Here is a 72,089-nt window from a genome sequence, read left to right as displayed (position 1 = left end):
ATATATATAATAGGTTTTCAGTTTTTTCCCCCTTCTAAGTGATACTATTTTCAATTACAGTAGCTCATGGAGGTGACTACCTAAGCATCCATATTCACACATAAGGTGATGGGATATCACATGTCAAAGAAGTCTTCTCCAAAGTACTTCCTTATTGCAATAATTATCACCTCCAATTCGCGGGCACCTCCAATTCCTCTAATAGGGGAGAGTGGACCCCACCTTGGGCAGTATTTTCAGGTAGGGGGTAGGATGGTTATTTCCACCCCCATATGAGGAATTGGAGGAATTGGAGGGGATAACTATTCCTTCCTATTGATGGATTTAAATTCTTGAAAGCTTGCTATGATCCATTTGGTGCATGTTTGATTTACTTAGTTTCACAAATTTAAAAGCTTGTAAGTTTCTCTGACTTGTGGTGGCGAAGATTTCAAATGAAATGTTCTTATTGGGTTTGCCTCTTTTAACTTTAGAAACCATAGTTAGCAAAAAGTAGAATGATAATAACAAAAATGAAAATGGACGATACGGGTTTTAAACGGCGCAAAACTCTAAACGGTATAGTTAAAACAAATAAAAATGGATGGTACAGATTTTAAACGTGTAGATTTTTAAAAAATGGGATAAAAAACATCGACATTATATACATATAAATTGAGAACTTATTACCTAATTACGTGCATCTAATATTTAAAACAATTCTAACATACAACATTAATGAATATATATTCCTCAACCCACTATAAGTTCCAAGACATCATCCAATATCATCTAACATCAACTGCAAATTCATACACCATAACCTAAAAACATGTCCAAAATCCTGTTGAGCAATGTAGCTTGTCTGTGATGTTATTCATGTTGTTAACATTGTTAATACACTCCTAGAATGATGCATGATTTGGCATTTGGAGTCAATGTTTTAGAGATCCTTTTTAGTAGATGCATCACTTTGTAGCTCAAGAAATCCTTTTCAGCACATGCATCACAGATTTTTTTTGAAAATCTTCGTTGCTTCTTCCTAATTCAGATTTCTAAAAAGAAAATTCAATTGGTTCTATCCAACCCCAATCCGATCACGGTGGGAACTGTCCCTGATTTTGTACTCTTGAACTAATGGTATAAATTGGTCCAAAACCAGGTATTCAGTTCGGTTCCAATGAGTGTTGGCATGATTCAGAATTCAATCCAGTCCCACCTCAATTCTGAAAATCGGTACTTGTACCAAATGTGTTCGGTTCCTATGCGGTTTGGTTTTGGTTCTTGTGCTTGTTTTATAATATAATATAGTAATATTATAAAATCTAATACTAATAAGTCTAATATTAGTAATGTATAATATAATATAGGGAAAAAGATCTCTAGTTGGTGTTGTTCCCTACATTGTCTCACAGGACACCGTGAAATGATGCCTCTGCCCCTGGGAAGATACCTAGACATGCTTGCCATTGGCCCAGACGCCTGTGTAAAGATCATACGACCAAGTAGAGATCTATTGCCCTATAATATATTAGTAATATACTAATATATTAATATTATACTATATTAGTAATATACTAATTTATTAATATTATACTATATTAGTAATATACTAATTTATTAATACTAGACTATATTAATATGCTATAATATATTGATATCCAAATTTGATTGGTCTCAGTTCTAACCGTCAACTCCAATGCTGAACGGGAAAGTAACTAAGTCCTCTGCCCACCTCGGTTTTGTTCCCCTGCCATTTCCAAATTGTAGCCAAATTCTATTCAATTTGATTCGGTTCCTTTTTTTCTATTTTTTTATTTATTATTATTATGAGAAAGAGAAATATATTAAAAAGCTTAAAATATACATAGTTAGGAAATAGATAAGGTCTAATGAAGATCTCCTATTTTACACCATCTAAACGCTGCCCTAGTGAAATTGTCAAAAACTTCAGCAAGTTCAAAAAAACTATTAACAAGGTTCCATTACTTGGTCCGGATCCACTTTTGACACCCTTATCTTGAACTACGTCTGGCACTCTGGCCCTCCCATATTCATGAGGTCAGAATGTTCTTTAGAAACGTTTGAGACTAAAATCAGGTGGCATTCAAGCCCATCAAAATAATGTTCAGTAGCTGACATCACAGTTCACGTTTTGTGAAAGAACCATTAGAGGATCCGGCTCCTCTCCAGGGAGCTCAGCGCGCAGGGCACGCCTAGGGGGCATCCAAGGGTGGGGCTGTGCTGCACACATCTCAGTCCATGCCCAACGACTAGATGCTCCCTGGGGGTGCTGTGTCACGCCCCCATCCCAGACAAGGGATAAAATACATTATAAGGGGTGACTAGGACAACGCTTGTCATCCTATTAAGCTGCCAGGATCACTGACACAGTGTCCCAACGCACAGTCATAACTAATATTAAAACAATATAATATCAGAGTGCGAAAAGGGAAATATTACATTCCAAATGATCAGTAGTTTTGCGGAAGCATATAAAATCAATAATTACAAGATGATCAAAGCCTAGATGATAAATACTGTAGTTAATCCATTTTTCATTACCATCTAATAATGATTAACAAGGGTATAACAAGAAATGTTTTTACATGGGCCTACGCCTAAAATAAACAAAAGGGGAACAAGTCCCAAGAATTCTCACGGCCCGTAGGCGCAATCGTCACAAGGACACCCGTTGCCATGTTCCTCTAACACGCCTTCCGGCTCCTCCGTACTGCATCATAATCTAAAAATTGTGTACACGAGGGGTTAGCTCTCCACCGAGCCGTGAGGGGATGGGGATGCACAAACACACAATTCACATAGTCCAATGATGCATGCATATGTTAAGTAAATTTTCCACCTAACATCACAACTAAGTCAATGGCATATGCTCTGTGACAACTCGGGAGACACTGTGGGTCACTTAACTTATCGCCACAATGAAACCTCAATTGTCACCTGGGACCTACGCCGATCGAAGCCTCCAAGACCACTCGTGGCGGACCCACGATAACCAATACTACCATGATCGGCCTCTCCCACCTCCACGAATCCGATGTTGCGATTACCCAACACCTAAACCCCTGTTGGTAAGGGTCGTAGCATAAGGGTGTAAAATCCTAGCCACGCCTACATGCAAGTCCTATCGTCCCGAGAGGTAATCCGGCGCATCAACTTTTCATCCGGTTTAGTGCCGGTTACGGCAACGACGCGCACGGCGCATCTGATTCAACATGACATTCAACATAATTTCTTCATAAATATATATATTATCCGGGTTTCGCGCACCGCACCCACCGCACCGAGACCCATCAAAGTAAAGCATCTCCAATTAACATCATAACATTCATATATAAAAGTATGCAATATGCGAAGCATGCTTAATAATTTATAATGATGACATAATATACAATGCAATAATAATATCAAGCCCAAACAACCAAACCCACTCACAATATGTGTTATGCCCGATGTTATGAGTTGTCGCCGAAATCAAGTAACACGTCACAAGATGAAAACTTTAAACCTAAATAAAGAGTGAAAATAGGGTTAATTAAGTAAAGGGACGGATCCCCAAAAGGTCTCCCATTAATCATTTAAGTATAAGGTTTCGAAGTGAAGTGGTTGCGGGTGTGGTTTCATGCCCAAATTCGCAACCACATGTAAATCCTAGAAACCGGGGCCCGGGACGTTTTAGTCAAGGTCGGATGCGGATGCGGTTTAAAACTCGAATCCGAGTGTAAATCCTAGGAAACCAGGGCCGGACGTTTTAGTCAAGGTCGGATGCAGATGTGGTTTGAAAACTGAATCCAGTGTAAATCCTAGAAACCAGGGCCGGGTTTAGTCAAGGTCGGATGCGGATGTGGTTTAAAATCGAATCCGAGTGTAAATCCGACCTTCACGGGGCCTTCTCGGAAGGTAATTTCGGGGTGGTTTCTTGCAGTCCGAAACCACATGTAAATCCTAGCTAACCAGGGGCTTAGGATAGTTTTAGTCAAGGTCGGTTGCGGTGTGGTTTTAAAACGAATCCAGTGTAAAACCACATGCTGCGAACCGAAAATTGAAGGGTTTCTCACTAGGGATTCATTTTCCAAGGGGTTTAAAGGTAGGGAGGCTTCAAGAAAGCTTCCTCCTAGGTCCATTAGGGTTCTAAGACCTCATTAGGTCCATGTAATCCCATGGATTTAAGAGAAAACAAAGAGAACCTAAATTAGGACATAATATGGTAGAAACCTTAAATTTCTTAAATGGAAAGAGATTACTTAGGCTTAGGGCTTATAATGGAGTGAAATAACTCCACCATAGTCTAGGTTTAGAGGTTCCATCGATTCCTTGGGTTCCAAGAGAACCCTAGGTTGAATTTCTCCCATTTCCCAAACCTCAAAAATCAAAATAGATGAAGAGATGTGGGTTTGAATGACTTACCTACCCCCAATATAGAAGGCTCCATGTTGAGGCTCCAAGAAGTGCTCTTCCAACCTCCAACCAAGTTTCTCCACCCTTCTTCCTCCTTCTCTCCTTCCTTCTTCCTTCTTTCTTCTTTCTTCTTTCTCCTTTCTCTCCTCTTTCTCTCCTCCACGATTTAGGTTAGATGGGAGAAGAAATGAAATGAATGCTTCTCCCCCCCCCCGTTTGTCTTATTTAAAGAAAATGGACCTTGGATCCTCTAAGTTAAATGGGTCAAATAGCTAAATGGATAGTTTAAGTTAAATGGGTCACCCAAGTTAAATGGGTACTCTAAGTTAGATGGGTCAAATAGAGTCAAATGGGCCTCTTAACTAAATGGGCCTGCCCACAGGTTTCAAATAGAAAAGAACCCACTTGGGGATGGGTCCATCCACCATGGGATTATAAGCCCATCACATGCTCCCTTAAATAAGTGGGACCCACAAATGGAATATTCCCAACTCAACTAAAATAGCCCGGGCTGTCCAAATCTTGACCCGTACTTCGAGGGCATCAAGAGAAAGGGTAAATAAATAACCTTAAGGGCTAGAACTTACTTCTCCATTGCCATGGTGTGTCAATGGTAAGCCCGTATCATGGTCAATAATTTGTAACTGGGTTTGACCACCAGTGAGAACAGCTCACCAACACGTGGCAGTGATAACCACACGTCACGGGGAAGAAATAATAATTAATTATGATCCGGGGTGCGGGTATAACATCCTCCCCACCTTACAAGAAATTTCGTCCCCGAAATTTGAGGCAGCTAGGGTCTCAAGTGAGAAGGGCTGTTGGATAACAACATCCCAAGTCACCCACATCTTGAACTAAGTCAAAGGTCGGGTCAAGATGAGGCAGTGCCTACGTGGCACAACAAGTCAGATTCCACAATTCTCTTTTCCTTACAGGGTCACATTACCACCGGGGTGTGGTTCACAATGACCCTAGAAAAACAGGGTTCCAACTACTAAGTTAAGTCTCAAGGAACAGAGTTCCCTAAATCTTCCGGATCGGGTGATACCATTCTAGCCTTCACTACTCGGTCATTTTTGGGTTACAGATTTAACCTGTCCATGTCCCAACATAGGGTTCACATTCTGAAGGCTTTCACATCCGGTTGTCTCATTACCTAGCCCAACTTTAGAATGATTTGGAATATTGATGGAATCTCCTATTGTTCACTCCCGAACGGAGGGAACGCATTTGGTGATCCATTACCCCATTCATATCTCGTTGGAGAAGGTCTTGTTACATCCTTCGATTTTAGCTCTCACAACCTTTAAACCTACTACACAGCTTATCCCACAGGGAAGAATCCACATCGATCCTCTTTCGAGAACCAACAACCTTTACTAGCTTTTGTCCAAGTCAACTCTTCAAGCAGTCTCCATAATTTAACCTATCCGGTCATTAAATTCATTATTCATTACCCTAAGGTTTGGTCAACCAAGGTCGGGCTCCAACTAGTTTCACAAAAGGTCGAGGTAAGTCATACTTGTAGTACCAGAGAATCACTCTAGTCACACAAGTCCAAGGTTCTAAGGTATATCTATATATATTTATCACACCAATATGTAGGCATAGATTCAATAATTACATTCAAATCCCTATGGACATATCTGTCATCTAGGTCAATCCACAAGAACAAGAAGTTCTCGTGCACGGTTCACTAAGTCTTTTTTTTTTTTTTTTTTTTTTTTGGAAAGTCAAATCACGGTGTAGGACTTTCTCTATGAGTCTAAACAAGGTTTGGATAAACCAAGTAAAGTTCAAATAGAGTCGTCACTAGCTTGAGGTGTTATGAATGACTTCCAAATACACGTGACCTTCATGGCTCAATCACATAGACCAGCCCAAACCAGCCTATTACTTTCCTTTCTTAGTACCTACCCATAAGGTTTGGGTCCTTAAATTCATAGGATCAAAGGTCTTCATCCTCAAAGGTAACTCTTCTCCTCTTATGTAAGAGAGGAGTCACAACGATTACCAATGCCTGCTAGTTCTTATTAGCGGCCCATCGGGTACAAGTCCTAACCTCTTTCAATTCAAGGTATTGACTAGACTTAGGTGGTTCCCACAAATGGGTCACACAACGGGTGTCCGATCTAGGGTATAGGCACATAATCATCACATATAAGTGTAGTCAAAGGTCTCCAAAACAAGCTAAAAATCCTAAAAGAAATTGGGTGGACTCACGAGCGGTGTCGATATTGGTCCTGCTCGTGGCTCCTCCACGAAAATAGGGAGAGCAAACTAACGGGCGGATGTGGAATGCGAATCCGTTCGTTTGTCCGATCTCAAAAGTCTCAATGGTCGAGAGGGTTTAAGTCAAACGGATTTACTGGACGGATGCATGAGTGTGGATCCGTTCGTTGATCCGCATGATTTATAATGAAAATTTCAAGTTTTATGCGGAGCGGATTCACGATAAGTGGATTCGCTCGTTCGCTCATTTGCGAAATTTAACATAACAAAGCCGCGAGTTTTAAAACTCACTTTTGGCTCCAAAGAAAGGAACATAACCACAGGGGAGAAAAAGCTCAACAGGGACTTCCGTTCAAGCTTCCCTCGGGTGGTTTTCTTGTAATCTTAAGCCTCAAGGTTTAACTCTCACTTGTTCAAGATATGGCTTTCTTCCCATTCCTACTTTCTCTTTCTTGGATTTGGGATGAATCATTTCAAGTTGTGATCATGTCTTGACTTTGCTTGTAATACCATGACCATGTACACCAAATCCATGCCAAACCGATTGGAACTAGGGTTTTTGGGTGTAAATCAAGTCCTATTTGATCGATGGCACTAAGTTGTTGGATCCTTGTTTGATTATTGCATCTTTTATAAACTTTCAAGTCTTTGCAAGCATTTTAGAGATTATCACTATGCTGTCATGTCTAGTTGAATTTTACTTGGATTATGCCCAGGTTTTGGTTGTGGTAAAGTCCTCAATTCACAATATTTTGAAGAAACTCTTCAAGTTCAAATCTAATCCTTTTACATGCCATAAAATCTCATAGAAAATTATCACATTGTCTTATCTTCAAGCATATTCTCTTGTATACATGATCGTTGATAAAAATCCTTAGAATCTTTCCTCTCTTCCTCAAATAAATAATTCTTGTCTCTTGTTGAGGTATTTTCATCCAATAACTTGCTTGTTTCATATTCGTTGGGATGTAAAGTAGCCAAAAGTATATGTTGTTCACATTGATCTCATTATTCACGTCCATGCACTAGGGATTTCACACGGATTTTACATGTGCATTGATCTTATTCATTTCTCTTCACTCCAAACATCTTCCTATGGTTATCATGTCTCATTTCCCTTACATGCTCTTGTCACAATACAATTTTCACATCTTGTAGACATTTCACTTCTATACTTTTATTTGCCAAGATAAAGCTTAAGTTACCGGGGTAAGATATGCCACAAGAGGGGCGAGGGAAACATCAAATAGAGGTAATAAAAGCCTAACATAGGTTGGTTCATCAAGACAAGGCAAGAAAACCCTTTCGGCTTGGGCGGTTTTAGGTGTGGTTTCGTAAGTAACAACCACGGGTAAATCCGAGCTTTTTCGAAATCAAATTTTGTTCTCGAGAAATTCATGGATTCTCAGTCGATTTCACAAAATTGAATCCACGGGTGAAACCGCATGGCCCAAAATTAAAATTTTAAAACCCGTGACTTAGAGGTTTATTTTTCTCCTTCAAAACACAACTCTAAAGCTCCGGAGAAACCCCAACTGCGACCATACTTGCTCTCTCCTCACTCCTTGGTGGATTTTAGTGCTCCAAATTACTCCTCAACAACATCCAATCGCATTCGAGTAAGATCTCTCTCTCTCCCATTGATTTCTCTCAAGGAGAAACCCCAAAACATAATTTAGGTTTTGAAAACTTGGGGTTTTGCTTTCTTTTGCTCGAGAGGCTGTTCACAATCTAATCTTAACCATTTTCTCACCATAAGCAACCTATACAAGGGCTTGCATACGATCTTGGCATCTAACTCAAGGATTTAGGTTGGATTTTGGAAAAACCAAAACCTACTCAAATTTTCCTCTTCTCTTTTGCCATATTTGATTTGGTCTTACTTGATAGGGCTTAGTTTACATTCTCAGAGTTGTCACAAATCATATTTACTTGTTCCTTACGATTCAATCTCCCAACCACAAAATCTGAAAATTCTTTTTTGAAGCCCAAGGCATGCTCCATGATCGAACAAGTCTACTTCTTGTTTGAACTTACTACTTTGTATAAAATATCATGTCCTAGGCATAATATGACCATGAATCTTCATTATTTATCATGTCCTTCACATAATGGCCATGCCTTTCCTTTTTTTTTCCCAACTTCTTAGATCACAATTGGATAAAATCAAAATTTTCTAGCCTAAGAATCCTGCTGAAATTTAATTTGCTTTGGAAGGAAAATCAAGGGCTAGGTTTTGAACTTCACAACCTTACATTGATCATCTACTTAGGCCTTAGCATTCAAGGTACAAATTTGCTATCAATCTTGGCTTTTAGTCGAGGTTAAAACAATCAATGGCTCCAAGAACACAGCGTGCATGCGTTGAACAAGTTGCACCAACTGTCCTAGATCCACTATGGTTTCAAAAGATAGAGGACCCGAGCTTTACCCGACTACTTCCGCTTTAAAAAATATAGTGGAAGGGCGGGATGTAGTGTTGGATGATCTCAAAGCTTCCATGGTGGGGCGAGATTCGAGGCATTGGGGTGGACCAACATTCTCAACCTTCCCGAACCATACTACCTACAACTCATTTGCCATTCTATACAAATATGGACACCGAGAACCCAGGCATACGAATTATCGGGTTGTTTCATGTGTCAAGGGGGTTCCTATAGCCTTCATTGCAGCACGGTTGGCGACGTTATCAACGTGTCCATTGGAGGAGCAAGGACCTATTGTTCACTTAGAAGGAATCCCTATACCTTAATCAAGTGGGAGGTATTGACATTCGACGGCATCGGGGACTGAACTGCGAGTGGTGGATGGCTTCGATGAGGTCACGAAGCAACTCTCCAACCGAGACTTGGCGCCTAGAGGGTATCGAGAGAGGGGTAGGTGACATCGACACCTTTCTTGGTTGCGGTGGTGGCGGTGGTGTAAATGACTAGCCCACTTTCTCTCAACAAATTGAAGTTATCTCGGATCAGTTCTTCTAGTTCCTGTCTTAGGATGAACCACAGGGGACTTTTAGAAATGATAGACTTGTATATTTAATCGAGATGAATAGAATCAAATGTTTTGAGTTGGAACAGATGAGATCTTGCATTTCGAGTTGGGGAAAGGCACATTATGCCGAAGCGAGAGAATCGGAACAATTATAGTGTTTAGATAAGTATCTTTTGATTGAAGCAGGATAGAATCATATGTCTTTGTTGGAATAGATGAAATCATGAATGTTGAAATGGGAAGGATATGATCGCCTCCCAAGAAGATTTGGAACGATTGAATATTTGTAATTAATCTTATATGTATCTCTATGTATTTGCTTACTTCTTTCTTGTTTAAATCAGTATTGATAATTATGCTTGGTTATAATTGGTTCATTATTGTTTATGAATTTTAACATATAGTTACTCATTTATGACCTACTTAAGGCTCAACCAAGCAATTTCAAAGTTGTAGCTTAACGACCTATGGTTCAAGTCCTAAGTTCCATGTTACCTATTATCTTCTAAGTTCTTGTTTCACCACAATCAGTCTTCTCCTATGTCCGCACACAATCATTTATGTTCTTGAAGATTTTTAGTTTAGAACCTAATTGTGGAGAGTAAATCAAGAGTCCGCGAGGCTGTGGTCGGTGCGAGCATCATTGCTCGATACCACTGCACGCCCCATCCCAACAAGGGATAAAATACATTATAAGGGGTGACTAGGACAACGCTTGTCATCCTATTAAGTCGCAGGATCACTGACACGGTTGTCCCAACGCATACGATCATAACTAATATTAAAACAATATAATATCGAGTGCGAAAGAGAAATATTACATTCCAAATGATCGTAGTTTTGCGGAAGCGTATAAAATCAATAATTACAAGATGATCAAAGCCTAGATGATAAATACGTAGTTAATCCATTTTTCATTACCATCTAATAATGATTAACAAGGGTATAACAAGAAATGTTTTTACATGGGCCTACGCCTAAAATAAACAAAAGGGGAACAAGTCCCAAGAATTCTCACGGCCCGTAGGCGCAATCGTCACAAGGACACCGTTGCCATGTTCCTCTAACACACTTCGGCTCCTCCGCACTGCATCATAATCTAGAAATTGTGTACACGAGGGGTTAGCTCTCCACCGAGCCGTGAGGGGATGGGGATGCACAAACACACAATTCACATAGTCCAATGATGCATGCATATGTTAAGTAAAATTTTCCACCTAACATCACAACTAAGTCAATGGCATATGCTCGTGACAACTCGGGAGACACTGTGGGTCACTTAACTTATCGCCACAATGAAACCTCAATTGTCACCTGGGACCTACGCCGATCGAAGCCTCCAAGACCACTCGGTGGCACCCGATAACCAATACTACCATGATCGGCCTCTCCCACCTCCACGAATCCGGTGTCGATTACCCAACACCTAAACCCCTGTTGGTAAGGGTCGTAGCATAAGGGTGTAAAATCCTAGCCACGCTACATGCAAGTCCTATCGTCCCGAGAGGTAATCCGGCGCATCAACTTTTCATCCGGTTTAGTGCCCTACCAAGACGGACGGCGCATACGATTCAACATGACATTCAACATAATTTCTTCATAAATATATATATTATCCGGGGTTTGACGCACCCACCGGCACCGAGACCCATCAAAGTAAAGCATCTCCAATTAACATCATAACATTCATATATAAAAGTATGCAATATGCGCAAGCATGCTTAATAATTTATAATGATGACATAATATACAATGCAATAATAATATCAAGCCCAAACAACCAAACCCACTCACAATATGTGTTATGCCCCGATGTTATGAGTTGTCGCCGAAATCAAGTAACACGTCACAAGATGAAAACTTTAAACCTAAATAAAGAGTGAAAATAGGGTTAATTAAGTAAAGGGACGGATCCCCAAAAGGTCTCCCATTAATCATTTAAGTATAAGGTTTCGAAGTGAAGTGGTTGCGGTGTGGTTTCATGCCCAAATTCGCAACCACATGTAAATCCTAGGAAACCGGGCCGAGACGATTTTAGTCAAGGTCGGATGCGGATGCGGTTTGAAAACGAATCCGAGTGTAAATCCTAGAAACCAGGGGCCGGAAGTCAAGGTCGGATGCGATGTGATTTAAAATCAATCCGAGTGTAAATCCTAGGAAACCAGGGGCCAGGCGTTTTAGTCAAGGTCGGATGCGAGATGTGGTTTTAAAACGAATCCGAGTGTAAATCCGACCTTCACAGGGGCCTTCTCGGAAAGGTAATTTCGTGGTGGTTTCTTGCAGTCCGAAACCACATGTAAATCCTAGCTAACCAGGGGCTTAGGATAGTTTTAGTCAAGGTCGGTTGCGGTGTGGTTTCGAAAATCGAATCCGAGTGTAAAACCACATGCCTGCGAACCGAAAATTGAAGGGTTTCTCACTAGGGATTCATTTTCCAAGGGGTTTAAAGGTAGGGAGGCTTCAAGAAAGCTTCCTCCTAGGTCCATTAGGGTTCTAAGACCTCATTAGGTCCATGTAATCCCATGGATTTAAGAGAAAACAAAGAGAACCTAAATTAGGACATAATATGGTAGAAACCTTAAATTTCTTAAATGGAAAGAGATTACTTAGGCTTAGGGCTTATAATGGAGTGAAATAACTCCACCATAGTCTAGGTTTAGAGGTTCCATCGATTCCTTGGGTTCCAAGAGAACCCTAGGTTGAATTTCTCCCATTTCCCAAACCTCAAAAATCAAAATAGATGAAGAGATGTGGGTTTGAATGACTTACCTACCCCCAATATAGAAGGCTCCATGTTGAGGCTCCAAGAAGTGCTCTTCCAACCTCCAACCAAGTTTCTCCACCCTTCTTCCTCCTTCTCTCCTTCCTTCTTCCTTCTTTCTTCTTTCTTCTTTCTCCTTTCTCTCCTCTTTCTCTCCTCCACGATTTAGGTTAGATGGGAGAAGAAATGAAATGAATGCTTCTCCCCCCCCCCCCCTTTGTCTTATTTAAAGAAAATGGACCTTGGATCCTCTAAGTTAAATGGGTCAAATAGCTAAATGGATAGTTTAAGTTAAATGGGTCACCCAAGTTAAATGGGTACTCTAAGTTAGATGGGTCAAATAGAGTCAAATGGGCCTCTTAACTAAATGGGCCTGCCCACAGGTTTCAAATAGAAAAGAACCCACTTGGGGATGGGTCCATCCACCATGGGATTATAAGCCCATCACATGCTCCCTTAAATAAGTGGGACCCACAAATGGAATATTCCCAACTCAACTAAAATAGCTCGGGCTGTCCAAATCTTGACCCGTACTTCGAGGGCATCAAGAGAAAGGGTAAATAAATAACCTTAAGGGCTAGAACTTACTTCTCCATTGCCATGGTGTGTCAATGGTAAGCCCGTATCATGGTCAATAATTTGTAACTGGGTTTGACCACCAGTGAGAACAGCTCACCAGCACGTGGCAGTGATAACCACACGTCACGGGAAAGAAATAATAATTAATTATGATCCGGGGTGCGGGTATAACATGCTGGGCTCCCTGGAGACGAGCTCAACTCGGAACACCTGAGCTTAAAACTAAGGTTTGGATCTCTTCTACTCGTTTAATCTGTTAAAACAACTTACTTTCGTCCTCCAAATAATCATCAAAGCCCTTGAAATAAAATCCAACAAGATTCAAATTGAAAAAAAAATGATCCAAAATGTGTTCAAAAGTTTTTTTTTTTAAGGTTAATAATAATTCCCCTTTTTTTTTTATCAGTCTTCAAATTAAAATGCACTTGGATCTTCAAATTAGATGCACTTGGATCCGAAAAATTATATTTACATGTGAATGGACAAAATATCCGTTCCGTATTCGTTTAGCACTATCCGAATCTGTCCAAAAGCTAGGGGTGTCAACCGTTCGGGCTCAGTCGGGCCTAGCCAGGCCTCGCCAATTTTACAGGCTGTACCGTGTCCGACATTTAGGCATTCGGGCTTGCCTTAGGCGAGCATAGTATGGTTTCATTTCGGTCGATCAGTGTTCAATCTTTAATCGAGGCAACTTTATTTGGGCTAAACGGGCTAATTACCCGTTTAACTTTAAATGATCTCTAAATGGTATGGGTTTACTAATTGACATGCAACCAGAATTTTAAATTCAAACCATCACATCATTGGGAAGTCACGGTACACCTCAACTCAAAGTCAAATAAAGTTTATCCCAACTAAAATAGCAGCACAACATTGAATAGAAGCACATCTAACAAAGTAAGTAGAAGGGAATAAAGAAATAGCAGCACAACACCGAATAGAATCACATCTAACAAAGTAAGATCTAAAAACTAAAAATAAGCCTCCTCTCACCTACGTTAACTGCATCTAACCAATAAATGTCAAAGACCAACAAAGAAACGAAAAAAAAAAAGGAAATTTGGAGGGAAGGGGAGGGAAAGTTTATAAGTTAAAGGGTCAGGCTGTAACCGGGCAGTCTAGGTCTGGCCTGGAATCGATCGGTCCAATCAAACGTCTGACAGGCTAGGACCCCACACAAGGACCGCCCAACACTTTTAGTAACCGGGCGGGCTCAATCGGGCTTGGCGGGCCGGGCCTGGAATTGACACCCCTACCAAAAGCTAATCTGATGCAGATGCGAATATAGCACTATCTGAGCTGAATCCGATCCGTTTACAACCCTAGGTATGTACAATAGTCCCACATTGGCCCCATAAGGGCTTGGGTGTGGGTATATATATTGTGTTCCCTCCCTCTGCAGACCAATTTATGAGGGTGAATTCTTCCAATCGTATTAATTGATGTTTTCATTGACCCGTCCTTTGCGGTTGCCTATTTGGGAGGGGCGACCTGATGGCAGAGTATGAGCTCCTAGGAAAGGGCTACCTACTACCAGGCAGAATCTTGGAGTTTGAGTAGCTTTAGAATCCATAACCGACGAAAATAAGGAAAAGATGTAGCTGCATGAAACTGAATTACTTCATTCCTTAAATGAATTGCATGAAATGAGGAGAAGAACTGATGGGCGTTGAATTGTGTAACCGCTTGGCAAGTAAATGGAATTAATGATCGTTGAATTGACGGAAAGAAACCTTGGTGTCTTGCATCCTGATTGACACTATGTATAGCATTACTTAAAGCTGCTTCTTCAAATAGAAAATAACATTGTTGAATTAGGGAGCAATGGACTACCCTCCCTGTAAACCTTGCAACTGTGTTGGAAAGGGTTGTGCCAATGCTTTTCCACCAGGTAACCTTGCTTTGCTTTTATGTCCCTTCGTGTTTTTTTCTCTTAGAGAGAGAGAGAGAAAGAGAGAGAAATTAGGAGCAAAAATTTTAGTAATGGATTACCTAGCATTCTATTTTGTAGGAACCAGAGTTATATGGCCGGAGCTGCAAGGTGCAAAAGGAAAAAAAGCGATGGAGATAATCAAGAAGGAAAACAAATATGTGACACCTTTGCTTCTCGGGCAAGGCTCAGTACATGTTACTGATGTTTGCTGCAACCGTGTCTTTGTAATTGTTGATTCTGAAGGCCCCAATCCCGAAGCCCATGTTCGTAACATTCCCATGGTTGGATAAGGAGAAGAATGTTGAACTTGAACAGTTGAAGTGAATGAAATAAAGATTTCTTTTCAAATTTAATAATTTTACAATAGATTGTAAAAAATAAAAATAAAAACTGGAGGGGCCATTCTAGACAATGCACTGCACTTCAAGCGATAAACATTCAAGCAAAGTGGCTATAGCTTGCTTTACTTTGCGTGTAAACACTGGAGGGGCCAGTGAACCCACTACAATGGCACCGAAATGGGGGCTATGGGACGAGAATCCTACACCAGTTGAGATCCTTCTATGCACGCACAGAACATTATCTCCTCTAGATATTTCTACCCGGCCAAGTTACCTTCAGTGCCTGTAATAAGGGGGTAGATTCCACCTGGGCAGAGTGTTTGGGTATGTGCTGACATTGGTCCCAAGGGCGGTCCAGTCCGGTTTTAAAAATTATGGTTGTATGACTTACTCAATTGGATCAGTTTGGTGCCTCAGCCTCACCCTTGTCAAACCTATTACCTGAAAGTCTGAAACCAACAATCTCAGAACATTTACCAAATGCCCTTAGAGTTCACTTTTTGGATTTCTAAACCTTATTCCAGGTGGCTACGCATTGAGGAGTAAGGACTTTGAATCTGAAGGATCTGATGGTACGATTGCAGGAATCCTGAAGAATGGTGACTTATCCTAAATTCTCCAAAATAGAAGGATACCTGTTATTTATAACTTTCCTGTATACAGGTAATTGTGCTCGAGCAAGACGCTCAGGCAGGGGTAAGGTGGTCATTATACTGTGCCCTGTTTCTACACCGCTTAAGCCGCTACGGGCAGTATATCGTGGAAGATCTGAATTGATATATGGGCCTTGTCCAGCAATTTCTTATTCGGTGGCATTTTTTAGCATTATTAATTTCTTTTTTTTTTATTTTGGGTAAAAAATTTAGATGTGATAAATACTGTAAAAGAATGACACCACTAACTATTCATAATAAAAATTCAGAGAAAAACCATATGAAAGTATAAACCAATTTATAAATATCAAATGGAATTATAAAAATAGGGGGATTCATCAAAATATACAAAACAAGAAATTGAAATTATGTGAATACAGAGAGAAATATGGATTAAAATATTTTAGAGCCAGCTAATTAAGTTCCTATGTAGAAGATATTTAGGTCTGCGTTGACAATATATATATATATATACTCTTCAATGATTAAGGTGGGTTTGTATTAAAATAGGCTCAAATCTTGTTTGATTTGTAGGGCTTCCTTGATTATAATGTAATAATTTAGATATAAGTCCTAAGAGCTCATAGTACATGGGCTAGTTGTAAAGAAGTGGGTTTTGTCCCGGTTAGTGGACTAGTGATAAAAATAGAGAGTGTTTTTAGGAGTTAGTTATTATTATGTTTAGTATTTATATGAGTTCAAGACTTCATATTGTAATTTAAAAAGGTAGAAAAATCTTAATTTAATTCTTGAGTTTATCTTGAGAGAGGATTGATGGCCTCTTTCATCCGTAAAGCCAAATCTTTTTTCTTTTTCTTTTTTTCGGCTTATTTTTCTATTTGTTTTCTATTTTCTCTCCACCAAGATCCGCACACTTATGAGGAGTCTAGAATTTCATAGACTATCTTTTTGGTTTTTTGGGGGAGGGGGTTCTACATGGCACCATGTGTTAGATTCTGACTTCATAAATTACTTGAAACATATACTATTGTTTAAAATTGAACATACCCTTTAGAAAGGCTTCATAAATTAATTGAAAAATATACTATTGCTTAAAATTGAACAACCCCTTAGAAAATAGGGGAAAGCCTCATTATACAAGTTTGGCTCTTAAATATGGCATGTTGCCTATCTAGGATTGCTTCCCTATCCAAAAGTCAAAGTCATCTAATAATAAGTAATCAAGAGCCCACATCACAAATAAGAGATAATGTGAGAATATACTATTGTTTAAAATTGAACATACCCTTTAGAAAGGCTTCATAAATTAATTGAAAAATATACTATTGCTTAAAATTGAACAACCCCTTAGAAAATAGGGGGAAAGCCTCATTATACAAGTTTGGCTCTTAAATATGGCATGTTGCCTATCTAGGGATTGCTTCCCTATCCAAAAGTCAAAGTCATCTAATAATAAGTAATCAAGAGCCCACATCACAAATAAGAGATAATGTGAGAATATCTCTTTTTAAAGGGGTGTACCCAGTGCGGAGTTGGGGGAGGGTAATAATGTATGCAGTCTTACTCCCACTTCGTGAAAAGATTGTTTCTCAACTTGAACCTGCAACCACTAAGTTGCAATAGAGCAACCTTCCTTCCTCTTCCACCAAGGTCCACCCTTGTTGGTGGGGTCACACCAAAATTAACCCATTAGATTTGGATGACACCTGGTGTCAATATTTTTATTCAAGAAAACCAAATCTCTAAATTGTCTGTGTTATGCTTATCCTCTATTACTAGACAAAAAATTTAAGTCAAACAAGTACTTCTACGTTATAATACGAGGGACACTAGCCGCTCCTTCCCATTGTGAGTTGCTAGCTAGGTCATCATCAATGGGGCTTCTTCTTGTCTTAGTGGTTCTTCTTCTCTCTTCACTACTACTACTACTATGCCTACCTCGTACAGCCAATTCAGCTTCAGATGTAAGTGTAATCGATTTCCATTAATTCTCATTCTTAATTTCTATCACAAATGATGGATGATCAATTAATGAATCTTTTTTTTTTTTTTTTTTTTTTGGGTAATAACAGTGGCTAAACCATGGCAAAGATATATATAACAGCAGATATGCTTCGGAAGAGTTTAAGATAAGCCCAGGAAGTGTTAAGAAAATGGAGTTGAAATGGGAGTTTTTTGCAAAAAGTATAACAGCAACACCTTCTATCTTTAGTGGGACACTCTATTTCCCAAGTTGGAATGGGAGTATATATGCGATTAAGGAGTGTGATGGATCTGTGGTGTGGGAGAGGAACGTGAGTGATCTCACTGGGCTTAACGCAACAGGTTTTGTTGGTGGGGTACTGAACGTGTCGTTAGCAAGAGCTACACCAACAGTCGCCGGAGACCTTCTCATCATCGGAATTTATGGTCCTGCTGTTGTTATTGCGGTTGAACGAGCTACCGGTGATTTGGTCTGGTCAACTATGCTTGATACCCATCCCCGAGCTGTTATTACCATGTCTGGTACTGCATTCAATGGGTTAGTAAGATTTATTTATTTTTATTTTTTTTGGGGATGGTCTTTATCCCCTCCGGTTCCCTAGCGCCCCCCAAACAAGGGGACACAATGACCATCCTACCCTTGCCCGAACAGTCTGTTCGAGTGGGGTCCACCCCCTTATTAGAGGCACTAGGGATTGAGGGAAAATTATCTCCTGCTGCCCAGTCCATTTCCCCAAGCGCCTCTAATAAGGGGGTGGACCCCCCTCGGGCAGTGTGTTCGGACAGGGGGTAGGGTGATCATCTCTGCCCCCTATGAGAGGAATTGCTGAAAATGCACGTGCAAGGGAATTGTAGGGGATAAAGATCCAGAACTAGACCGGGTAGGGAATTGGAAGAGATAATTTTCCAAGGGAACACGCTACCACCACCATCTTGGCCTCTAGTAGTACTAGATTGTAGTAATAAGTGTGGGCCTAGTGCCCCTTTGCTGGCCCCTCGTGGGTCCCTTATCTGACCCCTCATGGGTCTTTCTCTAGCTCTAATGTGGGCCTTGCACACACACAAAAAAACCTTGATCATCATGGTGAATCATTTTTTTCTATTTTTTGATTTGGTTTTTTGATTGCCATTTATCCTTTCTCTAATGCAATATGATTGTTGAGAACATGCAAAATGTCTTGTAGGATTAAAAAATGATTTCAGAAACTATTTAAATACGGGATCTGTCATTTTAATAAATGTATTTGTTTATTGAAATGTTAAAACCTATAACAATGAATATTATTGATTTCTTTCGCCTGAGAATCTCTATATTTTTTTAATACAAGTGGCTATTGGCCAGTCAACGACTGCCTTGGTATTCAACCACAAAAAAAAAAAAAACAAAAAACAAAAAAGACTACCTTGATAAGGAAACATGCTTATTCATCAACAATCCAACTTAATTAGAGAGAGAATAAAGGGTGTCAGTCAGAACGTTTTCGATTTGGTATACTATATTTATGCCCCGTACTGATATCATACTATATATCTCATACCTATATCATATCAAATCGATTGGGTATTACTAGGTATAAATAAAACAAATATTTTAGTATAATATCAATATGATATGGTGTATTTTAAGTATTGAGTCCATATCGATACCATACCGAATACCGACTCAATACATATATAACATACTGATATCGTACCGAATTTATTCAGTACAGTTTTGTATAAATAATTTGGTACGGAAACGGTTTCGGTATTCGGTACTTGGTACACATTGACACCTTTAGAGAGAGAGAGAGTTGAATTGAATTTTATGTTTTGATGACTTTACAAAAAATAATTTATTGTTATTACATTTATGGGAGGGGGATTAGTGCCAAGCTGTGTGTTGCACTGGGGCAAATGAGAGTGTGCGTAGGAGCACAAACAGGGTGTGATTTTTCATTTAAGGGTGCTCATTTCTCTCTTCCTGTGTCTGGATATAGACGCAACACTACCTAGCACTCTTCTTTTTCCCTACATTTATTGATTTATTTACTCAACAGTCAAGTAGTCAACTATGTACTTTGAAACAATGATTAGACACTTTGAGTCTATATTGACTCAGGTAATAAGATCTAATAATAAGATCTAGTTTTATTTTATTCGGACGAATCATAATTGAGTCTTATCATTTTTCACCCTGGTTGAGTCTACATACGATTTTTGAATAAATTTTTCAAAATTTTGATTCAACTCAAGTGACTCGTCCAAATCAAAACCTGAATTTCCAACTATGATTTCACCATTGAAATGGAGCATTATTTTATTTATTTATTTATTTATTTATTTATTATTATTTTTTTTTTTTAAGGCTTTTGTATTTCAATTTAGATCCATGATATATAGACTGATTGTCGTTCTACAGAGCTTTCTATGTGGGAACATCTTCATTAGAAGAAAGCTTAAATAGCAGCCAATGCTGCACTTTCCGGGGTAGCCTGTCCAAATTAGACATCCAAACGGGAACAATATTATGGCAAACTTATACTCTTCCAGACAATGGTGGTCAATTGGGAGGCTATGCAGGAGGTTCAATATGGGGAAGCAGTCCTTCCATTGATGTAATCAGAAACCATGTTTATATTGCAACCGGAAATCTCTACTCTGCTCCACAATATGTAAAGGATTGCCAAGCGAAAGAGAATAACCAAACAACCCCAACTCAACCAGATAAGTGCATTGAGCCAGGTAACCATGAAAATTCCTTCTTGGCCTTTGATATGGATACAGGTAACATCACTTGGTATAGGCAACTGGGTGGGTATGACATTTGGTTTATTGCTTGCAACAATCTTTCAACACCAAACTGCCCTCCTGGTCCAAACCCTGATGCTGATTTTGGTGAGGCACCCATGATGCTCACCATATTTGTCAATGAAACTAGACAAGATATTCTAGTTGCTGTGCAGAAAAGTGGTTATGCTTGGGCTTTGGACCGTGATACTGGTGACATCATCTGGGCCACTGTAAGTTTATTTTAATATTTATTTATTTTGTTTATATTAAATTTGGAAACAATCTCTCTACACAGTAGGGGTAAGACTTCATATATTATCATCCTCATCGCATCCCGCACTGGCTGAAGTCTCGTGCACTAGGTATGCCCATATATATGAGATCCGGGCTCCTGTAAGCGTGGTTCGTAATCATGGGATTGGATGTGTCAATTCATCCAGATTGGATTGATATTAGCCATAACCGATCCTGAATTATATATGAACGATCCTTCCCAGTATTCGTCGATCGGGCTACACGGTCAGATCATTTGAATCTGCTTCGATATGTGTGAAACCCAGAAAACAATCTTCTAAAATGATTCGTAATCTCGGGGTCAAATCGGTCAAATCGTTTGGATTAAATCAGTATCGACTGTGATTTTTTAATTTTCTTAATTTTTTATATTTTTCTGACCGATGCTGACCGATTCTAAGACCTATCCAATAAAACCCAATTTTTTATCACTTTTGATCGGTCCGGATTAGTATCGGCCTTGACCAATCCCGAGATTGATACCAAAATTACGAACCATGCCTATAAGCAGGAGACAATAGACCACCCTTCATTTTTTGATCAACTGTTGAACCATCAGGAGTTTATACGTAAATGGTGAAACTACGAAGGGTGTTTTGTTATTATTTCAAACACTGGGGGTGCATGTAATTTACTCAAAGATATTACATAATCTGATTGGGTTGGATATTCGAATGGATTATCTCTGGAGCTCTATGTTGTCCTTGAGGTTCTTTAAAATTTGTCCTCATCAAATAACATACTAATTAATTAAGGGTTTTTTTTTTTTTTTTTTTTCTTTTCTGTTATATACAGTTTGCTGGACCTGGCAGCTTTCTTGGAGGAGGAATATGGGGAGCTGCAACAGATGGTTTGAGGGTTTACACAAACATTGAGAATGGTGGTCAAAAGAATTTCACCCTTACACCATCTAAAGAAAACACAACAGCAGGTGGGTGGGTGGCAATGGATGCTTCCACTGGCAAAGTGATATGGTCGATAGCAAACCCAAGCAATGCTACCTCTTATGGACCTGTTACTGTGGCTAATGGGGTTTTGTTTGCTGGGTCTACAAATTCAAAAGGGACTATATATGCAATGAGTACTGAGAAAGGGGAAATATTATGGTCATATGACACTGGTGTCTCTGTATATAGCGGCATTTCAGTAAGTAATGGATGCATCTATGTTGGAAATGGATACAGACTGCGTGGAGCTAACACCTCACTCCTTGCCTTCTGTGTCATTGATTTATGAATGTTGAAATAAATATGTTTACTACTATATTTGGAGATTATGGAATCACAGAATAGTCTCACATCACTTGGGGATCTACCATGAAATGTGCATATATGTTGTGGCCTTCTTACTTGGTATGATGTGTTTTAAAACTGTGCGGATATTGGTCCAAATTGAACAAGATAGTGTCAGGGCCGATTTTATGGCACTTCATTGATATCAGATATCAGATATCAGAGTTAAGTAATTAATTTAAGTCATGTTTGTTAGGATTTAGGGTTTAAGCATTGGTTGCTTATAGCATTACACCCTGTGTATCAAGCTTGGAGTACCCAGGTTGTTGCCTCCAACTAGTATTTATAGGGAAACTAGGGTTTAGGTCAAATGGGATTAATTACTAGATTGCTCCTCACAGCCTGAACCGTAATACAAGTAGGATTATATTAGAACATATGAAGGGATATTATCATAATACTCTTACAATGTTGCTGGTAAGACCTTTTTTAGCTTCTTCTTGAAGACAATGAGAAGATTTAAACCCACCAACGATCAAGTGGATACGATTGCAATGTATGCAAGCAGCCACATGGATCTCGAATTTTTTTGGATAACCTATCTACAAATTTTGGTCAACAAGAAGTTGCCATGTGGAAAATAAAAAGTGACCAATGGGATCAATCTAGAGATTCTTCTCAAGAAGTGGTTGACTAAAGAACCATGCCGAAAAAAACTATGTGTTAAGATTTATTATCAGAAAAACTTTATACAGGAGCGGGACGGTAAATTAACTTAACGGGTAAGAGATCACTACTTCGTTGTGTAGCCCCTGTGCCAACTTAGGGGCCAATGAGAGCAACATGGATGGGTTTTTTTATATATAGGAGTGGGACGGTAAATTTGCATGCTCCCGTGTCTAGGCACAGTAACCACTTGATCAAGCGGCATTCTTTTTTCCCTTAACTTTGATAGGGTATTAAAAAATAAGGGAAAATTTACCACAAAAAAAAAATAAGGGAAAAGAATGTAAACCGGTCGTGTGGTTCCTATGGCTAGACACAAGACCACGTGAAACTACATCTCAAGCCGTAGTAAACTAAAAAATCTCATTCAGTCAAATGTTCATGCACACACTTTTATGGACCCCTGCATTGGTGTAGGCGTTACACTACCAATTAACGATCTCTTGCCCTAAAAAAATACATACTTTTTATGTTAATTTACATGTGTATATATTCATCATATGTAAGGCTAAGTGATTATGAAAGATTTCCGAGAAGGGGCTTCATGACACCCCTTGTACCACAAATACATAAGGGAAAATGAATATTGTCTGATCGCATGGCCTTGAGCCTAGACACAGGAGCATGAGAAATTATTTCCCCACCCTCTTGAAAATAATCAAAATCCCATCCATATTCATACCCATGCACGCGCTCTCATTGGCCCCTGGGGCGATCTGATTATAAAAATTAAGATTGTATGACTTGCTCAATTGGATCAGTTTGGTGCATCATGACCACCCTTTTCAAACCTAGCTATTACCTGAAACCAACAATCTTGAACACTTACCATTGCCCTTAGAGCCCACTTTTTGGTTCCTAAACCTTATTCTAGGTGGCTTTGCTCATTGAAGAAAAAGGCCTTTGAATCCAAAGGTCCCAGATAATCACAAATATCACTATTGATCTTTTTTGAGACAAATACGGATCAGGATCGTATCCAGGGAGCCCAGCGCCCAGGGTGCTGTCAGGGGGTATCCAGCGTTTGAGCTGTGCCGCACATATTTTGGCGTACGCCTAGGAATGTGTGCGGCACAGTCCAATGACTGACAGCATCCTGGGTGTGCTGGGCTCCCTGGAGACGAGCTAAATTCGACAAATACTAGCCGATTCTAAAAGAATGATGTTCGGTTGATTGCAGCCCAAAACCGGAAAATTTTAATGTGCTGCGTGCACTCCACTCAAATCAACTGAAAAGCTATAAAAATATGAACAAGTAGTCCTGTGATTCCTATCTTTCCATATCAAAATGTTTTATTTTTTTATTTTTTTTTTCAATTTAAAATAGTCAGGTGAACATACTAACCATAGACCAAAATAGATTACATAATTGTGATTGACCAAATTTATGATTTCAATCCAAAAATATAAAAATAAAAAACCCACACATGATTATAAACCTAATATTATTTGTCCCCCCCTATACTTATCCTTTTCGAATAATACAAATAGTTAAACAGTTTCAAAATTGTTATATATGAACATCAGCTCCTCCTCCTTGTGGTTGTTAGGTCTTTAGAGTGGGAAATTGAATGAAACAACAACAACAACGATGATAACGACAACGACGACGACGATGATGATGATGTTTTCATGTCTAGCAATTTCTTATCCAGTGGCTTTTCTGAGCATCGTGGATGTTGATTGATGATTAACTTGATTGTTGGATAGATTTGGACCACTGAATTATATTGTTCACGCCATAAGAAATAGGTTCTTCTAGGAACTCTTAAGGAAAATTTTTGAGACGCTTATTTAGGAAATTTATAGACGCTATTCGAGCAAAGTTCCTAATGGTAAATGAGGGATTAAAAAAATTTTGTAGTGTGTTACATATTTTCTTGAGACATTTTTTTGGCAACTACATGAAATTTAGAAGTGATAAAGAGTAAAGACTACACCCTTGAATATTCTTAATAAAAATTCAGAGAAAAACCATATAAAAGTATAAACCAATTTTAAAAATATCAAATGAAATTGTCAAAATAGGTGGATTCATCAAAATATACAAAATAAAAATTGAAAATATGTAAAAAAAAAAAAAAAAAAACAAAAGAAAGAGAAATAATAACAAAATCATTAGGGGATCTCAAGTTCGAGCCTCCCCCCTCCCCCTTCTATAGAGTAGGTACCAATAAAAGATCATTAGTATATATACATGAAATCTAAGTACCAAAATATGTACGAACATGTATTTTAACTATTTGTAGTGGGCAACTTTGTGGCAAGTCATTTACCTAAAGAATTTTTTTTTTCTTTTGTTTTTTTGTGGCAAGTCTCAACCATATGCTTCATTATTTAGTGGTTTTCTTCCCATGCATTTATTTATCAAACTTTGAAGTCAAATAAACTCATCGTGGCATGAACATTTTTTTTAAACTATCCAAGACTTGATCGAAAATGACATCTTAATTGTATTATGGGATGTCTTACCAAAAAAACAAATTTGTATTATGGCGTGTGATGCTTTTTCTTTTTTTTTTTTTGTTGAAATTTACCAAATAAGTCAAAGATGGATGTATGCCTGCGTGGAACCCAATGTGCATCCAGCCAGCTCAGCCATTGAATGCCTCACTAGCCAAACACTCCCTGGGTGATGGGTTCGCTAGAGAGGAACCGGATCCCAACACTTAAGATGGGTAGTCTATAAGGTTTCATAGACTTTCTCTTTTCTTTTTTATTTTTCTTGTTTCTTTTGGGGTGGGTGGGGGTTTACTACAGGGCACCATGTGTTAGAGTCAAACTTCATAAATTAATCGAAACATGTTCACCCAAAAAAATAAAAAAAAATTTGAAACATGTATAAATATATTTAGGAAAATTTCACGGCACGAACTTACCAAACTTTGGAAAAATATCACAAAGTATCTTTATTTTTATATTTTTATTTTAACTTAGTCCACTCCGATAGTCTGTGCAATTAAGTTGCTGTTAACTTTTTTTAAATGACAAAATTACCCTTACCATAGTGTGAACTCCCCATAATACCCTTACGATAAAATCCCTTATTCTATCTTCATCGTCTTCGTTGGACGGAAATAGGGGTGTCAACAGGCCGGTTCGGGCCGATTTCGGTTCGGGCTTTTCGATTTCGATGTGACTTTTATAAAAACCGAAACCAAACCATTAAGAAATATTCGATTTCAGTGCACTTTCGATTTCGGTGTGGTTTGGTTTCGTGTCGGTTTCGATTTATGATAACGGGTTGATATCGGTTTAGATTCGGTTTGGTACTGGTTTTATATAACTAGTAAAGTCCGGTTAGTGCTAATTTTTCTTCTCTTTCTCTTTTAAGTACATAAAATATTTCAAATACAATGCATCTTTGTATCCATAGGCCATAGAGTATCCTATGTCCTATGGCCTATGGATACAATTGGTTTGGTAATCACTAACAAAGGATATGAGATAAAGTGAGAAACTATCACAACACATTTAGGGAGCAATGGGGCATTAGGCATTTACTGATTTACTCATTTATCGGGTTAGGTCGGTTCGATTTGGGTTCGGGCCTAACGGTTCGGACTACCAGTGCACCGTCGGGCTAACCCAAATCAAACCGTTTGTCTTTCTGGATCTACAAACCGAACCAAACCATTAAGAGTTTGGTCCGGTGTGGTCCGGGCGCGTTCAGGCCGGTTTCATCGGTTCGGGTTGGGTATTGACACCCCTAGGCGGAAGGAAGAAGCGTTTCAGGATTGTGGGATTCACCGGTTTTTGCAGGCCAATTTCCTCCTGCAACTCCTCTTTGAATCGTCGAACTCAGATACTACATGAAACCTACAATCCAATCCCCCAAAGCTATTAGAGACGAAGATGAAGAAGAGTATACAGGGAAAACAAAAACCCAGAACAAATTGTGATTTCTTCTGATTTGTTAGTAGAAAGAAATTGAACCTGCTGCACTGCTGGCAGAGCCGTTGCTCCATACCAAGAACCACCACCTTGGGCGCCTTGGAGTGCATCTCACACACCTTATGCCGGCAGTGATAATCCTTGGAGTTCACCAGCGCCGCGTGGCAGCCCTCCACCTGGCACCTCGGCACCACCACCGACGACGACGACGGGGAGGATGAGGAGGGCTGAGCACCAATGAGTCCATAAGGCTTCCCCAAGTCTTCCTTGAATTGTTCCTACACCCAACGTGATCTCCTCTTTCCTTTACCCTTTATCTCTCTCTCTCTCCTAAGATGGGCCACAATGTCTGATTCCACTTTCCAATCCACAAATTCCACAGAAACGATTTTGCTGAAGCGTATGATTTTAAAATCCCAGATTACCTTGTCTTAGATGAATAGCTAGAAGGAAGTACCCCTGCATCCATGGCAGAAACACCAATTGATTCATTTTGATCAAATTGCAGCTCTTCTTCGTCCGGCAACGGAGGAACACAGGAACTGAAATAAATGGAATCGTAGCTGCAGAGGAAGTAATTGGGGTTCTGTGAGATCACATCCCCAACTTTCCCCCTTCTCACTGAGTGAGAGATGAGAGGAGCGGTGAGGGGCTGCCGGCAAGGGAGCCGTGAGATTGAAAATGCCTATCGAGTTACGGTTTGGGGAGGGGGTAGATTGTTGGAATAGAAAAGAAGAGGGAAGAAAGGGGAAGGTTGATATTTTAAAGTTAAAATGGATATTTCATTTTGTTTTTTTAAATAACTAATGGGGTTAAAATCCACATTTTAATTTTTGGGGTAACTTTGGGCCGCTTGATAATCTTACTTAGATGTTTCGGTTCTGAAAATGTGCTAAGAAACATCAAAACATTTTTTTGTTTTTCAACATAGTTTTTTTCATTTTCTTTGCTGAGAAACCGTTTTTACCCGCTTGGTAAACCTGTTCTTGAAAATTTGTTCCCAAGAGACTCTGCAATTTCTTATCCTCTTGCCTGCTTCTCCCAACTCCAAAAATGCATAAAAACAATTGAACTAACAGAGCACTAAAAGCACCATTGGATTTGCTCGAAAGATATGAAGACGCGTCTCCATCAGTTAAAATGCATTTCGCTTTGTATAATTCTTCATCTAGATTGATCAAACACAAGAGAAACCAACAAAATTTGATGAAATACCGTCGACAACGAAAAGAGCTGATTAAACAAGAAAACCGAGATGAAAATTTCGTGGCCTACATCGATGCACTATTCGATTTTGAAATCAAAGGAGGAGGAGGAAGGAAAGTGGGTGATGAAGAAGCAATGATTCTCATCATGGAGGGTTCTTAATGCGGGAAGTGACACAACATCAACGATGTTGCAATGGATCATGGCAAACCTTGTGAAGGATCAAAAGATTCAAGAAAATCTTTATTTTGAGATCAAAGAGGTTGTGATGGGGAGAAACCGTGCCCATCTCCTAAAAGAATTCCACCATGAATATTCTTGAGAATAAAAAATAAATTGAAGAAGAGAAAACCCCAAAGTTTTAGGGTAACATCGAAACCTCTTGAGATGCTCGACCCATAAGCAGCAGTAACTAAACAATGTGAGGGGATACGGAGACCCGTGGACCAAACCCCCCCAAATTTCACAGTTCTAACACAAACCCAATTCAAAGAAAACCCAAAAAAAAAAAAAAAAGAAAGCTCGGAAAAAATTAAATGGTGAATAAGTGAGAATCAAGACGATCAAAACGAACCCAAAACAAATGAAGACATTTAAAAAAAAAAAAGGCGTTGCAGAAATAAAAAGAAGAACAACCTCTTTGATCTCAAGCAGTTCGGCGAAGGGAACAGAGAAGCCGGCTTTTCAAACTTTGCTTGTTGAGAACCTCTTTCTATGTTAGTACAAGAAATACCTAAAATTGAACTGCAAGCAGTTCTGCGAAAGGAACAGAGAAGCCAGTGGGCACACAGAAGCCGTGGTTGTTACTTCTTAGGGTTTCTGTGAACCATATTGTGCACAGAAAGCGAGAAAGAGAGGGGAAGAGATAGAGTAAGAAAAAGAGGGATAGAAAACAAGTTCGACGGTACCTCCAAACTAGAGTTGCAGGTTGAAGGAGCGTAGCAGGTTGAAGGTCCGTTGCATCTTCTCCCACGGCTTCGACTGAAAACAGAGAGATGAGAGGTGTGTGCCTCGTGAAGTTCTGTTCTGGAATTTTAGGAGTTTTATCGGGCACACTTTTGGTAGAGTTGTGCTAAGCAATGCAGAACACGTTGGACAAGTTCTGTCAACATGTCAAAAGTCTTTTGGGGAGTAGAAATTTTGATTTATCCATCAGAGAACAAATTTTATAGAACACTGTTTATCAAGCACTTTTTAGGTGTTTTTCTGTTTCTTAGAATAAAAGAACACCAGAAATAGTTTCTGGTAAGGTTATCAAGCGATGCCTTTACTTAACGTCAGGGGGAAAGTTGATATTTGACCAAGTTTGGTAAGTTTATGAGATACTGAATATTTTTAGAGGGTGTCTGTGAAATTTTCCCTTATTTGTCAGAAACATAAATTATTGTTGAAAATTGAACAGACCCCTTCGAAAATAAGATTTCATATATTACTTGAAAAATATATTATTGTTTAAAATTTGACATACAACTTAAAAGAAAAAAAAAAGGAGGAAAGCCTCCTATACATGGTAAGTTTGCCTTCTAATTAAATTTGGCATTTTGCCAATCTAGGAATCCTACCCTATCCAAAAGTAAATTGTCTAATCATATGTAACGAATAACCCACAAGTCACAAAGAAGAGATATTGCGAAGTATCCTCCCAAATTGTTGTTATAGGTTCCTCTTTTTGTGGGGAAAAAAATATACGTCCTACATTATATTTTCTCCACTCTTAAATTTGTTCCATGTTTGGTGTAATCACATCTGAACCATTGAGACTCTGACCATGATGGTTTTGGCCTCCTTTGTACAAAATTTAGGTATTCCATTTTGTTTTGATGGATACATAGATAGTATGCAAAAGTAAGTTTTTTGTCATGCGTCGGGTGGGAAGAATCCCTTGTCCACTGGTTATGTATTAGGTATTTGATCAACATGCCAAAAGCTTCAGAGCTAAAGGAACGCGTTAAATCTAGTCCTTTAACCTATCCCATATTAGGCTGGCCGAATCTAGTGCACATACACTAGATCGAGCCCCATTAGACACATAATAGACCACCACTGTGACACCTAAGAGAAGGCATAATATCGGCTCACCTGGGAGATCGTTGAAGGATCCCCACCAAGAGACAGCTTAGTACCAAGGGGTTTGGGAGATCGGTGAAGTAGTACAAACTTAGTCCCACATTAGCTAGGGAGGGAGATCCTGAGCTATTGATAAAGAATAGCTTCCTCTAATTGGTATGATGTGTTTTTAAAGCCGTGAGGCCCATTGGACCAAAGCAGACAATATCATACCAAGAGAGGGGCTAGGTCATTACAACTACGCTTCCACAACCATCGTCCTTGGCAGCTCTCACTTTAGCAGTAGGTATCCCTTTCCAAACGGCTCCACTCTGCCCCAAGATTTTGCCTGGCAGCAGGTAGCCCTCTCCTAGATAACCATTTTCGTGACTCGAATCCATACATGCGTTAAATCAAGCCCTTTAACCTATCACATACTAGGTTGGCCCAATGTAACGTACATACACTAGATTGAACCCCCCATTAAATATAACATAATGTGACCAGAAGATAAGACTCATGTTTTATCAACAAACTCCCTCCCTTTATCGACGAATTTGAAAATAACCTTCCCCTTGATCTTCCGACCATACTAAAGGTCCTAGGCAAGGGATTCTCCCTTCATCGTGGGTGAAACACTTGGTACATTTTGGATGACTTAATGTATTGTACATTGATGTCACGGTCAATTTTTTTTTTGGTGAATCCAATGTCGATTTCAATGCATTATTACTTCTTCATTAAGATGGTGAGATATAGTATAACCATATTTGGTCACCCCAAGTGATAAGCCATATTATCGCCAACCAATCATTGGGTGACATGTGGCAAGATGACAAGATGGTCAAACCGATATGAATACCCGAGCTGATCCATATAAGCCCTAAACGAACCAAATCCCACCATAGCCGATGGCTAGACCGGGTAAAACTCAAATAGAATGTGTCATGGCCAATGATCGAGTCTACCAGGAGACTGAGGTCGAAATCGGCTTGGTTCACTCGAACAGATCACACATCTCCCAGTCAACATACAACTCTAAGTCATTCGTGGTCAGCCTACATGTCGGACAAACCCTAATACTTGAGTAACAAGCAAAAAGTTCTATATGAAAAGCTAACTAGACCAGAGTATATATACCAGTAGTTAAGGTCGCACCACCCATGTGACTCTTGAATCACAAGGTGTCGCGCCCCAGAGGTGACACCTACTAGTATAAGAGACGATACTAATCATCTTCGATCTAAAAAATCATACACCGATCTACCACTTCAACCCTATAATTAGCAATGCCTACCCAGGTAAGAGGGTCTCTTACTTCCTATTCTTTGGATTTGAGTATTTTATCTATTAGAGAGATCTGACTTAGGCATTGGAATATACTAATCGGTTCAGGCCGGCACTCTTTCGTCTAGTGTTGTTTACTTGTGCAGGACAACTCAGCCAAGTAGACTTCAGCTCGGATTTCTCCACAAGAATAGCCCATTAGATTTTGGATGACACCTGTGCCAATTTTTTGTTATTCAAGAAAACCAACATTTCCAAGCTAATCACTAAATAAATAAGAGTAGTCAAATCTCTTAATTGTTTGTGTTATGTTTATCCTTTATTATTTAATTTAACACAAAATTAAAGTCAAACAAGTACTCGTACTCCTACGTTATATAATACGGACACTAACTGCTCCTTCCCATTGTGAGTTGCTAGCTAGCTAGGTCTTCTTCATCAATGGCGCTTGCAATAAGAAGCTGCAATAGAATTAACCATGGTGGGCTTCTTCTTGTCTTAATGATTCTTCTCTCTTCACTACTACTATGCCTCCTACCTTGTTCAACCAATGCAGCTTCAGATGTAAGTGTTCAATTTCCATTAATTCTCATTTTCTCTATCTATCACATATGATAATGATGACCAATTAGTGAATAATTTTTTTTTTTTGGGGTGGGGGGGGGGTTAATTATAGTGGCTAAACCATGGCAAAGATATATATAACAGCAGATATGCTTCGGAAGAGTCAATAATAAGCCCAGGAAGTGTGAAGAAAATGGAGTTGAAATGGGAGTTTTTAATAAAAACTATAACAGCAACACCTTCAATCTATAATGGGACACTCTATTTCCCAAGCTGGAATGGGAATATATATGCAATTAAGGAGTGTGATGGATCGGTGGTGTGGGAAAAGAATGTGAGTGAGCTCACTGGGCTTAACGCAACAGGTTTTAGTGGGGTGAACGTTCCATTAGCAAGAGTTACACCAACAGTCGCCGGAGACCTTCTTATCATCGGAATTTATGGTCCTGCTGTTGTAATTGCGGTTAAACGTGCAACCGGTGATCTGGTCTGGTCTACTAAGCTTGATACCCATCCCGCAGCTCTTATTACCATGTCTGGTACTGCATTCAATGGGTTAGTAAGATTTTTTTTTTTTTTTTTTTCTTTATCTGAGACGTGGTGGCAATACATGTTTTGTGTACATCATCATACTTGGATAATCAGGTTTTTCGATTTGACTTATTCTTTACAAAAGCAATGACAGGAAGTCAAACCTACTCAAGATAAATTATTATTATTATTTTTTTCTTAGTTTTTTGGTAGGAGCATGTAAAGTAAAAAATATCATCCATGTTGATGCCCCTACATGTGTTTGGAAAATTATCTCCTCCAGTTTTCTGCTTGGCCCAGTTCCTCAGTTCCTCTAATAGGGGATGATGGACCCCACTCGGGTAGAGTGTTTGGGCAAGGGTACGATGGTCATTCCAGTCCTCCCTTGTTAGAAGAACTAGGGAACTGGGCGAGGTAGGGAACTAGAGGTGATAAAGATCCACATGTGCTCTCATTGGCCTCAACGCTGGTGTAGGGGTTATGTGACCAATCAATGATTTCTTGCCCTTTTTTATGTTTTTAATAGGACAAAGTTTCCCTATGCCCATAGAGGGTGGTTCATCCACCATCCTATGGTTCACAAATCCCAACTAGGGTTTTTGTATGTTCCAAAATATCCTCTTGATACCCCTTACTGCCCCTCGTATCCCATTCACCGTGGGTGGAGGGAAACTCGATCCTTTTTAATATCTTTTTTCTTCAGTTTCAATTAGTAAGGAGGGACTGATCCCCCCGCCCCCCCCCCCTCCCCCAAAAAAGAAGGGGCTGATATTGAATACAACAAACAAAAAGTTGGTTTTGTTTAGTTGTACACCAAACTTATGATTTATGAAATAGAAAAAAATTTCTATTTCATAAATACCCGGTGAATGACTCTATATATAGGAAAAAAAAAAAACAAAAACAAAACAAATTCAGTAATTTTCACATGATTCTGGAAAAAAATATCGAGCCAATAAAAACTCAAACCTGGTCTAGTCTAGAGTAATCTTCATGATTCATGACCAGGTTTCATGTTTTTCTAACTCAACTCGGGTGACTCACCCAAATCAAAACCTACTTTTCCAACATTACTTTCACATAGTTGGAAAATTGGGTCTTGAATGATGCGACTCACCCAAGTCGAGTCAAAATTTTCGAAAACCTAGTCAAGAGTCTTGTAGACTAGGTCAAGGTATAAAATGACAAGACTGGGTCATAAACCGTCTGAGTCAAATAAGAATTCGTATTTTTACCCAAGTCATGACAGCTTGACAAGTTTAGTCGTTTTTTAAAAAACCATAAAGTCGGCACTTAGAAACTGACTTGAGTAAAATAGTAAATCCATATTCTTTTTTTTTTTTTTGGATAAACGAAATCCATATTCTAAAGCAATAAGAAACCCTCAACTCCTTGACTCTCTTCCCTTGTTCAATGGTATAAACTCAAAAATGCATTGATATGTGATTCCTTTTTCTTTTTTTTTTGTGGTTTTACAATATTTTTCTATATTTTTTATTTTTTACTAACTTAACATATTTATTGCATTAAAAAATTAAAAAACATGACTCGCCTTGACTGAGTTTGACAAGGCGGAGTCATTAGGTTTTTCTAAAAGGCGAGTCGAGTCAAAAAACCTGGTTTTTCACTTTTTCAACTACTGTTTCACCACTGAAATGGAGCATTATTATTAATATTTTTATTTTTTATTTTTCGAGGCATATATGTGTATTTTAATTTAGAACCATGATGATATATATACTGACTGACTGTGGTTCTACAGAGCTTTCTATATCGGAACATCTTCGTTAGAAGAAACCTTAAATAGCAGCCAATGCTGCACTTTCCGTGGTAGCTTTTCCAAATTAGACATCCAAACAGGCACAATATTATGGCAAACTTATACTCTTCCAGACAATGGTGGTCAATTGGGAGGCTATGCAGGAGGTTCAATATGGGGAAGCAGTCCTTCCATTGATGTAATCAGAAACCATGTTTATGTTGCAACTGGAAATCTCTACTCTGCTCCACAATATGTAAAGGATTGCCAAGCTAAAGAGAATAACCAAACAACCCCAACTCAACCAGATAAGTGCATTGAGCCAGGTAACCATGAGAATTCCTTCTTGGCCTTTGATATGGATACTGGAAACATTACTTGGTATAGGCAACTAGGTGGGTATGACATTTGGTTTCTTGCTTGCAACAATCTTTCAACACCAAACTGCCCTCCTGGTCCAAACCCTGATGCTGATTTTGGTGAGGCACCCATGATGCTTACCATATTTGTCAATGAAACTAGACGTGATGTTCTAGTTGCTGTGCAGAAAAGTGGTTATGCTTGGGCTTTGGATCGTGATAATGGTGACATCATCTGGGTTACTGTAAGTTTGTCTTTCTTTATTTATTTCTTAATGGGTCGCGCTCTAAGCATGGCTCCAACACCTAGACACATAATCGCTTAACTCTAATCAGACTGAAACTTGACATATAAAAGAAGACTATGAGGTTCTTTAAAATTTGTCCTCATCAACTAACTTAAGCTTTTTGTGCAGTTTGCTGGACCCGGAAGCTATCTCGGAGGAGGAATGTGGGGAGCTGCAACAGATGGTTTAAGGGTATACACAAACATTAACAATGGTCTTCAAAAGAGTTTCACACTTACACCATCTAAAGAAAACACAACAGCAGGTGTGTGGGTGGCAATGGATGCTTCAACAGGCAAAGTCATATGGTCGATAGCTAACCCAAGCAATGCTACCTCTTACGGACCTGTTACTGTGGCTAATGGTGTTTTGTTTGCTGGGTCTACAAATTCACAAGGGACTATATACGCAATGAGTGCTGCGAAAGGGAAAATATTATGGTCATATGATACTGGTGTCTCTGTAAATGGCGGCGTGTCAGTAAGCAATGGATGCATCTACGTCGGAAATGGAAACAGAGGGACCATATCTAACGCCTCACTCCATGCCTTCTGTGTTATTGATGCATGAATGTATGTGAAATGCACTGTTTAGATTGCCTTTGATTTGTTGAAATATGTATGTACTATATTTGGAGATTATTTTCAATGGTTTGAAACTTTGATTGAACACTGATTCAATGGTAGTTTTACTCTGTTTCTCTCTACTGGATTGGATTGAGAAAGGGTATTTCCAACCTACCGAAACAAGAAAAATAGGTCTTTAAAAACTGTAAGGTGGTTTTTATAGAATGGGTCAGTTTGATAAGCTTACCAGAACAGCCCAAATATCTACCATGTGGCAGATCAGGTGAGGTAAAGCTTAAAAATCATCTTCTTCTGTGGTATAGTTGCCAGAAAACTCACAGTTAAAATGGGATGAAGGCATAATGAAAACCTTAATGAAGGGATAGAGTTTATGCTACTGTCATCCTCATTGTCATAGTCGTAACTGCTGACACTGGAGAAGAATGAATGAGGGAGTAGAGGACATCGACCAAGATGCAAAAGTTGGAGATCCAGATTTGCAGGCAGTAGAAGTCAGATCCAAAGAGGAGTTTAGGCTGACTGGGAACAATGAGTGAGGGTTGAAATTACTCTTTTCCCTCATACTTACAGTTTCAGCATACTATGTTTGGGGAGTAATTAAAGATTGTTATATTAAAGGATATCACAAACCCATGATATCAATATTATTCATTGTTATATGATTTTGAGAAGTCTCATTATAAACTACAGGAACACAAAACTACTTAATGTTTATAGTCCACTAAAGATTTACCAGCAACTGTTTCTATCTTTTAAGCCATGTTGCTGGTAAGACATTTTTTAGCTTCTTCTTGAAGACAACGAGGAGAGCAGAACCCACCAATGGCCAAGTGGATACGATTGCAATGTATGCAAGCAGCCACATGGATCTCCTATTCTGTCGAGAAAGTTGATCCATGCATCTCCTGATAGGAGCAGTTATATCACGAGGACACTTGACATCCAGGTTGCTCTCTGTATCTTGTCTAGAGGGTTGAGTTGTGCCCTGTTCGGTATCTGTCTTGGCTCCTGTTTCGTCGTGTTTACTCTCCTCTATAGCAGGAACTATGTCCTCATTCTTCTTTCCATGAATCATCTGCTGCTCATCAGACAAGTATCCTGCCATTTTAGTTGTTTGCTCATTACCCATTGCAGCCACCATACCATCTTCCATAACATTCAGGTATGGACCCTGATCAATTGAAGATTCCAAAGCAGAATGCAGGGAAGTACTGTGTGTCTGCAATATCATGAAGATATGGTCAAAATCACCTTGAAATCGAGTTTATTGGAATTAAAATAAAAGAATGACATACTGAAATAATCTCATCAAAGATTCATGCTTGAGCGGTGTGGTCGCATCAGATGCTCAAAATTCTAGTGTCCTTTTACTATATATAGTACCATTTATTCTACACCAAGTGGATTAATAAACAAGTTTTGCACCTTGTTTTGTCTATGCATAAAAGGGCTAGCATGAAGGACACTGAGGAATTCGTCAACAGCCCTTACCCACCTGAAAAAGAGAAAACCAACAACTTTCATAAATGTTAAGAAAGCATTCTAATAATATAGCTGGCAATTTAATACACAATACAAGTTAGCAGCAGCCATGGAGAATGACTTAATGGTAACTCCCACAAGCGTCTGAGGTAAAAGCTTTATATACGAATGTATTATGTATCAATAGGTGAATAAGTACATCATATAAAGGACATAAGGTGGAATATGCTCTTATTTTTCCAAAAAAAAAAATTAATGGGCTACAGAAGGAAATTTTACTCTTATTAGCTTATCTTATAATGATTCCCTCATTCTTGAATAACCATATCAGTTGGAACAATCAACGAAAACTTGGAAATGAAACATGCTGCAAAGAAAGGGTTTGTAAAGTACCAAAGGCTATCTCCAGTTAGTCCCTCGAAAAAAGCTAGGTGTCCTCCATGCTGTGTGGTAGCCAGAACAATATTTTTGTTTGCCCTACAAAAGAGGAGAGGTTAAGATGCTCATGATCTCAGGTCAAAGATGGGAAATGATTAAACAAAACATTAGGAAACTGCTACACCTGCATTCATCCCATGGAATAGCTTCCCTTGTACAAAGTGGATCATCTAATGCACTGATGCAGAGGAGTGGTACTGAGACATTTCCCACATAACTAGTACTGCTACATCGCCTATAGTATGTATCCACCGTCTGAGAAACCAAGGTCCAATTTTCAGCAAATCATAGGAACAGCGTGTGAGAATGTGAAGTATTTGATACCTCATATTTGGCGACAAGACATGTAGCGTGGTAGTCAAAGTCCCGAATAGAGCGTGCCTGTTAAAATCATAAGAGGATACCAGCATAATTAATAAAGGAAAGCAGATATTAATCAAGTTTCAAGTTTCAAAAAATAATTCTTCATTCCAATATTAACCCAGGTACTTTCGCACTCCCCTCCATAAACTTAAAACATTTCTCCCACATTTATCTAGAGAAAATTATTTGTTACCAGCCTTCCAAGAGAACTATTTGTTATCCAATAACAAGAAGTAATAACTAAGATTTAATAAACACAAAATGAACGAAAAAGCTTATTAACATGAAATAAATAAAGAAAAACAACTACAGTGTGACAAACAATTCTGTTAGAATAATGTACTCCAGAATACCGTGGGGGTATTCTGGTCTTTTTGGGGTATTATTTATGTTATTTAGTGTATTAAGCTTATATCGGCTATGTGGGTTTAGTCCCACATCGCCTAGCTTAATCTTATTTGTAACTTCCCTCTATTATAAATAGAGGGGCCTTTCTCCCATTAAGATAAGTCATTCTAAGCCATTCTTTTTTTTTTTATTTCTTCTCTCTAGCCCACGATTCTGCCAACATGGTATCAGAGCTGGTCTGATCTAGGTTAGAGAGAAGGAAAAACCCTATTTTACCCCTTCTTCTCCTCCAATCGATCTCTCCTTCTTCTCCTTTTCTCGGCTTTTCTTTTTTCTGTTTTTTTTTTTTCTTAAACCTTGTTTAGGGGCAGCACTAATGAGGTAACTACAGAATATCGATGATTTAGTTGCTGCCCCCCTTTCTCTTCTATCGATTTTTATTAAAAACCCCTGCTGGAGTCCTTCTCTACGATATTGGAGCTGTCCAGAATTTTTTGGAGAACTGATCTTCCACCATTGGAGCTCCCTATGCACCCTTCTCCAGCCCCTTTCTACCCTATTCTATTACCCTAACTTTCCTGTTCTTTCTCTCCATCTTTTATTGAGTATTCCAGCCCCAACCCTAATCGATCTCACCATGTCAGGGTTTTTTACAAAAACCCTGACTTTTATCGATTTTAGGGTTTCACTTTTCTGATGCAGCTGAATTTTTGGGGGTGATTCCCTACTACCACAAGCCATAATCGACCTAAGTTTGGACCCTTTCTGATGGCTGGATTTGTTTCTAAAGCAAAAATTCCTTAACCTGCTAATTTGGTTACCTGCCAAAAACCCTGACTTTCAGGTTTCAGTTTTTGATAATTTTTTGAGGGCTGATTACTCCCACTTCAAGGACCAATCGACCTCAATATTGCACCTATCCAAGTTTTTTGAAGACCCCTACCCCAATCGATCACTTCTTTTCAGGGTTTTCCAAAACCCTGATAAAAATCGATTTGGGCTAGGGATGTTTGCTGCTGTTCTAGTGCTTTGGAGGTGGTTCTACCATTAAATGAGCACTCTCCTACATCAATACATGGCTTGAAGGAGGTCTATTTTTCCTGCAATGGTTGCTACCCTTTGTTTCTGCGATTTTTTGGAAGCTCTCCCCTTTGAAGATCAAGTCTCAATCTTATTGGAGATTGATTGTTCACCTTGGAGGTTCCAGTCTAGCAGCCTTGATGAGCATCTATTGCAAGTCTACATCAGCAATTACAGCCCCATTTCCCTATGTCGATCCCAATTTCAGGGTTTCCCAAAACCCTGACTAAAATCGATTTTAGGGTTAGGGTTGTCCTATCAAGCTAATTTTTTTTTAGGAGAGTCTTATACATATCAGAGGAGTATTCAACATGAATTTCAGCATCATTCATCAGTTTTTTTCTGAAAAATTCAGGTTCACACTTATGGCTCGATTTCTTCAATTATCAACCTATTTTTTTATTGGTTCCTATGTGGCTGGCTGCTTCAACTACCTATGGATATGTCTGGTTCTTTATCTTCTATTTGCTGGTTATTTTGAGCTTCACTACCTACATGGCTGGTGTTATTGATTGGCTTCTGTACGCATGACTGGTTGATGTGTTATTGCTACTTTTATGTGGAATACTGCTGCCCTATGAATGTGTCTGTGTTTCCTATTATTGGAGATTGAATTACTTTCGTTATGGAAGACTCGAATCTGCTACCCTGGAGATCAGCTAATTTGGGAGAACGACAATGTGTTCCACGATTATTGGTTGCACCTACGAACCTATTCAGTTATGTGAAGCCTTTCGGGTTCATATCCGGCTTACTTTGGAGCTTGGTCCTAGCATTATTCACTAATTCAGATCTGATCCACCTTTTTGTTGAAGCTTCTTCACTGCATTACTGTCCGGATATCTTCGTCAGTGCTATTTCGCATGTGGGAGTTTATACATTGGAGTTTTGCATACTTGTTCTACCTTGTTTGAAGATTGCTCAAGCCTTGAAGCATGGTGTTTTTCTTCCTTCACATCAGATCTGTATACTTCTCAGATTTGAATATTGGAGTTAGGAGTTTCTCCCCTGCAGGGGTTTCCATCAAAAGTGTTTGTTTGATCGATGGAAGATGGTTGGAACTATATATGTTGCATAATTTACTCCTACTTCATTATCCCACTGCTGTTTTTTCCTTCACCACCTCCCAAAACATACCTTTGGCATTCCCCATAACCACCTTGGAAGTTACTGGTATTCTCTACCTTACCATTACTTCTTTTTCCATTACCCTTGGCAGCCATTGCAGAATTCTGGAATGTTATGTTTTGCCCTATCTCTCTTATGTCCACGTGCACTACACGTGAGGGGGGAATATATACAGTATACCTACAGTATACCTGCAGCCATTGCAGAGAGCAGAACATGCAGGGACACTTGGTGCAAAACATAGAAGGTCAGAAATTTCATCATTGCCAATGGGTATCTACTTAGTTATTGGATTAAAATTTGTCATAGGGGGAGGTTGGCCTTAAAGTTTGAAGATATTCCATATGAGGTTCTACAGTTTGGTTGTTTGTTTGTTTCCGTTGCTTGATCTTTACTGCTGCTTGACTCATTTGCCGGCTACCCTAGTTACTTATCTTCAGGATTATAATTCAGAGATTCATCACTGGACAGCAATAGAAGATTGGTGAAAGCTGCCTTTTTGGAAAACATTCCAGTCCTGTTTTGCTGATCAAGTCTGTCCAAGTTTGAAGGTCTTTTTTTCAAGTTCTTGAAGATCTATTTGGGAGCTGCATTCTTTTTGGAGCTGGATTCTGCTACAATTTATTCAAGTTGGGCATTAGTACCTTGTATGCGCCAACTTGAGGGAGAGTGTTAGCATTGTTATGGAGAGAGTTTTTTTTCTTTAGTTCAAGCTGGATCTTCTTCCTTTAGTATTTGTATAATCCAGCTTGAGGGGGAGTGTTAGAATAATGTACTCCAGAATACCGTGGGGGTATTCTGGTCTTTTTGGGGTATTATTTATGTTATTTAGTGTATTAAGCTTATATCGGCTATGTGGGTTTAGTCCCACATCGCCTAGCTTAATCTTATTTGTAACTTCCCTCTATTATAAATAGAGGGGCCTTTCTCTCATTAAGATAAGTCATTCTAAGCCATTCTTTTTTTTTATTTCTTCTCCCTAGCCCACGATTCTGCCAACAAATTCAAATAGCATCCAACAACTTCTAGAAACTTGCAATATCTCCAGATAAGTCTGACCAGAACTAAACCATCCATCTTGGATAGCTATGGTTTCAAGATTGTTAGGAACAAGGTTACATTTTAAGCTGATTCCATGATGATTTACTACACCTGTAAAAAATGAAAAACAGAAAATCCTCTCAAAGAAAATGATGATCTCATGACATGTCTCCCCCCACCCCAACCCCTTTATATACAACTATATTCTAATTCATTTGGTAAAGTACATAGAATTTAAAAACTGTGAAGACTTACACCCAACCTTCACCCACCCAAAATTTTGATATCAGTGGCAATTTTATACAGGTTAACATGACTCTTAATCTCCATAACAAACAGAAGATCTGGTTCCCTGCCCATTAACACTAAAGAATACGTCCTTCCTATCCTTGTAATCTGGTCTGCATATCCTAGATGAAAAGAGCAACTTCTAGATAAAACAGGAAATGGAAAGCTAGGATACAATATCAAAGAACAGGAAGTTGTTCAAAGAAATGTAAAACTCTTAAAATCTGAAGTGACCTTCAGTTCACCCAGTAAAAGTATCAAAGATTTTTAACAAAAAGGTAATTGGTAATAGCATTTAGCAATCAACGTAAAAGGCCCCACAATGCATCTATGAGATGATCCACAGACATAAACGAAAATAAGAGCGCTTAGAACCTAACGAATCTATAAATAATTTCCATTTACCACCATTTTCGGTGGATTAAGCAAATACTCCACACAAAGCTTCAACTATTAACTTTTTACCAAAAACTTTAAACTTGTATAGAACAAAAGGCAAGGAGGAAAGAAATGTGAGTATCCAAAGTAGTGCCAGGATCTGATTGATGCATTCAAACATACATTTTTAAGTTCCACCCCCTGTAATCTTGTTCCCTCTTTACAATGTGTAAATAATAAAGGAAAAGAAGAAGAAGAAGAAGAGAAGAGAAGAGAGGAGAAGAAAGAAGAAGAGAGAGAGAGCTGTAACTTGGGAGTCACAACATTATGTTGAAACTCCCATTTCATTCAATATATAATAAGACATAACCCTATTAAGGGCATAAATGGAAATACATCATAAAAAAATTAAATTACTGTACATGAGTTACTGTTCACTTGAACAGTACACATGCATACTGTTCACGTGGACAGTGCTGTGAACCCTTAATCAATTACTTCTAACACAATGTAACTTGAATGGCATGTGCAATAAAGACCTGGTAACAGAAGGGCTCATATTTTGTGGATGAGATATTAAATGAACCTTGCTAGTTTCTATTGTCCAGGACGTGAGTTAGAGTTGCTATTTTTCCAGACTTGCGTTTCTCACTGCTCTAATGAGATATAAATCTTCACTAAGATAGACATATCTTTAAGATAAAAAATTAGAAGTGTTGAGCAGATTCCTACTTTTGGTGGATGATAAGTAGGTAAATCCTTTTCAAACCTTCCCCCCCCCCCCCCCTCCAAAAAAAAGGTATCTTTTCCATCCAGATATGTCAGGAATAAACCAAGAATCCTTATTTTCTTCAGCATATGTGGCACAAATTTTTTGCTTTCTCACCCACCAAAAACTTATTTAAGTGTTTTTTTTCGTTTGACATTGTAAATTTATTCATATATAATATATTCATTAGCTCTTTAGAATAAATTGATAGATTACACAATGTTTTGCACCTAAACTGGTAAATTTCCTGTTTTGGTCATGCCCTTATTAGTTATCAGTATAATATCAGCCAATTCCCAAAGACCATAAAAAGGAAGGAAGCAACCTTTTCTATGCCTTCCCAATTGCCAAGCCGAGAATAAACAGGCTGATGTCTGCAGGAAACGGTTAGCTATTGTTATACAAATGCAGACACCAAAAGCTGGACCATAAACAGGAAATTTAAACTCATTAAGAATAAAAGATTGAATGGTAGCTATAGCCATCAACTTGGATTGAATCACAGCCTTCCAATGGATAAGAGATATCATGTCAGAAGGCTCAAGTAAAAAGGCCACACGGACATACAATTGGGCATAACCTTGAAGTCCAATGGTAAGAGCTCTGTCATAGAATCTTTGCACAAGCCTGCGACAAATGAACCTGTCACAAACCTGCAGGCAAATCAAACAACAGAAATCCATATAAAATGTACAACTAGAAGGGTCGGAAAATCCTTCTATGTCAAATAACCAGCTACACAAAAACCAGCTTAGGAACTAAAAGACTAGAGATTTATAACATAAGGTCCTAAAATGGAAGACTTGCCAAGAATAGATTTCTATTCCTAACCACCTACGTAAACAAAATAGTATTCAGCTTCTTTTTATGCATGCTGTGGAAACAAATAATTAGAACAAATAAACATATCAACAGAAACAGCCATGAAATTTGCTCGTTCCCTGTGTCCATAATCTAGAATGGCAAGTTCTAGTGAAACAGGCAATACACAAAACTATGAGATCTGAAAGTAAGAGAATAAACACAATTACATAAAACTGGCTTTTATGTTCTATTTCTCTTCAGAGAAACATGTCACAGTTCAAAATAGGGATGATGAAATTTTAATCACACCATCATTAATACAATAAATTTCCTTTGAAAGTTCTAATCAAAACGAACCAATTAGGAAGTTTTATTGAAAATATAAAAGGGCTAAGTTAAAGAGGGAGGTTTATCTAGATAAGTTTGTTAGGACGGCCCAAGTTTCTGCCACATAGTAGATTGGATGAGGCCCAAATTTTATGGACATGCAGATCGCGAAGTCTCAGCCTATGTGTCGAGTTTCAGCCCAAACAGAGTTCGCCAAGGGATGACAAGAAGGTGCATGGACATACATGGACGGCTGAAAAATAGAAGGATGCATGCCAAAACATGGGAGGCTATTTGGTTGAATTAGGTCCTGAGATTTGACATGTGGCTAATCCAACGCTAGATTGTTTTATCCAATGGTCAGAATTGTCAAATCATTCCACCACGTGGCTAAAATTGGTGGGCCACCATGATAAGCTTCTCAAGTCGGCCCACCTTAAGCCACTTTTGCCTTAAAATAATAACGTCAGGATAATGTCAACTAAAATTATTCTTATTTCTTATTTTGTCTTATATCTTAACTAGCTAGAATAAGGCTGAGCTGAGTTGAGTTGATGTTGCAACTCTTAGCTAAACTTCTAGAAACCTATATATACAATGATTTCTAGTTTGATTTCAGTCCTTATACCTTTTTATCAACATACTATACCAATCACATTCAATTACAGCCGTAAATTACAGGTTCCATCCCCTGGGCTTAGGTAAGACTCTGTCTCCCTAAATGTAAACGGACTAAATTATAGAATTTTAAAAAAAAAAAATTCAAGACATTTGGATACCAATAGCTAGATACTGAAGAGGTAAAAGAAAGTTTGCAACTAATTAAACAAAAATCAATTGAAAAGTGAAATCCTTTCTCCAAATAAAAAGAGTGAAGAACTTGTTACTTAATGATAAGCTACATATTGACACTAACCAAGAGATCCCAAGGAGAACAAATGGCCACGGCCCCTGCAATGGGAATATTATCCCCATCTTCTCCAAGATATTTTACCTGAAAGTAGTAATCCAATTCAATTTTCAAAGATAGTCAGACAGAATCTAAGAACTGCAATGGGTGCAAGGGCTACACATGTAATAGTTTAGAGATTTCATATAACAAATAAGTGCATTTTTAATACAAACAGTTAAATTTGGAACGTATAATATCAACTTGGAAATAAGTGTGTCGCAAAATCAGGATGGATTTCTGAGAAAATAATCCTCAATCCATCAATCAAGTACGCAAGTCTGATGCCAAAGCTCTATCTATGACTCAAATGTGCATATCTGTCGAGACATCAACACATACAAATGAAGATAGAAACTAATACAAGAATAATATAATCTCAATAACTAGGAACTCCCAAGGACTTCTGCCCCTAAAACAATATCAGTAACCTCCTTGGGTTCTTTTGAGATGCAGTTGATCTCTCAAAATTTTTTGAATCAGCATCAGAGGCGAAAATCGAGAGAAAGCCAGGATGAACAACTACTGCTTGGAAATTGGGCAGTGGGATCATATAGAAAGTACCTATTCTTATGCTACAAAAAAAAAAAAGAGTAAAATATAAATACTAATTTAATATAAGGTGAAATTTTTTTTGAGGTCGGAAACCCACAGACAAAATTGGTGGTGGGCACATCTGTTTAGCCATGTGAAAAAGTGATGTGGCAATTCTGATCGTTGGATATTTAGGAAATGGTCAGCCACGTGTCAAAGTCCACCTTCAAACTTAATCTTGTAGCCTCCCATCTAATGGCATGTGCTCCCTTGTATTCCTATAGACACCCCCCCCTTGTAGTTTCGTGCACTCTCTTGGTTATCCTGGATTTTTCCCTGCTTTGTTTTGCCCCTTGAACAAGTCTGATTGGGTTGAAACTTGACATGTGAGCAGGGGACCTTTGGGTCTTCCTGTCCATAAAATTTCAGCCCCACCTGATCTACCACATGGCAGAACTAGGTGCCCACCCAGCGTTTTTTCCCGTGGTTTCCTGTCCACCAAACCGCTGTCTTAATATAATGTAAGAATCTAGCAAATTTTTGGGATGAGTATTAGATGTAGAGGGGAAGACAGAAAAGGAAATGAAAGAGGTTTGGGGTTTGATCCCAACAATCTTCGACCCTCTACACAAGGAGTGAGAGCGTATGATAATACGAGGAGGAATATCATCGGCATACTAGCCACAGATATCACTGTGGGACCAGTTCAATTTAGGGTTGAGTTCTAAGTTATTGATATCCCCTCCTACTTCAATATACTCTTGGGAAGACCATAATTCAGATCTATCTATTTCCTTGGGTGGCTAGCCTGCCTGAGGGCAGAACCGTTGTCAACCAAGACTTGTGGAATCCTGTTCCCATTGCAATCCACGGTAATGTGCAGAGCCTTGGTGTGACTAGTCCCTTCAGTCGGAAGGTCCTTATCGGTGAACATGATGGCTTTTACTGCATACAACACACCGACCACGTTAGCTAGTTAATCTGGTTCAATTTCAAGTATTAGATGTAGAGGGGAAGACAGAAAAGGAAATGAAAGAGGTTATGGGAAACTGATCTACAAATCAGTAATAATCGCCGAGGGTTAGCGAAAACCAAGTAACACCTAGGATGCAGTCAATCCACCTTGGCTTAAAAAACAGGAGCAGAAACTGGCAAAGAACTGAAAATTTGGCAATAAGAGCAAGAAAGCATAAAAAAGGGCCCTAAACCGGTGCAAGTTATGCTTTAATCAGGATCTGGGAGGAGAGGACATGTCCCATGTTTGCAATGTCCCAAGAGCGATGGATTGGAAATGGATCTAACCTTTGGCATTTTGCATAAAAAAGCCACTCTCAAGAGCAAGGAAACATTATGGCCGAAAAATATGGCAGTGGATGCTAGAAAGGAGAGTATTTTTTCAACCAGTGCGCCATCTTGTGAAGGAAATCTTCGAGCAGAGGATTTTAGAACTGACCCATACTCTCATTTACTGTGGTTTTTAAAAGATTTGAGAACTAAATTAGATCCTTTGCTGCAACTTGCAAGTCTCCTTGCAGCTGAACCGCCAACTGGGTTCAATTTGTGGACCATAAAATGGTTGCGATTTTTTTTGGGGGGCGGGTGTGTGTGGGGCGGGGGGGGGGGGGGGAAGGGACGCTCTCTAGGTTGGTTTGTAAAGCACAGGTGAAGCTGGATTCCAGAGGGTGGATGTTACTTCTTCTTCCTTCAACAAAAGGTAAAACTGGAATAAGAGAAACATCCTTAACATCCGCAACAGCGGCTGTCAGGCTCTGTATGGAAGGGATATTGTCGTGAAATGTAGGGAATCTCTGAACATTTGTTTGGAACAGGATTGCTGAAAATATAAATAGTTGTCTAGTTATCACAAAACATATCAGTAGGATTGGTAATAGGAAACCACAATCCTGAAGAGAAAACTTCACCCACATCAATTCAGCTGTAGGATGAGTCATAGCTCTATACTCAGCTACAACACTAAACCTTGTGACTGTGGTTTGTTTTTTACTCCTTCAAGTTAGAATATTTCGGATTTTTATCTGCTCCATTACTGACATGCTCCATTTTGCTCAATTACATAATTAGATTGCCGACACATGGCATATTAAAATCCTACGGTCAGATTTAGAAGATGACATTTATTCACCCAACACTAACCTAACCCGAGTTACCCCTTCTCTCTCCTCTCTCACTTCTCCCTCCCCCCCTCTCTCTCTCTCTCTCTACTGCGACTCTCCAAAAACGACGAGCAGCTCCGACGGAAACTCTCCCGAGGGCTCTCATTTTTTTATCTTTATTGTCTTGTTGAAATTTCTCTGTGTGCGCTTGCTTCTGTACCTATGAATTCTCTGTTTCCTCTCTTCTGGGTTATCACAAAACATATCAGTAGGATTGGTAATAGGAAACCACGATCCTGCAGAGAAAACTTCACCCACATCAATTCAGCTGTAGTATGAGTCATAGCTCTATACTCAGCTACAACACTAAACCTTGTGACTGTGGTTTGTTTTTTACTCCTTCAAGTTAGAATATTTCGGATTTTTATCTGCTCCATTACTGACATGCTCCATTTTGCTCAATTACATACTTAGATTGCCGACACATGGCATATTAAAATCCTACGGTCAGATTTAGAAGATGACATTTATTCACCCAACACTAACCTAACCCGAGTTACCCCTTCTCTCTCCTCTCTCACTCCTCCCTCCCCCCCCTCTCTCTCTCTCTCTCTACTGCGACTCTCCAAAAATGACGAGCAGCTCCAGCGGAAACTCTCCCGAGGGCTCTCATTTTTTTATCTTTATTGTCTTGTTGAAATTTCTCTGTGTGTGCTTGCTTCTGTACCTATGAATTCTCTGTTTCCTCTCTTCTGGGCTATACCTTCCTACTTTGAAGTTGGTTTTCCTCCGTGATTGTGCTATATACAACTAACAGGTTGGAAGAAAATCCGTGATTCAAATGTGTTCGTGTGATTCTCTAAAAGACCCAATTAAAGAAAATAAACCATTAGAGCCCAATATATAACATAAATACAGGAAAGAAGGCAGAGAAAGAAAGCAGGGACGGGTGGTTGTTCTAACATGTAAATCGCCTGTGTTGTAGACCGTCCGCATGGGCACGTTGCAGTTAGTGTTCTCAGGTGGAACCACAACTTGATATGGGAAATTTGGGGACTCCATTAAAGTACGGATGCGAGGATGGTACGAAAAAACCGGGTCTTTGGTCAAGAGATTGGCTGCTGAAGCTCCTTTGAAACATTCCAGTTGGGTCCTTCAGGAAGAAGAGAAGATTCAAGATTCACATAACAACCTTCTGACATCAACCCAAGTGTGTCTATATCCAAAGCAAACAAACATGTAAGCCCATCAGCAGAATTGAGTTTGGTAGGTTGAGATTGAGCCTGGTCGTTGGCTCAAGCAACAAGTAACTCAATTTTTGGCTGGGTGGAGAACAAGAGAAGAGATTAACCAAGAGCATAGTTCAGTTTTGAGAATTGATGAGAGCCGTTTGGTTGGCCGTCAGAGAAACCATGGAGGATTTCAGTGGGCAATGAGCAGTGAGAAAGGCAAAAGAGGGAAGTCGACATCGGAAGAGATGATATCTAAGGTAGGGCGTCGAAAGAAAGAGCCATCTAAGAGAAAAAGATCGTATGACATTGAAAAACAAAGTCGAAGAGTTGACTGAAATAAAAAGCAGAAAAGAAGAGTGTAAGAGAAAGATAGAAATGAGAGGTTTGATTTTATTTGCTTTGTGTTCTTTGATGGAAATACCTGAACAGAAAGAGAGAGAAAGAGAGAGAATAATGGGCAAATGACTTATTTTATTGAGGCCTCTGCAAAGGTGAGACTTGGGAGGAAGAAGAAGACAAAGCAAAATGGAAACTTCAGGGCTGCTGAGTGACGCCTGTCCGAGTTTCTCTAATAAGTCTCTCAAAACTCTTAAAAAGCTCTGTCTCGGATTTTTATCAGAAGGGCTCTTGTTTTATTCCGTTCATGTTTCTTCCTCCCAAATCTCTGCGCCCACGATTTGTAGGGCTTTGATATGCCCTCGAGAAAGCTTCCGCCGGAGCTGCTCGTCGTTTTTGGAGAGTCGCAGCAGAGAGAGAGAGGGGGGGAGGGAGGAGTGAGAGAGGAGAGAGAAGGGGTAACTCGGGTTAGGTTAGTGTTGGATGAATAAATGTCATCCTCTAAATCTGACCGTAGGATTTTAATATGCCAGGTGTCGGCAATCTAAGAATGTAATTGAGCAAAATGGAGCATGGCAGTAATGGAGCAGATAAAAATCCGAATATTTCCACCAACAAAGGTATAATAACCAGGAGTAGATCTCCTATCACCTTCAGCACCAGCCCAATCAGTGTTAGAGTGTCCAACAAGATCAGCATTTCTGTTAAGTCTATATATAAGACCCTTTCCTGGAGCACCTTTATGATACCACAAAATTCAACAAGCTGCTCCCAATGGGCCCGTTTGGGCGTCTCCAAAAACTGACTGATTATTCCTATTACAAAGGATCAGTTTCGACCTATTTTTTTAAGGATGTTCCAAGCAGGGCATGGGTGATATTTATGCTCCAGCTTGAGGGGGAGTGTTGAAATTAAGTGATGATGATGTTTAGTAACTGTGGAGACAGTTAACTAGTCATTGTGATGTTTAGCCATGCTATTGTTTTTTTTCGTGGGTTATTAAGCCAACAGGGGTACTTTGGTCATGTTTTATACTTAACATTTTTTTGGTAAAGAATTTTTATACTTAACATGACCTTTATTGTAATTTGCTCATTATGCTTTTTATTATAAACATATGGTAGAGGTAACAGTTAGATCACTTAGTCTAACTGTGAGCTGGGCTTCTCCTCACACTTTCTTTCTCTCTTTTCGCAGGTCCTGGTTTTACTTTTCTAATTTGTCACAACTTGGACACATGTAGACAAGAAACATTTCAGCAAGCCAACAAGTTATGCATTTTAGAAAGAAGAAAGGTAGCACGAAACAGTTTCAGAATCAAATCAAATCAGCATAGAAGAACTGCCTTTTCAAGAATTAACTGATGTCTGTAACAAGGGGATATAAATCCAAAAGATGGTAGCCCAGTGCTGGAAAATTAACTTGAACATTTCAAAATTTCTTGCAATTCTTGTAAATTTATAGCTAAGATTTCAGTTCAACAGAAAACTACCACACCAAATTATCTATAGAATTTACATAGGCTAAATGCATCTTAACAATTAGTAGATTTATGAGGGTAATATTATTAATTGCTAATATTTTAAAAGATTATGTTATTCCTTATTTTAAAAAAATATTTAAATTTATATAAATGATAGATATAACTCACAATATAAGGTTTTATATATAAATTTAAATATTTTTTTAAAATAAGGAATAACATAATCTTTTAAAATATTAGCAATTAATAATATTACCCTCATAAATCTACTAATTGTTAAGATGCATTTAGCCTATATATATATTATATAAATTTAAATATTTTTTTAAAATAAGGAATAACATAATCTTTTAAAATATTAGCAATTAATAATATTACCCTCATAAATCTACTAATTGTTAAGATGCATTTAGCCTATATATAACTCATAATATAAGGTTTTATACATAAATTTAAATATTTTTTTAAAATAAGGAATAACATAATCTTTTAAAATATTAGCAATTAATAATATTACCCTCATAAATCTACTAATTGTTAAGATGCATTTAGCCTATATATATATAAATAATACCAAAATATTGGCACCAATACTCGTTCCAACAGCAAATAGAGGAGCTTGTGGATATTCTCGATGAAGATAGTCAATAACTTTGCGTACATCCTCTGTCCACCCCGCATTGTAGAAGCAATCAGACTGTCCAAAACATGTACAGAGACTTCATATTAATCATAAAATTAGATGAGAAAATTTGCAGACTACAAGATACTCTGTTGGTTAACTATAAGAATAATAATACCACAATAATAACAATAATGGTAGTGGTAGTATTAAAGACAACAACAATAATAATACCAGTGATATAATTCTAATAATAATAATAACTGAACCAGAAACCATAATTCAGATTCACTGATATTCATGTATTAGTGCATCACTAACCCTCAAAAAAAAAAAAACTGCATAATTTGGTGCAAGAGTTTATCAGGTTGACAAATCAATATGTATTTTCTGATGAACACCAAAAAAAAAATTCTGGGGTACAATGAACTGATGATTCATTAAAATGAATCCATCATTTACTTGGTTGGTAGTGTTCCGGAGGAATCCTACAATAAGAAAATACTCAGCAACATATAACAGTGGAGGCCAACTTGTAGCGCTTTAGGGAAATTTGACCTCAACAAGTTAAAATTTTAGTAATAGCAAGAGTTTCAAATATAAAGAAACTTACAGTAACTGAAATGCCACCAAGTCCACGATGGTTGCCAACAACAACATTCCATCCGCGTTTTGCCATCTTGAAAACAAGATGCTTTAGATACTGCAATATTTATCACAATGTTGAAACAGTCAGCAGCCAACTAGAACAAATAGTTTTAATGTTCAACTGTCTACTTAAACGCAATAAAATAGCAAGGGAGCCATGAGCTTTGATCTGAGTCAGCTAAAAAAGAAAGAGTTGTTATTCCAAAAAATTCATGGCCAAGTCATTTCAGTCTACATTTGTTAAGGTTTTCATAACTTTATTTCTTTAAATTTTGGTATAGGTATTTATTATTTAGCATGTTCTTTAAATTTGAGATCCAAAGGTTATTAATGATGTGAATGACTACTAGCCTGTATAGATTATGAACCTGAAATAAATTTGACACTGAACATTAAACTCTTTAAATAGAGTTTAATTTTTAAGGTTCTTACAATTTTCTTTACTTACATTTCGGTGTAATAGGAATTTAGTAATTAGATTTTTTCAAACTTCTGAAGCTAATACCCAAGCACATCAATAGTACATATCACATTGGCCAACCCTCTATATGCCCCTGTCAATACCATACAGATTTAATGTACTACGCAATGTGAGAGTTATAGCTTATAATATCACTCTCCATCTTATTTTTATATGTAATTAAGCAGAAAATTAGTTTTATTACCCCTTTAGATGGCTCATAACCAAGTACACCCATAACTTTGGAAATGATAATAATATCCTTACATTAATTATACTACAGTACTGTTAGATTTGGGAATTGTGACTTGTGTCTGACAGACACAGCCCACTCTTTATTTATAATAATAAGATATGAAGTACAAAGACATTAAAGCCTCTAGGGCAACAAAAGATAAAACCCTATGCACAATTATACCCTTGAACCCCATATTACAACAAGTACACCACCTAGAATAACCATCAAATATTGCTTGCCATGTCGGACATCCATTACCTGAATGAAGATTACAGTGAATGTTAGTCACAGGCTGGGATATTCTGAACCCCTAGCAACATGCACCACAGGATGGAATTGAGACTTGTCATCCGTACCTGCTCTAGGACATCAAACAGGCATACCCAGGAATCAGCAGAAATGGGTGTCTAGTTAGGAGACTAAAGAAGATTTTGATGCTGATGAAGAAGAGGGCACAGCATTAGTTGAACCCAAAGCTTAAGAACTTGAAGAATTACAGCCTTGGAGATGGATCCAGGTTGGAATTTACAAATGATCAACTGAGAGGTGGAGGGAGGGGAAAAAAACTGACGAAAAAAAATAGGGATATGTTTTACTGGATATTTAGGCCAGCTCATGCTTCCTTCAGTAGGTTAGAAAAGAAGGATAGGAATAGAGCAACATGTTCTGCCTTGAAGGAATATAGAACGGCGTCAGTTTGAGAGCGAAATTACAGTGTAAAAGGGGAACCAGTAAAGGTGTAGCTGGATAGTTAAATAGGTGCAATGATCAATGCAGCGAATCAGTGGAAAGGAGCTTTGACTACTCGAAGGAAAGAGAGGAAAATATCCCCACTAAATGTTTCAAATTGAGGATAGGATCTTCAGTCCTGCTGAGGTTGTTACAGGGTCTTATGCACATCTTCTTAGGTCTTGTTATTTAAGATTGTGACGCTCAGAGCAGTTAGTTGTGGGTACTGGTTTTTAGGGGTGGGGGGTGGAAATCTATTTCACACAGACTTGGTCTTGGTTATCTGTTAGTTTATGCATTTAGAGTTCACATAGATTATCATGTAGGGCTGGATTCTGCACCTCTGGCTCTTGTTTATAGGCACGACCTATGTTCAGCGTTTTTACAGAGCTGTTGACTGTTGCAGATTATTATGTAGTTCTTTCATGGCTCTTCTATATAGATTTTGTATGGGAAGACTCAAGCCATCGAAGAAGGCAGTCTCATGGCAACAAATACCTAGCCCAAAACTTTTTCCCCTTTCTTTTCTTTCTCTGTAGGAATATTTTATCCCCTTCTTTTTCATTTTGGTCCTGCATGTAAAGAATTTGGTCAATTTTGTTAATATATAATAAAATTTGCAGGATTACGAGTCAAATAAGAAAAGTTTGTAAAGTTCATAAAACCACATGTTTAAATCTACAATCTCAAACAAAACTAGGTGAATATCAACTCTATATGGACTAGAAACCTCAGAATACTACTCAGTTCAACTGCATAAGAGCTTATGTCATTTATTTTTTTTCCTTCGCCATCCTGTAGAATTTAAATCGGTTCTTTCAGTACAGAACAATGCTTTGAAGAGCTTAAAGAGTTACAGAACTTCTCTAGTGGTATTCCAGGTATCGAAGAAACCAAATGAGAATCTCTAGATTTTTCTAAAAAATATTAAGTTATACAGCTAAGTCAAACCATCCCTGGCAGGCTGGTTCTCATCAGATCAGTTTTGGAGTCTTCCTACAAATATTGGTCTGGCATATATGGTCTCCCTCGATCCACTATCAAATCAGTGGAATCTCCCTTGTCTGCCTTTCTTTGGAAGGGTACCGAATCTTCAAGATTTCCTCATCCTCTTAGTTGGGCTGTTGTTTGTCTCCCAAAGAAGGAAGGTGGTTAGGGTATTAAAAGAATCAAGGAAGTGAACTCGGTTGGCATCATCAAGCTAATTTGGAAAATTGTTACAAAAAAGAAAAGCATCTGGGTTGACTGGATTTACTCGGGTCCCCTTCGTTAGGACTCCATTTGGACCGCATTGCCCTCTTCAGATGCTTCTTGGGTTTGGTGCAAGATCCTAGCTACTCGCCACCTGGTGCATCAGGTTATCTGTTCTCAGATTGGGGATGGACTTTCTTCTTTTCTTAGGCTTGATCACTGGCATCCAAGGTGGGTCCTCCTCCACTCTGTCTCCCCTAGACTCATTTATGCATTGCGTCTCCATCGGCTCTCTTTGGTGGCTGACATCTTGGATCAGGCTGGCTGGGCTCCCCCCCCCCCTTCCACGGCTCCTTTGCTCAACAGTATCTGAAATGACCTCCACTCCATCTCTAGAAGACCTGTGGGAAGGGAGGATTGTATTACTTGGTCGACGAACACCTCAAGTTCGTTCTCCTCTAAAGCAGCGTGGGATCTTATTCGTCAGAAAGGTCAATTGGTTACTTGGAGGAAGCTTCTTTGGTTCAATCATCATATTCCCCGCCATTGCTTCATGGCCTGGAGGGTCTTCACCAACTGCCTTCCAACCCAGGCTTTCCTTCGCCATCGCCAGAACTCAGTCTCTCCCTTGTGCTGTCTCTGTTGGAACAATGTGGAAGACTCTGATCACCTCTTTTTCGGCTGTCCTACCTCGGCTGCCATTTGGAAAGGCATTTTATCCAAATGCTGGCCAGCCCCTAGAAGAATTCTCCCCTTCTCTTGTGAGTGGATTTAGATTAATATGACATTTGCAGGCTCCTCTATCTGTGACACGGTTGGGAATATGGCTTTTTGTGCTACTACCAATCATATTTGGATGGAGCGGAATATCAGGAAAGACCTCCAACTCTCTGTCTTATCAACAGATTTGGGATTCCATTTTTTTTTAAATTAAAGCGAAATTGTCGTCAGCCCCTCCCTCTTCTTGCCTTGACACCCCAAGGAACAGGCTCATTGTCGTATCCTGGGGTCTCCCTTCTGTTTTCTTTGTTGACCCAGGCCCCCCTTAGCTGTGGGCTTGGTTTGGTGCTGTCTGTTTTTGTTGCTGCCCCTAAGGGGCTCTTGTAATCTTGTTCTCCTTTAGTAATTTAATTATTTTATTCACCCAAAAAAAAACCATCCCTTGATATGGTTGAGTAAACCAGAGTCTTGATCTGCTAACATAACAAGTTGTATCCATGAAATGCAAATCCTAGAAGCAGCAAACCCTCTTGGTGACAAAATCATGGAAAGGGCTAATAATGTGAAATACAAGACTTACAGGTGATGAAGAATCGCTTGTTAAGCCAGGAATCACTACCACAATAGGGGTTGCATCATCTTTAGAGATGGTATTATTCATATGGAAAGCTCCGGTTGAAACTGTGAAGTACGAAGACACAAAATTAAAGCATATGTAACTTGGTTACATTCACAATAGCAATGCTATGAAGCTTCTGAGAGACAGTGTTCGGTATAAAGGGGGGGGGGGGGGGAGGTTAATTCACAGATACTCCAATGTTCTAAACCAACCATCACATAAAACTACCAAACAACTGGCAAAGAGGTGCTAAAATATTTGTAGGTTAAAAAAAGAGAGAGAAACAGATTAAGGACATCATTTCAAATCTGCAAAGTACATGCTTTTCTCCATAAGCACCAGAGACCTGAAAAAGCTACTAATCACAAACAGAAGTTCTAATTATGAGTAAAGAAATAAAGATAAATCGGTGTGTATAAACAAAGATCCCAATCAATTCTATGATAAACTTCAAGATATGGACATGAATTATGAGATTCCATCCCCACATTGGTCAAAGGAAACATCCCCGTGTATCTTAAGATAAATTACTTTTGTTTTAAACATCAGTATAGAAGAAATTCGCAATGGAAATTCAATCATCATATCCTTCAAAGATAGAAGATAACCAACCATCTATGGAGAATACAATCAATATCTCAGAAACATTACATACAAAACCGAATGGCAAAATAAAACCATCATGACACCCATACAGGTTGTGCTTATCCTAGTAAGACATGCATCATAAACTGTCTCATGAAAATTAAAATAGGTCACTGTCTTGGTCAAAGCAATTAAGAGCCATCATATGCTGACTGACTTCAAGGCTTAAGAAAGACTAACCCTAGAGGTGAATTGTAAAAAGATAGAAGGCTGAAGCCACAGCCCACAAGGGAATCAGAAAAATTAAAATTAGTTAGTAAGCTATTTAAAATGCATTCAATAAGTCTATTTAGTACAAATGATCTTTTTGTCCTCTTGAAATGTAGAGTTACTGTTATTGCGAATTTAGTTACAGACCCTTTAAATTAATACTATCAAATGTCCAGAACATCTGGGATCTTTTCCTCGTTGTCGGTCCAGAGTTCTCTATTGTTTTCCTTTCATTTTTCAAATAGCTTCAGTCTTTAATCCTCAAGGCTACGGAATTCTTACAAGATACAGATGTTCATAACCTACCACTGAATTTACTCAAAAATTAGCCATTCAAATTCTGCTTATCATGTTAGGAAAAATCCAACATTGCAAAACTTTAGAACCTTAAATGACTTCATAACCAGTTGGGCCCTCTCCACCTAACAGCTTAAGCCTTTGGGTTGGACATTTCAACATGGTATCAAAGCTATCAGCAAGGTTTTAAGTATCCTACTGTATCTGCCGATACGAATTGTATCGTTAAGGTACCGATACGATACCTAAAAGATGTATCAACTGTATCAGGTCTATATGAGACCCAACATGGTTGATACATTGTCAATACCTATCGATAAACACCCGATACATCTCATATAAACTAAAGAATAATATCCGTGACTGCAAAACACTAACCGAGAGCTCCTGTGAGGCATTCTAATAAAGTCTATTTATTTTCTCTTCTTTTTTTTTTTTGGCAAAAAAAAACCTTGATTCCTTGCTTCTACTGGAGAAAGCGACTCTAATAGTGTTTATAACATTATCATTTGGGGATTAAACAGCCTATCATCAAGGATCAAAACCAGATTTATGCAAGAACATTTATCTATCAAACTTTGAATTTTTTGCTCAAATATTGATTTTTAGAGGGTTTTTTTTTTTTTTTTTTTTTTTTGCAATGGATCATTAAAGTAGTGGGAAAAAAATTTGAATGATTGCATCAAACTAGGTATTTTTCACAATGATATATGCATCTAACCCTAAATCCTCCCCAAAATGAGACTGACATTTTTTGGTATTAGCACATGTAAGAAAACTCATCCTTTATACATAATCAATTGGATGCACTTGTCTCGTCATACTTTATTCTCCTTTTCATACATGATATATTTTACATCTTACTTATTTATACTGTTTATGCTTCCAATATTGTTCATGTATCCTAAGAATTTACATAGAATCCATATTTTTTTGGTCATTTCCATGTTATCCTTAGCATATGCTGAGTCTCTCCGATATTATACGATGCATCTCTTAAAATCACCCTTCCAATACGATACCCGATACCGATACTTTAAACCTTGGCTATCAGACCAATTATGTGTTAGAGTTCATGTAGTAAGGTTATTATGAGTACTGGCTATACTTTGTTATAAGCTTGTATTTCTCCTTTTTTACCTCCCTAGGTACTCTTTATGTTAGTGTGGGGGACATTCGCGTAATTCTATATATTATTGACAAGCTAGTTAATATCACGCACTCTATTTTCTCTCCCATCTTATTCTCTTCTCTTCTCTCATCTTACTCCCTTTATTACTTTGAACTTGGTAATAGAGCTGGTTTGAGAGTTGACCAACAACTCGTCTCTCCAGTGTGCCTCTTTTTATGGAACCCTAGAAGAGTAGAAGGCTCAAATAGAGGCTACACCATGTAAATTTGTTTAAGCTGTTCACCCATCAACTAGAAGACACATTGATGAAGATTTGAAGCTGTAAAATCAGATTTATGAGCAAGGAAGCCAAAAGAGGGTCATCGCCAGCCCTGTAGTGTCAGCTTTTTTTCTCTCTCCTCAAGGATCTGTTGAAGGTGAGAGCGGGCTTATCAGAGTCACCCAAGGGTCCCCTTTCAACCCCCCCCCCCATGGCCTCGGTCACAGAAGTTGCAAGTTTGCAACTTGTTTTCCCAATATTACACAGTAACGCCAGATTCTGTCTTCTTTGTTGTTCCTTCATCTTGAATGCTATGTTTGATGCAATAAAGTGCTACTTGTTGGTGAGTTATCCTATTCAGGACTTGTAAGTTGTAATAGGATGAACCCACATCTTGAAAGGTTTTTTTGGTTCAAGTTTCTCCAAGTTTTGTGGCTTATTTACCTGCAGGAGTTTTTTCTGTGAGTATCAAGGAGTGTGTGCATGAGGAGAGTGTGTACTTCCCATCTGGTTTGGGTATCCAACTAGCTTTCCAAGTGTGTTCTCACATAATGTCCGGTCAGTGGACCTATGGAAGCCTCAGCTGGAAGTTCAAATAGTGCCAGCCCCAATCTGATCGCCTTTGAAAATCCCAACACCCAGATCTCCATTGTTAAGTTGGACAACACCAACTATCTGGATTGGGCTCACTCCGTGAAGCTATCTCTACGAAGTTGGGGGAAATTAGGTTACATTACTGATACCATAAAGACTCCTCATTCAAGTGATCTAAACTATCAGAAATAGTAGATGGAGAACTCAACTGTTATGACCTGGTTGAGTTCTTCTATAAAACCTGAGATTGGTAGGAGATTTATGCAAAGGAGACAGCCAAGGATATTTGGGATAGCATTTCTAAGACTTTTGACCGAGTTGGCGACTCGGCTAAGGTCTACCAACTCCTCCAAAAGGTTATCACAATTAAGCAGGGAGGCCAGACTATCTCTGAGTATTATAACACAATTGTTGGTCTCTCAGAGGAGTATGATCACTATAGGGACCTCTAGCTATCCAATCCTAAGAATGAGGCAAAGGTCTATAGAACATTTGAGATGGAGCGGATCTTGATTCTCCTTGGGGGGCTAGACCCGGAATATGAACTAATCCGGATGCAAATTTTGGGCCAATCACCTCTTCCATCTTACATCTGTTAGAACACAATCGCACAAGATGGCCAAATATGAGATCGAAGAAAGCAACAAGCAAGACAATCGCAAACACAAACAGATTTACGTGGTTCGGTTTCTCGAGAAACCTACGTCCACGGGAAGAGCAACGGCAAATTTCACTAAGCAAAAATGAAGATACAAGTTATTTCGTCTTCAGGTCACGCCACAAAATATGTCGGGTCGGGTCAGATCCGCATCGCACTCGGATCCTTGGAATACAAGACATACACAACACCATCCTTAGATGAAGTGTGTGGCTATTTACAAAGTGAAGAAGCTAGAAGAGTGGCCATGGAAAATGCACCATCTCTTGAGACATCTGCTCTTGTCTCTAGTTCATAGAGGAGTTGGCGTGGTGGTAGAAGAGGCCACAGTACAAGCCGTGGAGATGACAGAGATAGACTCAAATGTGACCATTGTGGCAAACCTAGACTTACTCCATGGCTATCCCTATAGACTTACTCCTACTGGTATACGAGGTGGTAGGAGAGGGGAGCTAGAGCACATACTGTGATTATTGAACCAGAGTCCACGTGAAATCCCTCTGACATACAGGTGGACAGTTGTTCCCTCACAAGGGAAGATCTTGCAGTTTTTCGACGTGTTATGTCACAATTGGGTGGTTCCTCTACTACAACGACCATGTCCGATTCTTCGGCCTCAGCTTTGCGGACTACTCCCTCAGTACCTTCCTCCTCTTGGGTTATTGATTCTAGAGTTACTAATCACATGACTGGTATGTCTCAGTGTTATGACTCAATTTTGTCTGCTCCGATAGGATAAGGTTAGAGTTGTTGATGGTTCACTTTACTCTATCTCTGGTAAAGGTAGTGTGCAAGTTACCTCTTCTATATCTCTTGAGTTTGCTCTCCATGTTCCCAACTTTGCCGCTAACATCCTCTTTGGGAGTCACTTAACCAAATCCTTAAATTGTGCTAAAGTATCAATTGCTACCCGTAACAGGAGGTTGCATCACATAAGCAATGCACTTGAGAAGACACCACATGTATTGGAAAGTAATATCTAGATATACAAGTGTATATTCTATGAAAAATTTCCAATTTTTTAAGATTAGACTAAAATGCAATCAAATAATTGAGAATAAATGGAATTGCAATCACCCATAGTACAGAAAAAGGAAAGGGATAAGAACGATAGTATCCTAGGAACAATTTGAGAAAGAACATCATAGTGCACCCACTGATTTAAAATTGCCAATAAGGTTTAACATCTTACAAAAAACAAAAGCAAAGATGGACAACCAAAGAATGTCCAGATTTTGCATAAGCATAAAATTTCACTTGGATAATAATGATTATCACTGGGGAAAAAGAATGGCCTCTGCAATACCAATTCCATTGGACAGGCAAACATCCACCGATCCACTTAATTTAAAAATAGAAGGAAATTTTCACGACGTACCATCAGAATGCAGCAGCCAGTCCAAAGCAATAGTTCCACCATCAGATGTATGGAAAATCTGCCTGAGAATCAATATTGTGTGTTACATAGGAACCATGGATTGCAAATCTGAAGCAGAAATATATCAAATCCCACAGCAAGAACCTCTGCTGACTAGAAGCCATATCACAAACAAACAGCTCTATGGAAAACATTGGCCACCAGAAGTTCGATTAGGATTATTCTACCTGATTCATTATGTGACAGAAAGATAATATGTAATTATTTAACTGAAAGTGAAAAACATCCAATAGACCAGTTGCTACAACTGTCAATATATTTTGCCGCTTTCAAGTTGTTCAAAACCTATCTATGATGACATGCAACTCACGACCACTTTTTTATCAAGCACAGAGTAATGTAGTCCTAGATAGGTAGGAGACCTACTAAGAGCCAAACAACCGGATCAAATAACAAAAGGGACTGCTGGTTCGAATGGACAGCACTAGGATTTAGGTCAATTCCTAGGGTTTGGGTTGGATATTGGGAAAGGGGTTTATAGGGCATTAATGGGCAGGTCTAGGGGGTCAATATGGTATAAAAAGGTTAGGGTTTGGATGAGTTTTAAAATTCTACAATTCTGGACAGAATTGAGTTGCAGGTTTTGAGCTTTAATGGAGTTAGGGTTTATGGGATTCAAACCAAAAATAAAGGGGATCAATTGGGGGAAAGGATTAGAGGGTTAGAAGAATAAATTGGGTATCAAACTCACTGGAGATTCCACTGGCAGCAGCTTGAACAGATGTGAAGGATAGAACCACCTTCGAATTGAAGAAGATCCTCCCAGCCGTCACGGCATAAGGAGTCAACCGGATTCCACCAGTCCCTTTCCACCTTGATAGAACCACAAGGATGCACACTCACAAGGAGCACAGGAGCAGCAACAATGGCAGCCAACAAGCAAAAGCTTTTTTCATTAATCAAATTCGTGTCCAATGTTGACCTCCCTTACAAACTTATATAGAAGACTCAAAAATAGACTTTGACACTAAAAAGGAATGGCCTAATCCTATCCCTAACCTATTAGGTAATTTAAATTGACTAGAAAACTAAAATACTAAAGGAAATAGACTCAAAACATGGCTGGACTTATAAAGTCCTAATCTAGCCCAACTTACATCACATGACCACTTAACCAAGTCACATGATCACTTAAATTGAACCAATTGGATGCAACCAATTTGAACCAGTTCAATTAGAAAACATAAAAATAAACTAAGTATTGGGCTAATCCCGTATGCAACCTATGTACCCCTAGTTTAGGCTCATTAAAGTGGCCTAATACATAGAAAACCCTTGGGAACAAAGGCCCAACATGTATATAACCCAACCCTAGGCCTATTTCTAAAGAAATAAGTCAATATCTATAATGAACCTGCATCACAAAGAACTCTTAAAAGTAATGCACTGTTGCTTCTCCACATGTCTATTCCTTTCTAGGGATGAATATGTAAACATTTATTAAATGCCTGTTCCAACATAGTGCAGGACACAAGTTTTTTTTGGCACCCAAGTGAGGCCACATGCGATGATGATTGGTTTTGGTTTTTTTTTTTTTCTTGATGTTTGGAGTTGGAAATTGGCTACATGCTCCCTCTTGCATCATGCTCAACTGCTCAAGTATTTGGGGGAGGGGTGGGGGAAACCAGATTTTCTGATAAGCATTGTATAGAGAATATGGTCATTAATAATCAAAGCATCCTTGTTCTATTGGCTAGCTATCCTAAAAGTCCCTTGGTGAATTTTTTTGGAAGTTTGGATGCCAAAACTCATGTAAACATGTTATGTGTGTCTCAAATTCTTCTACCTGTTTCGAAGATTGCCCTGCTCTGACATTTTTGGCGGCGATCCGAAAGGAAGTTCTTTTTGTGAGGCCTTGTTTGGGGGTGTGGGGACAAATCCCTGCAGTGCGGTACGGCCCAACCCGATGGATCGACCCGACTTAAAGGAGTATTTATATGTTTTATCATCTTGTTGTGTAAGCAAGTGAAACAAACGAGATTTGGGGTTTTTTTGAGTTAGGGTTCCTGTGGAGAGTCCTTGTAGTGACCTTTGGGTGTTCTTGAGACTCCGCTGTATTTCTATTATCACATAGTGAATCATCTTGAGCTTCGCCCGTTGATGTAGCACATCATATTGGTGTGTGAACCATGTTAAATCTCTGTGTTATCTTTCCTCTGTTTTTGGTTTTCTTCATGTTTCTTGGTGTTTGTGTTAACAAAACATATTGTTATTGGTTCGCATAGCTCCTCTTTCAGTTTGTGACGAGTTAGCAGATTCATTTGTTTTGCACCCATGTCAATGGTCTCCTTTCGTAGATTCCTCTTCAAATTGACTTAAATCCTAACATTAATAGACCAAAGTGTGTGAACACATTGAAGTTCAACCAAGCTGAAGCTTTCACACCAACATCGACCATTACTGTGACAACTTTATCTCCTAAAGAATGGTCAAGTACAGAGTTCTCTTCTTTATTTATTTATTTTCAAAGGTAAATTAGGGAAGCAGTTAGTGATTAGAAGGAAAAGGTGCAGGATTTGCACCAAAGTCAATGGTTACTTTTCCTAGATTCCACTTCTAAGTAAGAAACAGAATACTGCCAACTTCAAGGGAAAAATGTCCCACAGTTTCTAGCTTGAACTGCAAATTTTAGCAAGATGCTTCAAGACATTTTTAAGAACATGTATTCATCCCAAGCAAAAGAAACAAGTTAACCACAAAACTGATCACACCAGAAAGCATCAATCAGCCAAAGTTGCAAACAGCTTGTCTGAGAACTACAATCCCATTAGAGAAAAGAACACAATTAAGGAAAATTAAAATATTATGGAAGAAGGAATAACAAAACCAACTACCTTTACTTTATCAAATATATATGAAGCCCACACAGCTGAGAACAAAAATAAAGATTCAATATACAAATTTGACTGCTCACCTTCGGTAGGTGAAAACTGGAGGCCTGCCATGGAAGTTTAGAAAGACAGTCTGAAAATGAGGACTTGAAAGCCATGGAGTAGCCAAATACCTGCACAATCGAAATTCTTAACAAGTATATCAAATCGAAATAAAACAGAAAAAATAATCTATACGTAACTTTTTGTATTTATTTGGAAGTCACCTCCCATGAAGAATCTTGCACTTGGAAGCTACACCCTCGTAGATTTCCGAGCTTGGATTGAACGTCAAAGACACAGGATCTCCTCTCAATCCTTTCATAATATCAGTAATCAGATGAAACTCTAAGAAGTTATAGAGGAAAATAAGAAACAACAGAATGCACCCAAAGACATAATTCGAAATAGGAATCAGCGAAAGTGCTTTCCAAAGATGCTGCAACGCTGAAACAGAGGTCTCTGCTGTGTTCAAGGAATCCATGATCATCGCTAGAAATGACGAAAACAAAATGCCCGAAGACCTGAATTGCTAGATTTCTTAGTAGACCATTTTTTTTCTCAACTTCACTATTGAAAAATGGATTGAATGGATGAGCGAAGAAGAAGAGACTTTGGAGCGAAGATAATGGGTGAAGAAGATGTAAGAAAAAATGTTTTTAATTTGGAGATGTGTCGTTTTCTACGAACTATCGAAATGAATAAGAGCCGTTGAGGAGATCCGAATCCGCCTAACCGCTCAACGTAAACGTAAGCCACATATTTTATATTTATTTGGAGAAATGTATTATGTATGACTGTATGAGCCCTTTTTTCTCAACACCCGTTCCTCCAACCTCCCTCCTCTAGAATGGCCATGGTTATGATGCAATGATTGATTTATTAGGAATTTATACATACTTGCAAGGAGTGTTGAAACAGATGAAAATACTGTTGAAATTCACTTAAGATGTACAAGTGGATGACATAGACTCCAAATGGTTCAACCGTTCAAGCAATGAACGAATACAAGTCTGGAAAGAAACAGGTGTCTTTTGCTTATGATGTGGTGAGTAACAATGGTCTCTTAGAGTAGACTACAACAATAAGAGAGGTAGAGTCATTTTATATTGTGCGACAGTGAGCTTTACGGGACACCCCAAGGTGGAAGTGCGAACCATACCGTTTTAGGTATGGCAGATAGTAAAGGACACCCGAGTGCGGATGTTGGTCATGCCGGTTGGGTATGGCAAACAAGTCAATGTTGGAGTTTGCAGAATCGACAATAACACCGTCCTTCTTGAGGATGACTTGTAGAATACAAGCCAAGCTGAAAATTATTATGATTAGGTGTGTCTTGTATTCTATGGTTCTACATAATTATTATTATTTTGTAGGGAAGCAGTTTTCTATATGGGAGTGTGGCCTACGCCAGCATTCCCATGTGTCTATCTCTCTCCTCCTTAAAACAAGGGGGTAGAGATGTCTTTTCACATAGGGAGGAGAGAGATAGACTCATGGAAGTGTTGGCGTAGGCTACAATCCCGGACAGAGAACTTTTTCCCTATTTTGTATTTGTAACTAAATCAGATTTTGGGTCCATTACATGTACGTGAGTAAAGTTGTAGTTGTGTAGGGACAAGGGTTTCTAGGGTTTCCTATATATTGTCTTTGTATAGAAAACCTTAGAAAGACAAAGGGAGATCACTTTGTGGAAAATGGTATGGAGAACTTTTCTGGAATAGAGAAAAAATTTTAGTTCTCTCAAGCGAATGTAGGTAGCATTTTGATTCCTATGCCAAACATAGGAATGCGTGAAAGTACTATCTTGCCTCCCATGAAATTTTTTAAAAAAATCACATTTGTATATATTAATGCTCCTTGCATGCACTCTCATTGACCCCTATGTTGGTACAGGCGCTACACAACCAAACAACGATCTCTTGCCCATGTTATACATAGATACGCTTGGGTGGAATACAATAAGAGACCTAGCTAAGTTCCACAATTAAAGCTATACACCAGCATCTGAAAATATTAAATTGGACAAAGTTTAGTAACAATTGGTTGAGATTCTATATACTATATAGAGATTACATATGCTACTGACAGAGGTAATAATACTGACCAGATGATATTCTAGCCATGGATAATCGAGGCATATAATCATGAATTTTTATCGTATGCAGTTCCTTGACCGGTGCGGTTCCCTAGTGCCTCTCATAAGAGGAGGGTGGACCCCACCCGGGCATAATGTTGGATCAAGTGCCCCGGATGGGTCCCATCCCCCTCTTGTGAGAGGCACTAGGGAACCGCACCGGTTAGGGAACCGCACCGGTTAGGGAACCGTAGACGTTAACGATTCTATAATCATCCTCTTACCGAAAAGTATGATACAGTAATACACTACTCCCATCAGTTCCTAGACCCAAAGATTCTAAATTAGTGGTTTTTAGTCCGGTTCCGTGGGGTGAACTGTGAACCCTGTTTGTCAACTCTAGGGAGGATTAGGTATCCATCTTTCTTGGGCCTAAAAGCAAAACATATGATGGGACAAGAAGTCGGTAACCTAAAACTTAGAAAATATGATGGGAGATTTCGAATTGTCCAAATCATGTACGTAGTGATTATAAGATTAGTTAGTTTATAAAAAAAAAAAAATGAGAAAAAAATCTATAACTTTTCTTTTTTGATAAACAAAGAAACTTATATTACTTAGAGCAACAACTCTAGAAGATACAGACGCGGAAAAGAACAACTAGTAGAGTCATAATACAAAAGGGGGAGGGATATGGTAAAGAAAAGAAGATCTTCTTTGAAAGTTGAAAGAAGCGCAGGCATCAGCAACTGAATTCCCTTCTTGATGTGGGGCATTGTTCTTTGTGCCGCAGCGTAAGCTATGCCCAGGCATTTAGGATGGGCGCAATGACCACCTTATCCCCCTGAGTAGCAGGCCTATGTGCCTGAGCATAGCCTGTGCTACGACAAAGAGAAAATTCTCCCATGAAAATAACATGTCCAAAAAGCTTCATACCAAAAGAAAAACATGTCCAAAAAACTGAGCCAAGAAAAGACATTTTTTAATTAAATGATTAATGCGCCAAGGAACTGAAACCGCAGTGCCGTTCAAGAGGTTGATAACTAATAAATTATCACTTTCAATGATAATGATTTGAAAATTGCTAGACAAGGCAAGACTTTCAGCCACATAAGCATAAAAAGAACCAATGTATTCTGCAAATCCTCCAAGAAATATACCATATGAGTCTCGAAAACGCCTCCAATACTTGCTAGTCCTGGACTACCAAGACTATAAGATTAGTTACAAGCTTACACATATTTATAGAACCTCACGGAATATTTCTATCCCTTTTGGTTGGTGGATCGAATTTCCGTCCACTCACGGTGAATGGATCCCATTCACCACGGGGTGGGAGAAGGCAGGAAAGGATATCGGGAAGGTATTTTGAAACATACTAAAACCCTGGGATGGTGGGTGAACCATCCTCTTGGTTCTAAAAGAGAAAGTCCTATATGTAGCACTCTCAGGCTCCACGTGTTTCCATGAAAAACTGCCAAAAAATAAAGATTTTAACAATTCACATTGAAATTTGTATCAAGTTTTCCGTCACCCACGGTGAATGGGATTCCATTTTTTGCGGGTGACGGATGGACAGAAGAGAGCATTGCAAGGATATTTTGGGGAAATACTAAAATCCTATATGGGTTTGTAAACCCTAGAATGGTGGGTGAGAATTTTTACAACAAAATGAAGAAGAGCTTTAAGGAAAAAGTTTTCTTACACCCACAGGTAGGGAAGAGAAATCCTCTTCACCCACCAGGCTACCACTGTATAATTACTCCCTTACCTTCACTAACAGTTATCTTCGGAGGAAGAAACAAGTAGAGATGGCATCCTCATTGCAAAGAGTTTTAACTTCAGGTAGGCAGTTTTGAATCTTATTCATGGACCAATCAGGGATGGAAGCATCAATGCTAACTGAGATTAATGTAAATAAAAGGGTGGATGTTGTACCTCTATTGTCACATTCTCACAATTTATAAAACCAGAAATCAAACTGATTGAGCCCAACTTGAGAACATACATGTGAGCCCAATTACAACAGTCATTGGATAATCTTGGTTGGGTTGGGCTCATATTGAGACAGCCCAAGATCAAGTTGGGCTCATGAGGCTGAGCCCACCCACCTAGACCTTGGGTTGGTTTTGGGCCCCTTAGGTCCCTTTTTTATTTTTATCTAATGATCTTGATTGGCCATATTAGCCCTTCAATTAAATGATTAAAAGGTTCTTATTAAAAATATGGTGGACCATAATGATCAAGATGGACCCCAAAGTTTAACATATGTCAAGTAGTCATCCATCCATCTATCTATCCAACGGTTAGTTTGATCAAGGAGCCCACAACATTGCTCAAAAAATGCGGACCAAGGTGAACCATCAAAAGAATATATTATTTTAAGGACTAAGTTTCACTCCACGCACCATCCTAGGGTTCACAAACCCATATAGAGTTTTAGTATGTTCCCCATATACCCTCCCGCCTTCTCTCGCTCTGCAAAAGTGATCATATCCGCATTCTTCATAGGCTTGGGCTGGGCCATGATATTGGCCCATAATCAGGAGGTTCAAGCTGCCAAGCAAATCAGGGTGAACTCAGGAACAGGCTGTAGTTGGGCCTCGTTCTACACAGCCCAATTCACAGTTACAAGCTTGCTAATCGACCCATTCGTCTACATGGGCCACAGACAGAAATTGTCGGCCACATTACTACCCACCACGGCCCTCTTTTTTAAATATTTGAAGTACGATCTATTCATTTTTTCTTTTTTCTTTTTGGGGTAAAAGAAGTACGATCTATTCTCCAAGCATTAGAGGTAAGGTTTCTCCATAGCGGCCTAGTGGTTCAAGTATGGAAACAGGAAAACAACCTCTCCATGAAACCAGGGGTCAAGCTGCGTACAGTAAAGATGCTCCCTTGACCCCGCATTAGCGGGAGCCTTGTGCACTGGATATGCCGATCTATACACGAAGCATCCAGTAAAATTAATACTATGGGAAATAATTTTCCGTTCGGGAGCATGGTCTATGCTAGCATTCCCATGTCCCTATCTATCTCTCTTTCCCTAAAAATAAGGGGGCAGATGTGTCTTTTCATATGGGAAGAAGAGAAATAAACTCATGGTAGTGCTAGCATAGGTCACACTCCAGATAGATTTCTTTTTCCAAAAAGTAATTTATAAGAAAGCCTTATTTAGTTGGCCACACAAGAAATCATTCCCCACTTTGACTAATTTAAGAGATAAGATATTTAGCACGAAATTGACTCCAATTTTTTGTTTTCCTAATTAAAGACCATGATTTTGATTTGTTCATCCATCAAATATCAATCAAATAATACGTAAAAGTCGATCACTTTGTTGACTTTAGTCCATTTTTGTGGATATGGTCATCTTTTCTCATTATGTAATCGTACCTTCTAAGAAAATAAATGCATATAAGGTTCTTGATTAATGAAACCTATAATCCAATAGACTAGGTCTTGTAGTCCATTTTCTGGATATGGTCATCATATCTTTTATCACTATGTAACCATATATATTATATACATATATACACCTTCTTAGACTACAAATATGTATAATTAGTTCTTAATGGGAAACATTCTCTTTTTGTACGTTATATCTATCAAATGCATATATCGTGTGGCCCCTGCATTAGCATAATTGTCAATGATAGCATACGTAGGGACATTAACATGGATGAGATTTTTTATTTCTTGAGAGATAGGATGATCGCAACGTTCTTATTTGCTATCTTAAATATGTAATTAGTTACTAACTGTACCTGTCATTAACTAACTATATATGTCTACCCAAAAATAAAAAACTAACTATACATGTATTATCCCCTTTTTTTTTTGGGTAAATTACACATCACCCCTTGATTTTCAAATGAAACTCAGATCACCCCTAGTTTTTGAAAAAACTCAAATCATCCTCTGGTTTAGATCCCAATATGACAAATTAGTCCCTACCGTTAGTTTTATATTGTTAAGTGATGATGTCAGCCAGTTAAATAAATTTAAATCCCTAAACTACCATTGACCAATGTTGAAGATGAAGAAAATGTAGTATTGTAAATTTAATTCTAATGTTTTAGTACAAGGGTAAAATAATCTTTTCATACCAATAACTAACAACAGACTAACACCATTACTGTAGAAGGGGTGATTTTAGTTTTTTCAAAAATTAAGGGATGATCTGAGTTTCGTTTGAAAATGAAGAAGTGTCGTGTAATTTATCCTTTTTATTGTTTTGAGTCTAGAATCTAGATTATGTAGCATCAATAGGCTTTGGGTGTGGAATATTGCCCTCTAAACTACATCAAATCTTAACTTTACTTGCCGACATAATAGAATATCCCTTCAACACGTATGCTATCCTTGGCATATATATACTTTATCCGATATGGCACATCAGAGCTGCCTTTGTTTTCTTCTGAATTAGATGTCTAAGTTTAGAAGCTTTACATAGTTAGATTCATGTCTGTCTCATTAGTCAAGAGTGAGATACCCTTCATATATGGATCTTTTGGATTTGTTGACTACTAATCAATAAGATCTTTGAAGTTTGTCTCATTAGAGCCTTATTTTCTTCTGAACAAGATATGTAAGTTAATTAGAAAAGCTTATATAGTTAGATTCATGTCTGATAATGAGATAGATTCATATATAGATCTTTGGAATTTGTTGGTTACCAATATGTTACGGTCTCATATCAGCCATATGGAGGGTCCCTCACCTTGTAAATTAGTTTATGAGGTTGAGTTTTTCTAAGGTTCGTCTGAATAATATCGAGGTCCTTAAGAAATTGCTACTTGCCGTCAAGCAGAGAACCTGGAACAAAATAGAACCCTTTAAAAAGGGTTATCTGATGTCAAGACAGATACTTTGAACACCTTAAAAAAGACTATTTGATCTTGAGTGGGCTATTGTAGACGTCGATTCATGGTGACATATTACATGTACCGTTCCAAAATTTCTAAACATTGAATAATAAAGGGGAGGGAGCTAGAGTCAAGAATGGGAAGCAAAGCAACAAGTAATTTGCTGACCCAAAACACAAAACAAGAGGTGGTCTCTTGTTCCTTGTTAGCTTTTCATGTTTTTTAATAGTGTAATTAGTTTTCCAATTGCTTCCACCCAAACCTCACAATTTTCTTATTGTTGACTTTATACATTAGTTTCAACTATCAGTGATGATATTCAGCAAACACGATGGATGATTTTTTTATTTTTTTTTTAATTCTACCGTGAGAAAGAAAATAATCATTTTTTTTTTTAAATTCTGAAAAATTAAGAAACTACAAAATCTAATCTCACAATTAACCATATTATATATTTCTTACGCAAGTTTATTTCTTGTTCCTTTTCTTACGTGTGTGTTTGTCATACTGCGTGTTTTGACAATTGATTAAAACACTATCGTAGTACAAGGAGAAGGGGATATTGGACCAGGTGGCAACCACAAGATCAAGTGGGAAAATTATCTTCTCCAGTTCCTTATCCGGCCCAGTTCCTCGGTTCCTCTAATAGAAAGTGGTGGATCCCACCTGGACAGAATGTTCAAAAAGGGGTAAGGTGGTCATTTTAGCCTCCCGCTCCATGTTAGAGAAAATGGGGAACTGGGCCGAGCAGAGAACTGAAAGAGATAAAGATCCAAAACAAGTGAGGGTGAATTAGATATTGGACTGGTAGGCGATTGGTTCTCGTTCTTCTTCCCTTAATTAATTAAATTTTTTTTTTTTTTTCCCTTTTGAGAGTTTCCTTACAAAAGCAAAAACTAGTTTGAACTGTCACCCACTCAATAACATACAAGGAAGGGGAAAACAACAAATTCCATTGGTTAATTTTCTAAGTTCACCATCAAACCTGGTGTTTCACTCCGACCGGTTAACACCAGACAATATGAGTGTTTTAAGGGTCACACTTAACTTTTACAAGAACTTGCTTAACTATCTCAAGTCAATGAGTCAATCACACAATGCTTCTAAGAAGGCGCATATACAAATTTCTTCTGATTTGGCTCTTAAATAGGTCTTAGTACGTATCTTGGACATATCTTTCTTGTTTGAACTTATATTAACTTGATTCTTTTTCATTTGACAGAAGACTAAGAGAGCTACAATTTTTACGTTTTTAGATTGAGCCAAAAATGAATGCAAGTGTTCTTAAATTTCTTATGAAACCAGTGGTTATGCAAAAGCAAGCTTCTATACAGCACA

General features: G+C 38.6%; 3 protein-coding genes across 4 annotated transcripts; 2 read left to right on the top strand and 1 right to left on the bottom strand.

Annotated features, from left to right (window-relative positions):
- Positions 1-14,788: 14,788 nt before the first annotated feature.
- LOC122654967 (polyvinylalcohol dehydrogenase-like) lies at positions 14,789-22,137 on the top strand. Its single transcript, XM_043849222.1, has 7 exons — positions 14,789-14,855; positions 14,976-15,164; positions 15,763-15,837; positions 17,632-17,816; positions 17,925-18,373; positions 20,237-20,837; positions 21,697-22,137. The coding sequence occupies exons 1-7, from the start codon at positions 14,789-14,791 to the stop codon at positions 22,135-22,137; spliced, it is 2,007 nt and encodes a 668-aa protein (XP_043705157.1).
- A 9,596-nt stretch (positions 22,138-31,733) lies between these two features.
- Positions 31,734-35,465, top strand: LOC122654966 (polyvinylalcohol dehydrogenase-like). The gene is made up of 4 exons (XM_043849221.1): positions 31,734-31,856; positions 31,969-32,411; positions 34,150-34,750; positions 34,922-35,465. The coding sequence occupies exons 1-4, from the start codon at positions 31,734-31,736 to the stop codon at positions 35,360-35,362; spliced, it is 1,608 nt and encodes a 535-aa protein (XP_043705156.1). The 3' UTR covers positions 35,363-35,465.
- Positions 35,466-35,972: 507 nt separating this feature from the next.
- On the bottom strand, positions 35,973-64,476 carry LOC122655965 (embryogenesis-associated protein EMB8). Of its 2 annotated transcripts, XM_043850362.1 has the most exons (14): positions 64,031-64,473; positions 63,848-63,937; positions 60,874-60,935; positions 55,662-55,762; positions 51,709-51,798; positions 51,048-51,170; positions 44,742-44,819; positions 43,262-43,347; positions 43,020-43,068; positions 37,624-37,680; positions 37,424-37,554; positions 37,255-37,338; positions 36,805-36,874; positions 35,973-36,598 (listed from the first exon to the last, which is right to left on the bottom strand). In XM_043850362.1, exons 1-14 carry the CDS (start codon positions 64,291-64,293, stop codon positions 36,125-36,127), a joined length of 1,758 nt encoding a protein of 585 aa, XP_043706297.1. In that variant the 5' UTR covers positions 64,294-64,473; the 3' UTR covers positions 35,973-36,124. The 2 variants fall into 2 exon arrangements, with proteins under 2 accessions (XP_043706297.1, XP_043706298.1); XM_043850363.1 differs by lacking the exon at positions 44,742-44,819 and having other exon boundaries at positions 64,031-64,476.
- Between the last annotated feature and the right edge of the window lie 7,613 nt (positions 64,477-72,089).

Source organism: Telopea speciosissima, chromosome 3 (assembly GCF_018873765.1).
Source record: "Telopea speciosissima isolate NSW1024214 ecotype Mountain lineage chromosome 3, Tspe_v1, whole genome shotgun sequence".
Lineage (NCBI taxonomy): Eukaryota > Viridiplantae > Streptophyta > Magnoliopsida > Proteales > Proteaceae > Telopea > Telopea speciosissima.
This window is presented reverse-complemented; position numbering and strand designations above follow the sequence as displayed.

What these genes read in the sequence shown, in the direction of transcription:
- LOC122655965 (XM_043850362.1), bottom strand. Translation starts at nt 64,293, where the DNA reads ATGATCATGGATTCCTTGAACACAGCAGAGACCTCTGTTTCAGCGTTG. An exon ending in GTATTGGTGCCAATATTTTG is followed by an intron (nt 44,820 to 51,047) that starts GTATTATTTATA and finishes TACTACTTTCAG; the next exon opens with GTAAAATATCTTGGAGAAGA. An exon ending in ATTCCATGGGATGAATGCAG is followed by an intron (nt 37,339 to 37,423) that starts GTGTAGCAGTTT and finishes CCTCTTTTGTAG; the next exon opens with GGCAAACAAAAATATTGTTC.
- LOC122654966 (XM_043849221.1), top strand. Translation starts at nt 31,734, where the DNA reads ATGGCGCTTGCAATAAGAAGCTGCAATAGAATTAACCATGGTGGGCTT. An exon ending in CAACCAATGCAGCTTCAGAT is followed by an intron (nt 31,857 to 31,968) that starts GTAAGTGTTCAA and finishes GGTTAATTATAG; the next exon opens with TGGCTAAACCATGGCAAAGA. An exon ending in TCTGGTACTGCATTCAATGG is followed by an intron (nt 32,412 to 34,149) that starts GTTAGTAAGATT and finishes GTGGTTCTACAG; the next exon opens with AGCTTTCTATATCGGAACAT.
- LOC122654967 (XM_043849222.1), top strand. Translation starts at nt 14,789, where the DNA reads ATGGACTACCCTCCCTGTAAACCTTGCAACTGTGTTGGAAAGGGTTGT. An exon ending in TCTGGTACTGCATTCAATGG is followed by an intron (nt 18,374 to 20,236) that starts GTTAGTAAGATT and finishes GTCGTTCTACAG; the next exon opens with AGCTTTCTATGTGGGAACAT. An exon ending in GTGACATCATCTGGGCCACT is followed by an intron (nt 20,838 to 21,696) that starts GTAAGTTTATTT and finishes TGTTATATACAG; the next exon opens with TTTGCTGGACCTGGCAGCTT.